The sequence below is a fragment of the Rhincodon typus genome, chromosome 6 (genome assembly GCF_021869965.1).
Source record: "Rhincodon typus isolate 14 chromosome 6, sRhiTyp1.1, whole genome shotgun sequence".
Classification (NCBI taxonomy): domain Eukaryota; kingdom Metazoa; phylum Chordata; class Chondrichthyes; order Orectolobiformes; family Rhincodontidae; genus Rhincodon; species Rhincodon typus.
In genome coordinates this window covers 63,806,998-63,876,933 of record NC_063337.1, presented here as the reverse complement: position 1 = coordinate 63,876,933, position 69,936 = coordinate 63,806,998, and the positions used below count along the sequence as shown (strand labels likewise).

Below are 69,936 nucleotides of genomic sequence, written 5' to 3'. Positions count from 1 at the left end.
GTCTAGGCCCGAAACGTCAGCTTTCCTGCTCCTCTGATGCTGCTTGGCCTGCTGTGTTCATCCAGCTCTACACCTTATTATCTCATAATTTTCTTCATATTGGCAGCCATACCTTCCATCTTTTAAACTTTAAGGTCTGAAATTTTTTTCCCTAACCTGTTTACATTTTTCTTCCCTTTCAAGGAATTTATTCAAACCTAATGCATCTTTCCAGTTTCGGCCAAGGGCCTTGATGTCCTCTCCTCCCAGCATAAACATACTATATAAATACAAGTTGTTAGAACTTTGAAGGTCATAGTTTATCATCAAACCTCTTTCTCTGTCTCTCATTCCCAATGACGTTTCACCATTTTTTTTCTTACAATGTGCAATTTTAACCAGTGTGTAACACTTTACATTTATATGTGCTCATTTTCTCTTCACGTGTCAGCCAAATGATATAAGGGGCCCATTTCCATCTGCAAACCATGATTTGCCTCTTCTGCTTAACAAATTTAGAACTTTACATTTGGATTTTATTATCTACGTCATTAATGTAGATTAGAAACCACAGGCTTTCAATATTGGCCCCAGCATTCTCTAACACCTCTAGTCTGATATTACAAGGCTAATTCCCTGACTTTGCGTTCTTTACCGAGTCTCACTTGCTGGCTGCGGATATTGAGAAGTTGGGAGCACATGTCCACGTGTTTTTCTGTCCATCAGTTCTGATGCATGCTGCCATTAGTGAGGCTCCCAATCTGTAGTGTAAAGTCTGAAAATTATTCTTTGAATCACTGACAAAGAGTGCTCATTCCTATCAATCTCTTATAAAGTACCATGTTTTGCTTTAGATGCTAACGGATTTTAATTTAATTAAACATATGGAATGTTGTCAAAAAATCTCTGAAAACTCTGACTATTTTATGGAGCATTGTGATCTACTTACTTTCTGTTTAGCATCCCTGACAGAGGAGGTTTTCCAGACAAATCTGTCCTTTCTAAATCTGTGCTGCCTGTCTATTCATTTATTCATGTACAAATATTTCTTCAGCTGTCCCATTATTTAATATTACTGATATGAATTGTGTCAAGGTCACACTCAGCCTCATCACAATGAGCATTTCCAACATCTTATTATGCCATGATGATAACCAACATTTAGTGTGTGTTCATGTAAATGTTCTTCAACACCCTACCTGTTAGGGTAATGCTTAAGGTTTTAATAACCTAAACAGACACGCCCTCAAACAGAGTACAGAATATGGCTCACTTCCAGAGACATATTTTTGACAAGGATAAGCACAAATCTTTTCAAGCAGTTAACTCAATCCCATAGCCAATACATGTTCATTATGGTAAATGTTTTGTGGAATGAACTGTGCAATTTAATATCTTCACTAATAGACGTCATGTTAATTTCGCTCTGTATTGTGAATACACTCTACCAGATCTTCTTAAATTACATTTTTGTGAAATTCTGGATTTTCTTGTTTCTGTAGATGACTGTTCTGCTAAATGTATAATGAGGGTAAATACCACCAGCCCACAGCTCTGTTCTCAACATTGCAAGTGCTAATCTGTTAATTGCTCCATTTTCTGAGTGTCTCATCAATGTAAACGTCAATTTTAAATTCTTGCAACTATTGTAAATCTGAAGTCGCAAATTTCCAAAGAGTTCAACCTAGATTCTGGATATAAAATTGTAAGAATTGAATTTGAACATGGATACAAGAGTTGAAGTTAACAAAAATTGATTAGATGCTTAATGTCAGCGTCTGAGAAGCACTCAGCACGTTGCTCCAGGACTCATTGTTAGAGCTACTACTATATAATTTACAAAATGATATTTGGCCTTCAAGTTATATGGAGAAATGATACAAATTAGGCCTGTTTCTTCTAGAATTGAGAAGGTGAAGGGATGATCACATTGAAGTCTTCAAGGTATTAGCAGGAAATGACAGGGTAGATAATGAAAAATTATTTCCACTAGTTGGGGATTCGAGAAGTAGGTGGGATAGTCTGAGAATTAGCACCAGAGCATTTAGGAGAGCTGTTAGGAAACACTTCTATACATAAAGGGTGGTAGAAGTTTGGAACTGTCTTCCACAAACAGCAGTGGATGCTGGATCAGTTATTAATTTTAAATTTGTGATAGATAAATTTTGTTCACCAAAGTTTTCGGGGATATGGGCCAAAGTCAGTTTTGTGGAATTAGGCCAAAGATCAACCATGATCTCATTGAATGGCAGAACAGGCCTGAGGGACTGAATGGCTGTATCATGTTCCTATGTTCCTTAGTGCCTGGTGGATGATCCATTTTGGCCTTCTCCAAAAGCGCCCATCATCGCAGATGCCATTCTTCAGCCAATTCGATTCGCACCAGGTGATTTCAAAGAATGGTTGGAGTCACTGGATACTACAAAGGCCTTGACAGCATTTTGGCAATAGTACTTAAGACACGTTCATGGTGGCTCAGTGGTTAGCACCGCTGTCTCACAACACCAGGGACCCAGGTTCGATTCTACCCTTAGGCGACTGTCTGTGTGGAGTTTGCACATTCTGCCTGTGTCTGTGTAGGTTTCCTCTGGGTGCTCCGGCTTCCTCCCATAGCCCAAAGATGTGCAGGCTGGGTGGATTGGCCATGCTAAATTGCCCATAGTGTTCAGGGATGTGTAGAATAGGTGGATTATAGGGGGATGGGTCTGGGTGGGATGCTCTGAGGATCGGTGTGGGCTTGTTGGGCCAAAGGGCCTGTTTCCACACTCTAGGGATTCTATGATCTAACTTGCCATGTCCCTAGCCAAGTTGTTCCTGTACAGCTACAATACTGGTATCTACCTGAGAATGTGGAAAATTGCCCTGTTATTTCCTGTGCACGAAAAACAGACAAATTCAATCTGGCCAATAACTACCCCCATCAGTCTACTCTCGATCATTTGTAAACTGATGGAAGATGTCATTAAAGGTGTAATCAAGCAGTACCTGCTGAACAGTGCTTACTCACTGACCCTCAGTTGGATTCTACTTAACTGCTGACCTCATTACAGCCTTGGTTCAAACATAGGCAAAAAAGTTGGATTCCAGGGTGAGGAGAATGACAGCCCTTGAAATCAGGGCCACATTTGACTGAGTGTTGCATCAAGGAGCCCTAGGCAAATTAGAGTCAATAGGAATGGGGGGTACTGTCTGCACTGATTGGAATTGTACTGTAGCACAGAGGAAGATGGTTGTAGTTGTTGGAGGTCAGTCACCTCAGCTCCAGTGCATCTCTGCAGGAACGTCTCAGGGTAATGTCTGAGATCCAAACATCTTCAGCTACTTCATCAGTGACCCATCATAAAATCAATAATGGGGATGTTTACTGATGACTGCCCAGTGTCAGGCCAACTGGTCTGTTATTTCCTAGTCTGTCACCCTTCTTAAAGAGCGGAGTGACAAGAGCAGCTTGTCTGAATCTGGGGAACTCTGAAAGATTATGTTAGGGCATTGACAATGTGCTCTCCTACCTCCTTTAACACCCATGGATGGAAACCATCAGGTCCTGGGGATTTGTCACTCTTCAGTTCCACTAATTTCCCCATTAATGATGATTTATTTAAGCTAATTTTATGCAACTTTTTTGAACCATGCCACTTGGCAACCAGAAAGGATCATGAGAATGGCTGTCAAACACTGGGAGGCAGTACGGAGAATAGCCACCAGACTGAGTTATACCCTCAGGATTTGAGAGTTATAAGGATAAACTTCAATCTGGAATGGATGTAACTTTAGGACATCAGGGAGATCTTCTTCATGCCGTAAGTGACTGACATATGAGATGAACTTTCAAGAAAAATAGTGCAGGTTGACACCTAAGGAACATTTAAGAAACAACTGGAGTAAACCATGGTGGATGTGCAGATTGTATTGGGTTAATGAATTGATTAGACTGCAATGATTTTCTTCAAACTTGGGTGCCTTGTGACAATGCAAGTGTCTTCATTGTTATATCACAGGGTCCAGCAGGTTCACAAGGAAGGAGAAATAGAAGGATCAAAATTAGGATAATTTTGAATTTTAGTTGATTAGGCATCATTGGTTAACATTATCACCCAATCTATTATACATCATCCTTGAAGTTAATTTCCATTAAAGTCAATGGAAATTGAAGCCAAGTAAGATGTGTCTGCATTGTGGTTAATCACTCAAAATCAAACTCGCATGTGGTCTTTTCCAGACTCAACTAACACTTAGTAACTTATATTTAAAATATTTCTACTTGGAAATTCTCTGTTCAATATATATATGAATATTTTAGTAACAGACCAAGACAATTAGGCCCAAAAATCTTGTGGTTTTTTTCATCTTCTATTCTGCTCATCAATAAACAATCCGATTCTGTGTTGAATCTGTGTATTACATTTTGCAGCGACCCTACATGATTATTTCAATTTACCCCTCGCTCCTGGTTTCCTTAATTGTAATATGTGTACCCTGCTTTTTGAATTCACTGCCCAGAGGCATGTTTTGGCACAGGTTCTTCAATAAAGTGATATTCAATAGAACTGAAAGTTCTAGGTGTCACTGTTCAATTTTCATGTATCTGTGTACAGTCAACTCACATGGAAGCATCTTAATAATGGAATCAGCCCTGAGGAGTCACCAGAATAGCTAAGTAATACATCCACTAAATAATTGAGCAGTGCAGACAGGAAGAACTTGAACTTGATATGCACTCTGTGCTGAGTTGATAAAGCATCAGCTAGGGTCCTTTTAACTGCCCTCAGTATCCCTAAATTAGGAAGGGAAAATATGACCCAAGTTCCAACTCTTGACTGCCCTCTACTGGAAAATGTGATGATATGTGCCTTTATGAGGGATTTGTTCTGTCCTTTTCTCTTGAAGAGGAGTGTTTTCAACCTGGTGCCAAGGTATCAACTCCATGGAAAGCAAAGTAAATAGCTTTAGGCTTTTTCAAAATTGGACAAAAGAAGCAAGAGTAGGTGCAATCAGGCTCACACAGACCCGGGGTTTTAGTTTTACTTTCAGTTGTTGAAGTTGGGGTTTTGGAGCAGATCACAATGCTCTGTATGCTGCTGGATTCATTACGCCAGTTTTTCCTTTCTCTTTTTTTCTCATCTCCGATGAGTTTTGGCAGTTTTCTTCACTTCCTATGTTCAGCACAAATACACATCTTTTCTGGTAAATGTGTCAGGCACTGAATTAAGAAGCAGAACTTCAAAGGTCATAATTTTTACATTATTATATGAGCTATGTGCAAATTGGCATGGGGTAAATCAGTTTAGTTAAAGTATAAATGTGGTTGCTGGCTCACGAGTTCCACTCGTATTGATACCTATAATACTGGAAATGCTATTCTAATTTGCCAGGTAATTTTCCAAGTAAATTGAGACCGACTGCGTTCAGAATGATATTATAACTATCCTTGTCTATGGTAAGGAGTGCCTCGGTGAGATAAAATGAGCAAACAGAAACCTATCCAATAACTGATGCGTTTGCTGCTTGTGAGAATATGGATAAAGCCTGGTGGGAAAATAGTCAATTTGTAGACCATTGCACTTCGGAACAGAACATAAGGTTTGGGTGGTAAACATAATACTGAAAACAATTTGAAAATGCACAGAAGGGAAGCAATTGGCTGACAGTTTAACATTGTTCTTTAGACAATGCAAGGGAAATAACACTAAATATGAAGTTTTCAAAATCAGGAGAGAGAAATGGCAAAATAGAGTAAAACCTGAGATCAGAAGGACGGCAGAGCATTTGTGTTCGAAATAAGAGTGCTTCATAATCATATATTCAATTTTAAGCATGTGGCATGGTAATAATTACTGACATAAGATGACTGGGATTGGGGCTAAATATGCCAGGTTATAAGGAGTCTTTTAAATTCATATCAGTCAAAGGATGTGGACATTGTTTTCTCAGAGGGTAGTTATTGTGTATCCCTAATTGGCCTTGAAGATGGTGATCTGCCACCTAGAACTATTGCAGTTATTTAGTATACATACACCCACAATGCTGTCATGGAGATTCAGGATTTTAACCCAGTGAAGAAACTGGCAAATTTCCAAATGAGGGTGGTGAGTTGCTTGGAGGGGAACTTGCAGGTGATAGTGTTCCCATGTATTTACTACCCTTGTCCTTCTAGACGGAAAGAGTCATGGAGACCATTCCCTCTAATTTACTCAGTGGGGGTGCATGAGCCTCTGAGGCCCATGTGTGACTGCACCATCTAGCATCAGAAAGCAATGCTGCAATCGGCATGCACAGAACATTAGAGTTGCTGCATGCTCGTGGAGGAAGTGGATGTGGTGCCATTCATGCAGGTTGCTTTGTCCTGGATGGTGTCAAGCTTCTTGAGTGATGTTGGAGGTACATCCATCCAGGCAAGTGGAGACTATTACATCACACTCCTGACTTGTGCCTTGTAGGTGATGGTAGGCTTGTTCAGGAGATGAGTTAGTTGATGCATAATTCTGAGCAATGGCCTGTTCTTGAAGTTAAAATTATATGGCTAGTCAAGTTCAGTTTCTGTTTAATGCTAATTCCAAGGACATTGATTGTGGGGATTTGGTGATGGTATTGAAAAGGGGTAAGTCATTTTGACAGAAGGGTTAGGGCGACACGGTGGCTCAGTGGTTAGCAAGGCTGCCTCACAGCGCCAGGGACTCAGGTTCAATTCTACCCTCGGGTGACGGACTGTGTGGAGTTTGCACATTCTCCCCGTGTCTGTGTGGGTTTCCTCCTGGTGCTCCAGTTTTCTCCCACAGTCCAAAGATGTACAGGCTTAGTGTAATGGCCATGCTAAATTGCTTGGGTCTTCTTATCAACTGCATAACTAGTTAAGTAGAGAGAATATTAAATAAACTGGTTGCAAGATATCAAATTTGGAAAGATGTGGTAAATTAAAGAGTAGAGTAAAGCCAAAGAAAAAGACATTAATATGGGAAATGATAAACAGACTTTAACAGGAAGGAACAGAGAATATGAATCCAAGAAGCAATCAGTAGTTAAGAGTAGAATTTACAAAGACAGTAAAAGCATAAACCTAATGGCCCTGTATCTGAATGCCTAAACCACTCAAAACTAAAGCAAAATGAGAGCACAAACAGGGGTCAGTTTGGCCATTTCAGATACATGGCTGCAAAATGATCTGAATATTGAAGGGTACACGGGTATTTAGGAATCATAAGCAACTAGGAAATGATGAAGGGGTGGCTCTTTTACTTAATGATAGTGTTAGCACAATAGAGAGGGATGATCTTATTTCAGGAAACCAAAGGTAGAAGCAACTGGGGAGAAATAAGAAGTGATAAAGGCAATAAGTCACTTGTGAGTAGCTCCCTAACAGTCACCACAAAGTGAGATGGAGCATAAAGAATGAAATAATGGAGGTTTGTCAGGAAGGCCTGGCAATAATCATACACAATCTTAATCTACATATCAAGTGGAAATGTCAGATGGGTAGCCTTGATGAAGACTGCAGAATGCTTTTGAGTTAGCTTCTTAGGCAGCATTTTCTGGGCTAAACAGAGAGCAATCTATACTAGACCCTGTACTCTGCAATGAGATAGGATTAATTAATGATTTCATAGTGAAGATGCCCTAGGTGGCTGTGCTATGATATGACTGCAGTTTATATTTAGTTTGAGGGGGACAGGAGTGGCTCCAAGACTTCCTTTTTAATTTAAATAAAGGGAATTAATATGGCATGGGCAGAGCTGGCTAAAGTGCATTAACAAATTAGGTTAAAGGAAAGGTCAATAGAGATGTAATAGCAGACATTTAAAGGGATGTATCAGAATTCAGATGTAATGATTTGAACCAGGTGGACCTCATTGACTACAAGATCTTTGATTCAGGATCAGGAAAGCCCTGGCTGAACAATATAAACAGGAGATTTAGAATCTCCTCAGTTCAGGGGACTGACTCTGATTTGGCTGGCCAAAGCCAGTGTACTGTGTACAAGTACATAAAGGGTGACTTGGTGATGGGATACTGGCCTCTGTGCAGTTATTTCAGTGGCAACAGGACAAAAAAAAGTATGTGCCTGAAGAACATTTATCTGCAACAGTCATCTTGGAGTTGGGTAAACATTTCTGGCATCATGTCTTTATTTGGGGAAACTTGACTTGTTTGATCCTGCTGTCGAAGACTGGGCCCAGTACGTGGAAAGAATGTGATTTTGTTTTGGGCAAATGACTTTGGGGCAGTTGAAAAGCAATCCTTCTAATTCCTTGCGAACCTGCAGCATTTTCAGTTGTAAGGGGCTTAACTTTCCCAAAGGCACCAGACACTAAAACCCTCCAAGAGTTGACAGAGGTTGTTAAGGAATATTACGACCCCAAACATCCTCTAATCCTGAGATACTATCGATTAAGTTCAGATGTTAGAGAACTGGAGAAGTCCATATCGGGATTTTTGGCGAGGTGAAGACAACTGGCAGAGGCATGTGATTTTGGGTTAACCCTGAATGAGATGATCAGATGACATCAGGTTATAGTACAACAGTTTTATTTGAAATAACAAGCTTTCTGAGTGCTACCCCTTCACCTGACTATGGGTTAGAACAATTATATTGCTTAGTGATGTCCAAATCAGAACCGATTGAAATCAACGTTTAGTTAAATGGCCACCCAATTCCTTTGGAGGTCGATACCGGTGCAGTTGTATCTGTGGTTGCAGAAGCTGTCTTTAACAAGATTCGCTCAAGACTCCAACTCTTAAGTTTGTGCAAAACCTCAGCCAGACTGAGAACATACACTATGGAACCATTGCAGGTTAAGCGTACAACTTCCGCTCCAGTCGCCTATGAGAAACAGTTGGTGCAGTTACCAATATTGGTACTAAAAGGCTCAAGCCCCAGCCTATTGTCTTGATATTTTTCGATTATAACTATCGCTTGTTATTATCAGAGGGATTTATTTGGAACTCAGTGATTAAATGCCTCGCAAAATATTGCAGTGACAGCTTGTTTGGAGCCTGTATATATTACATGTATATTTATTATGTTTTGTGTGTATGTATTATATATATAATATGTGTATAAAGTTAAACCAACAGTGAGCTGGGCAAATAAGAAAGAAACAATGTCATAAAGAAGCTTTGTGAAAAGTTATTAACCTGGACTCCTTGAGTTTAAGAGAACTGGATTCTAGTTACATTGTAAGTGAAGATGATACAAACATTAAACTCTTAGATAATTAATTGTGTAGCTTTTACCGCAAATTTGTAATAGGAATTTGAAGATCTGTTCATGTGTTTCATTTTATTTGTTTTTGTGATTTGTGCCCATCCATTGCCTATCCATAATTCCCCTTGCAAAGGATAGTGGTGAGCCATCTCTTTGAGCTGTTGAGTTTGTGTGGTGAAGGCATACTGTTAGGGAGGGATCCCTAAGCTTTTTAATCTAATAACAGTAAAGGAATAATGCCAGAGGTCCATGGCAGGATGATGTGTGGTTTGGAAAGGAATTTGCAGGTGCTGATGTTCCCAAACATCCTTTTGGTGGTAGAGGTCATGCGTTTGCAAACTGTAGCAGGAATATTGGTGAATTTATGCAGTGCTTCATGTAAATGGTACACACTGTTAACTACTGCACCAGTGGTGGAGAGAATGAAGATGTGTAAATGCAGAAAGATAGAAAATAGGAGCAGGAATGGGCCATTTAGCCCTTCGAGTCTGGTCCGCCATTCATTATGATTATGGCTGACCATCTAACTCAGTTAGAAAACCAGAAATTACTGGAGAAAATCAGCAGGTCTGGCAGCATCTGTGGAGAGAAAGCAGAGTTATTGATTTGAGTCCGTAAGCTTCTTCAGAACTCTGCTTTCTCACAGATGCTTCCAGATCTGCTGAGTTTCAGATTTCTAGCATCCATAGTTCTTTGTTTCATTCAACCTGTTCCCACTTTCTCTCCATACCCTTTCAACCTTTTAGCCCTAACAACTATATCTAACTCCTTCTGAAAACATTCATGTTTAGGCCTCTGCTGCTTTCTATGGCAGAGAATTCCACAGGCTCACCGCTCCCTGGGTAAAGAAATTTCTATTCATCTCAGTCTTTCAATGGCCCACCCTGTGTTCTTAGACTGTGATCCCTGGTTCTGGACTTGACAGTCATCAGGGACATCCTCCCTGCGTTTACCGTGTCTAGTTCTGTTAGAATTTTATAGTTTCTATGAGAACTGCCATCATTTTTCAAACCTCCAATACATATAGACTTAACCACTCCAGTCTCTCTTCACATATATATCCCAGAAATCTATTGTACTCCATCCATAGCCAGACCAGACTTCCTCAGATAAGGAGACCAAAATTGTACACATACTCCACGTATGGTCTGACCAAGACCTGCACAATTTCAGCAAGACATCTCTGTTGCTGTACTGAAATCCTCTTATTTTGAAGGCCAATATACCATTTGCCTTTATCATCACCTGCTGCACCTTTCTTTATTTCAGTGACAGGTCATGGATGAGGTGCAGATCATCAGGCTGCTTTATTTGGGCAGATTTTTTTTTCTTTATTCATTCACAGGATGAGGGCATTGCTGGCTGGACAGCATTTACTGCCCATCCCTAATTGCCCAAAAGGCCCTTAAGAGTCAACCAAATTGCTGCGGGTCTGGAGTCACATGTAGTCCAGACCAGGTAAGGATGGCAGTTTCCTTCCGAAAAGACATTAGTGAACCAGATGGGTTTTTCGGATAATCAACAATGGATTCACAGTCATCATTAGATTCTTAACTCCAGTTATTTATTGAATTCAAATTCTACCATCTGCCATCTCAGGATTTGAACCCAGGTCCCCAGAACGTTATCTGAGTCTCTGGATTAAAAGTTCAGTGATAGTACCACTAGGCCATCATGTGTTGAGCTTCTTAAGTGTTTTGGAGTTGCATTCATTCCAGACAATTGGAGAGTGTTCTATCAGACTTGACGTTGTAAACAGTGGTCAGACGCTGCAGAGTGAGAAGGTGAGCTACACATTGCTTTCTCACAGGGTGGTTTTGATGCTCCTTACTTCAATGTCCAACTTGCATGGTGAACAAATAGCTGAGTCCTATTTATGTGGTTCCCAATAAGGCTAACCGTCCGGGAAGAAGAAAGCAAGAAGCACGGTAGAGAGATATAGAGCGAGAATTCAAGAATTTGGGTCCTAAGCAATAGAATGCATAGCCACCAGTGGTGGAGCAGTTATGATTGGGAATGGTCAAAAGGCCAGAATTAGAATGCAAATAACTCAGAGGGTTGTGGGGCAGGAAAACATTACAGAGATAGTGTTGCAAGACCATAGAGGGATTTGAAAACAAGGATGTGAATTTCAACAAGAAATTGTTTGAACTGGAGCCAAAGTTAGTCAAAGAATGTGGGTGTAATAGTTTGCATAATCCATTTCAAGATATATTTAAGAGTAAACTCATTCTTCTTCACTAGAAACCTACAGAATAGAATTTAAGGAAATGTCAACTCCAGTGCTAGTCCGAATTAGACACTGGGACTGGCAACAAAAAAAATTTGTATTTCTGAATGTTATCTCAAAAAAGTTGTTGTCTTACCAGGAACATGAGTTGCCTTCATTAAAACCAGAACTGGAATACAAAGCTAGCAAGCAGAGATGCTCAAATGATGTAGTCACTGACATCACTAAGATGCTTTTCAGTGCTGTTATCCCTGCCCAGGTACACCCTCTTAGATGAGGTGTCTTGCAGTCTTTTTGTCCAAATATTTTCTTCTTCTTGTTCCTCAGAAGTCTGAAGAAGAAGTACTCACTGTGGGTTACATGTGTAAAAAGCTATTTTTTTATTATTGTTTAAAATATCCCATGCAAAAGTAGAGAACCATGCTCTGCACTTAGTTCTCTCGGGCCACAGGAATGACGGTAAAAGGAAAACATGATAAATGTGATTGAATTCTTCACACAGGCTAAAACCTTTTAAAAACTGCCCATGGGCAAGTGAGTGAGGTATTGAGTAAAATGTTTGAGAATATTCAATGGTAGTGTGAACATTCTGTTGATTTCCGGGGAATGGTAGTTGCTGCCAAATTGACATGCCTAAGTTTTCCCCAGGGAGCAGCTCTGACATAGGAAAGGATGCAAATTCTGTGTGAAATGGGGGAGGCAGTGATTTGGATTTCGATCTTTGTTTCTGGACCTGTAAAAGCTACCTACTTTTTTTTATGTTTGCACTTGTATTTTCTAAACTGTTTTTTAAACTGAATACTGGAAAACTCTTATCAGAAAAACAGTGGAAATTAATTTTGTTTGCAATTATAAAGATCTTTGTAATGTCAACACTTTAAAAATTTCGATTTAATACTGATAAAACTATAAAGCAGTCGCATAGCCTGTGTTTCGTCTCTCCAGTGTTGAGGATACTACATTGCGAGCAACAAATACAGTAGATTAGATTGAGTGAAATGCAGGTAAATCGCTGCTTCATCTGGAAGGTATGTCGGGGGCCTTGCCTAGTGCAGAGGGAGGAAGCAAGCGAGCAGGTGTTACATCTTCTATGATTGCATAGGAAGGTGACATGGGGGAGTTGGGAGTGGTGCAGGAGTGCATCAAGGTGTCCTGGAGGGAATGGTCCTTGCGGAAGACTGACAAGGGAGGGGAGAGGAGGTATGTGTCTGGTAGTGGCACTGTCTGCATGGAATTGGCATTTACTGGAAAACTGATCCATTGTAATTTACTGTTTTGTACAGACTAATCCTGAGAGTTAATTAGTTCCTGATGAGTGATTGATCATTAGACCATTATTATTAACTGACATGGTAAATAGCAGTGAAAAACATTAACCTGATGAGGCATATGGTGCTTGAACAGTCAGCAAGCAAGGTAATCTATAGGTGAAACACATGTTCGACATTCTTAACTTCCATTAAAGTGCATGAGACAAGCTTCAATGTCTTTGTTTGTTACAGTGTTGAAGAGTGTTAAAACACAGGTTTGTAGCAAGCAGGAAAGTTCCTAACTAGAGACCAGTTAAAGTTATTTCAGAGAGGCAAATGATCAGTGTGTGTATGCAAGGGAACATCAAAGGCATATTGTCAGAATGTTAAAAGTTCTGTATTTTAAATTGGGATACAGTAGACCTTCTACAGAATTGAAAATGTTTAAACAGTTTTCAAAGCTATGGTTTCTAGATTTGAATGTGTCTGATGCAGAAAGGCAAGCCATTAAGATTTGCTTAGCAATTGGTAACAAATTTCTACATAGACCTAATATCTTAGGACTAATAGCCAAAGTACTAAAACATCCCCGACAGATATGGACCACATTAGAAGATCAGTTCAGAGTCAGATGAACCATTTGTATTAATCCAGTAGAATTAATACAATTTTGGCAGAAGCCGATAGAATCCATAGACCGCTTCATGAGCGGAAGAAGAGTAAAGGGTGCAAAGCATGATTTTTGATACATGCTAGCAAACAGAATCATTGAGTTGGTAATTGTACACAACCATAAATTTTCTAGAAAGACTTGTTAGACAGCCATTAAGAATGAACATGAGTACAAAATAAACTTTTCAGATTGACAGGGCTTTCAGGTTTCAAGTACAAACTCAATGGTTGAAGCAATCACAGAACATGAATTATATAGTTTTCTGCAAGCACCAAGGAAGCCCAGATTTCAATCAATTTTACAACACATGGCAGGAAAGGCGATTGGCTCAAGCAGTGCACTGATGACTAATGCAGCTTCAAAGTGTCATGCACTGACCCAGATTATGGAAAATGATTACCTTCAAGATACAATAAAGATCACCTGGTTTCCAAATGAGACAAATACATGAAGCAATTGACAAACCAGAATGTGACCATGTAAAGTATGAGACAAAGAGTGGTAAACACCTGTTTCACATTGTCAACTTTGAGGAAAACACCAATGGCATTGTTAAGAATGGGAGGTCAAACCCCTCTGATAATTAAAATTGAAACACAAGCCCCCAATCTGTTATGGCGGGAGTAGAGATCCCCTTCGAACAATTAAACCTGAAACACCCAGAGAAGCATGCCTCATCTCATCTAATCTGTTAAAAAGTAATGGTTAAATGAAAGAAAATCCCTGATATTCACTTAATAAGCAATAAGTAACAATTTATTTATTTAAACCTAACAGTGAACAAATTAACAGAATTACTAACAAATCAAACAATTCCCCCTTAACTACTAACTATTCTCAAACAGAGCAAAATTCTAATGGTATGCTGTTACAATAAATACAAGTCCCACTTACAAAAACCCAAGAAATAATAAAAATAAATTAAACCTTGAACTCTCAAAAGAATGGCCAGGTTAAGTCTTCCAGAATGTACTTTGCCTTCTCCTCTGATCCTTCTGTCAGGAATGCTTTCCCTGTGAATTCTTCTGCCAGGAATCTTAGCCAGGAGTGCTGTGATACCTTTATGAATAGATGGTACTTTCTCAGAGAGCTTAGAGATTTCTGAGAAAGTCAGGCATTTACTCTTCAGATGTCAGTTTGCTGTCACACCAATTTTCAAAAAAGCCTCTTCTTATATACCCCTGAAGACAAATAAATTTTCTACAATAGGATTGTTCTGAGGTCGTCAAAACTATCAGATTTAAATTCAATTGGTTTTCAATTTCTAAGTGCTTGGTTTAAATTAATTGGCTGATCTTCAAGCCATTTGCCAAAACCAAAACAAGCTTAAGGTTTCCAATCACACAGCCAATTGATACATGCTTCAACTTGAGAACTGTCTGTACCTCTTCAGCTGCTTACAGACACATTTTTGTTTAAATCTCCAAACTTAGAAATGCAGATCACCTCTTAAAGAGACTGTGCACTCTTTCCCCTATCATTTTTAGCAACAAATTCTAACTTCCTGCCTTCTAATTCACAAATACTGTACACAACTTCGCAACAGCATCAAGCCATTCAAACATTGCATAAATTACAGAATTGCAGAATTGCAAATATTCAAATTATTGTCATTAAAAAACTGATGACTGTTCATTTGTTGACTAGGATAGACACAGTGACAAGTGCCAATATACAACTGCAAATTGTAAAAAGTACGTACACACAGATGTGAGAAGATATGTCAAAACCCACAAATGTAGAACTTTTAACATACAAAGTTCACAATTCCAAGTTCATGTTGGAATGCTTATATAATCAATCCACCTAAATGTCACGGATATTCTACATAGTAGATGGTGCTAGTCCAGTAATTACAGGTCTACCAGCATGCAGTGACCTATCACTATTCGCAATGAATGGAACCATTCAAGCATCAGAGATGCAACAGAAGTTGTAACAGACCATTCAAGAAACACTTCAGAACTGAGTATGAACAAAGAATGTAACACTTCCTTTCCTTCTAAGTTAGTGAAGCTAAAATCTCACCTCTCTGCATTGGAAAGAAAGATGCAAGAAGCAAAAGCTAAACGAGTAGCTAATGATAAATTCAAACTTGAGAATATCATTTCTGTGACAATGAGGTATTTAGCAGTAAAACAGTAAATGCCATGAAGATTTGAACCATTTTATGGTTTATCTCTGCATAATGGAGGTCACATATACAACATACCAGTAACAATGCTAAATTTAACTGTGGGATGGAGCAGGCCACACACAAGACTTTAGGAAAATTCTGAGTACCTAGCAGGATCTACTGGAAAATGTGTCCTGGAAGTACTAACGAAACATCCCTTAAAGTTTAGCAACAGACAAGAATGTTACTGTATACATATCACAATGTTATTTGAGAATTCATTCTACAGATTGATCAATGCTTCCTCTAATTTTCTTTGGAGCGCACAGTGATCTGTTTCATTCAATTATTTTGTTCTGTGGTGTTTACGCAGTACTCTGAAGAGGCTACTTAGGAACTCTTAGATTACTGTATATTTTTGAGGGAATAGTGATCTTTTTGCATAGTTTCTAAGGACTGCCCATGATGCTATATCTTAATGGATTCATGAATTCCTGACACGTTCCTCAGAGATAGATATGACATGATTTACTGTCTTGAATGTAAATAATCAACTTGAAATATGACTGTGCTGTCATCCCAGTCAGAATAAATTCAACAGTGCGGCATTTGCAAGAGGTGGGAAGCTCAGTAAGCAAAGAATTTGCAACTGGAACAATTGAATTTGATATTCAAAGTACAAATAAAATGCTCTGATATAGCAAGAATATGAATGATAGGGAAGTACAACATGCCTTGGACAAAGACCGGCAACATCTTTCTCAAAAAAGAGTCAAACAATTCAGAGCTAGAAGGCCAGAGGGTAGTGCCCTCTGCCCAAGTATAGTGCCCCAGTGTGAACGGGAAGTATGTGTGTGTGTCGGGGGAATTTCTGAACAGTTTTGTTTTTCTGGTCGCCTCTTTACCTGAGAAGGGTCGTACTGTCAGATCATGTCAGGTCAATCGATCACGGACCGGATCGCCACAGCCCAACACAGTGTCACCGGCTCAGCTTTTGCCAAGGCAGCCTGTAAAGCCACCAGATATGTAGTGATGGGCCCCAAGAAGAACCACCTTGATTGACTAATGCGACAATGCCAAAATTCAAATGGTCAAGGGAAAAAGGTGCTAAGTGGTTTACGTATTGACTTGACTGAGGCATTGCCGTGGAGAAAGTTAAGAGTCACTATGCACTCTCCAAATTCCCTGGTAATTTTAAAAGGGAGGATTTGAATATATTCCTTTTTTCAGTGAACAGTTCCCTGTGTGTGAATATATGGTGCTTTTCAAATGTGTAAATGAATAATGTTCAAAGCTTAACTGTTCATGTGCATAGATCACTGAAAGTTGCCACCCAGGTTGATAGTGTTGTTAAGAAGGTGTACGGTGTGTTAGGTTTTATTGGTAGAGGGATTGAGTTTTGGAGCCATGAGGTCATGTTGCAGCTGTACAAAACTCTGGTGCGGCCGCACTTGGAGTATTGCGTACAGTTCTGGTCACCGCATTATAGGAAGGATGTGGAAGCATTGGAAAGGGTGCAGAGGAGATTTACCAGGATGTTGCCTGGTATGGAGGGAAGGTCTTATGAGGAAAGGCTGAGGGACTTGAGGCTGTTTTCATTAGAGAGAAGAAGGTTAAGACATGACTTATTGGAAACATACAAGATGATCAGAGGATTAGATAGGGTGGACAGTGGGAGCCTTTTTCCTCGGATGGTGATGGCTAGCACGAGGGGACATAGCTTTAAATTGAGGGGTGATAGATATAGGACAAATGTCAGAGGTAGGTTCTTTACTCAGAGAGTAGTAAGGGCGTGGAATGCCCTGCCTGCAAAAGTAGTAAACTCGCCAAATTTAAGGGCATTTAAATGGTCATTGGATAAACATATGGATGATAATGGAATAGTTTAGGTTAGATGGGCTTCAGATTGGTTTCACAGGTCGGCACAACATCAAGGGCCGAAGGGCCTGTACTGCACTGTAATGTTCCATGTTCTATGTTCTATGAATTATTTTAGTCTAGCAAGTAGAGCAATTGGGATTGCTTGGCATATGCTGCCCAATGCTGGAACCACTTCTAACGATAAACATTTTGAGTACGCTCTTTACTGTGTCATTATGAAAAGCCAAATAAATGTTGCTTGATTCGTTCAGATAGACGTTAGGATGTGTGGTCTCTGTTCCTGACATTGTATTGGCACTCAAGTTTTAACTTGTACTTGGCATGAAAGCTGTTGTACTGATACACCATTTACCATTCAAAGCTTAGATTGTCTTACTGAATGTGTTATAATTGAATGGGATGTTTGGAAGCGCTACATGTAAGAAAATAAGCATCAGAATTCCAGGGTTGAAATAACAGAAATAAATTATTATACTTGGGCACAAGGTGTAGGCCGTTCAAACCTGAATAAATCTTAATTTTTAAAAAAGGGTGGCATGGTGGCTCAGTGATTAGCATTGCTGCCTCACAGCGCCAGGGACCCAGGTTCAATTCCACCCTCAGGCGACTGTCTGTGTGGAGTTTGCACGTTCTCCCCCGGGTGCTCCGGTTTCCTCCCACAGTCCAAAGATGTGCAAGTTAGGTGGATTGAACATACTAAATTGCACATAGTGTTCAGGGGTGTGTAGATTAGGTGGGTTATAGGGGGATGGGTCGGGTCGGGGTGGGATGTTCTGAGTGTTGGTGTGGATTTGTTGGGCCAAAGGGCCTGTTTCCATACTGTAAGGATTCTATGTAATGTAAAAATAAATCATTCCAGTTAAGTGGCTATTTAGCTGAGTAAAATTACCTACCTGGGTCCTAATGCAGGGTTTAAACAGCTCCAAGTAAAATAAACTTGATTTGAAGTGATGGTGTCACCCCCAATGGCTTAGTCTTTCTTATATTTAAACAGAGGAAATTTGGAAATCCACTTTACACTGCTGCAAATACGACAAGTTATTGACTGCCGGATGGATGTTTTACAAACCTCTAATGTGTAAAAGGCTCATGGATGTCTGGTGCTGAATCAGGAAAAGAAAAAGAATTACTGTCATGTCTTTTATCTTTTTGATTATCAACAAAGGCTGAACACCTGCAGGGCATACCAGGTCTTTTATGATTTGCCTTTTAACCCCAACAGCACTCGATATTGCTGACTTGGTGAAAACAGATTTAAAGCCCCTTGATAAGGACAGGCAGATTAGTTTGAACTCAAAACCTCAAATGCAGTTAAGTATCCGGGGTTGGGACTGCAATAATTGGCCAGGATACCTTAGTGTATTACTTTTGGTACCCAAAAGGTTTCTTCTTATTTTGCTGAGAGGGCCATCCTCGCTGTGGAAAAGTAATGCTAGCAGCCTAGTTCAGAAATATGACACTTGATTTCTGTAGTTGACCTGGCAATGAAAGACTTGTGCATTTGAGTATGAATATCCAAAATGCAACTCCAAACTTAACCAATTACGGTATTTTGTTCAGGAGCTACAGTTAGCTCTGAATGTACTAAGTCTGTTTCAATTTCAGCTGCAGCAAATAAAACTTAATAATACAGAAATGTATGAAGGTCTTTTTTTTCTTTCTTGCACGTGAGATTCTTTTGTTCTGACCTATTGATTACAGGCCTCTGCTGTTTTAATAAGATGTTCCTTCATTTGTCAAAGTTTAATGTTACAGGCTTTCTTTAACCAATTCCTACACAACTAGAGCCTTGGCTTGAGTACAAGATCACCTACCTGCCCTGTCAGCAATATTTATGCTGTCAATTCTAGAAATCCTGGAGAATAAATAAAATACAACTTGAATTATAGTTGCTTGATAGTAAAGAACACGAGATTCTCAGAAAATGGATACATTTTATCAAAGCTTTTCATCCTATATTCATCTGTACACACTGATGCAGCAGATCTCATTTCAATGTTATATAATAGGCTAACATATGCCTCAAGGACAACATTTCAATCCTTTGTCTCTCAAAGAATAATAATCCGTTCCAATAGCAGGGATAATGCAAAATCTGTAGCAATACTTTTAATACCATGACTGAGGAAATGAAAATGTCTAGTTCACCAGTAACACAGCTATGGAAGATGAATGAAGGCATCCAATCTACTTATTAAGTTGAAGTAAAATGTTTACTTTTTTGCAGATTATCAGAAGATTAAGAGTAAAGATTTGCTTGATCAAAACGAAGATAATCTGCATGTGGCTCCATGAAAACCAGATCAATGCCTAAAGATTCAGGATAAGGTCATAAAGCAGAAAACATATGGCTGAGAGATCTAGGATACTATAAGGAAAAAAAATACTTGTTTCAAATGAACAGCTATTTTCAATGATAGACATTCATGAGATTAAAGATCCCCTACATGATGTTGTGAGGCGACTATGTGAGTTAGCAGGGAAGAGTTCCTCTGCAAAGGGAACTCAGGAGAATTAAAAGTCCTCTAGAAATGTAAATGACTTTAAAGCAATAATGACCTGTGCAAAGAACTTCAAAAGTAATAAAATATCCTCCTGTGAAGAAATGATTTACAGATAATCAGATTCAGGGCCAACAGTCCTCAAGCCTACCAATCTTCAGAGTCTGAAGGGTGTACTGGACAAATTGGCAAAGTACCAGCCAGTCTGAATTTGTGAAGTCAGAAATTTTGTGACAGATTGGCTGGTAGTAAATTTAAAATCAGCTGTATATCTGAATCTGTAAATTAACAATGGGGAAAAGAGTTTAGGCAGACATGTTATAAAACGAAATTGTTTTCAGAGAGTTAATGCTAGAGAAAGTATAAGCTCCATCCACTCTGATCACGTCACATGGTCTGAGGGGAGAATCGATGATCCCAGTTCGAGATCTCAACGGGATCTTGGCTTCATGTACCTCCAATTTTTTTTTTTGCCTGGATAAAAATAGTGAAAGCTTAAAGAAAATAAGAAGAAAAAATAAAAAAGCTTAAATGTCAATCCTGGTTGATAAAGGAGTTGACTTCCTGTACAAAAAAGCTGTGAATCAACTCTGGAAAAACGATTCTGACCATCAAGCCTATTTATGCATCTCACAATTTTATAGACTTTTATCAAGTCTTCCCTCAGCCTCTGCTGAAAGCAACCTGAATTTTTCTAGCCTCCCCTTATAGCTTATACCCTCTAATCCAGACATCATCCTGGCAAATCTCTTCTTCACACTCTCCAAAGCCTCCATGTTATTCCTGTAATATGGCGACGAGAATGGAACACAATATTCTAAGTATGGCTTAACCAAAGTCTTATAAAGCTGCAACATGACATTCTGACTTTTGTACTCAATTCCCACAACAATAGAGGCAGGCATGCCATGCACCTTGTTCAACACTATCTACATTCGTGGCCACTTTCAGGGAGCTATGGACTTGAACTCCAAAATCACTCTGTACATCAATGGTCTTCATGGTCCTGCCATTAACTGTATACTTTTCCATAACAATTGATCTCCCAAAGTGCAGCACCTCATACTTACCAAGATTAAGCTCCATCTGCCAGTTCTCCGCCCATATCTGCAACTGATCTATATCCCATTGTATCCTTTGACAATCTCTAAACAATCCACAGCTCCATTGATTGTTGTGTCATCTGCAAACTTACTAACCCACTCATCTACATTTTCATGCTAGTCATTTATATATAACAAACAGCAGAGTTCCCAGCATGATCCCTGTGGAACCTCCATCCAGAAAAACACCCTTCCACCACTACCCACTGCCTTCAAGGGCAAGCCAATTCTGAATGCAAATGACCAAGTCACCGTGGTTCACATGTATCTTAATCTTCTGGATGGGCTACTACAGGGACCTTGTTGAAAGCCTTACTAAAATTCATGTAGACAATATCCACTGCTCCAGCGTCATCGATCACTTTGGTTACCTTTCAAAAATTCAATCAAGTTACTAAGATATGACCTACCCTGCACAAATCCATGCTGACTGATCCCAATTAGGCCATGCTTTTCCAAATGTGTGTAAATCCTATCTTGAAAAATTCTCTCCAATATCTTCTCAATTACCAATGTAAGACTCAACAATCTGTAGTTTCCTGAATTATCCCTATTTCCCTTCTTGAACAGAGGAACATTAGCTACTTGCCAGTCCTCCAAGACCTCTCCAGTGGCTAACGAGGATACAAAGATCTTGGTTAAGGCCCCACCAATATCCTCCCTTTCCTGTCTCAATAACCTGGGGTAGATACCATCAGGCCCTGGGGACTTACCCACCTTAATGCTCTTTGAGAGATCCAACACCACGTCTTTCTTGATTTCAAAATGCCCTAGCTTATTTGCATGCTGCACACTAATGTCACTATCCTCTGTATCTTTCTCCTGGATGAGTACTGATGGAAAGTACTCATTAAGAATCTTGCCCACAAGCATAAGTTCCCTCTCGGAGGAACTTTATCCTTGGGTGGTCTTACATTCTCCCTAGTTAACCTCTTTTTTTTAATGTATGTATAGCATGCCTTGGGATTCTCTTTAACCCTACTTGCCAAGGTCATTTCATGGATGCTTCTTGCTCCCCTAATTCCCTGCTTGAGTTCTTTACTGCTTTCTTTATAGTCCTCACAGACTTTGTTCAATTTTAGCTTCCTAAACTTATGTATGCTTTCTCCCTTTTGACTAAATTCACAACCTCCCTCTTTATCCCAGGGTCCTGATAACAGCTCATCCTAATTAACACTCCCTGGCTCCTGCCTAATACTAACATAATTTGCCCTTAGCCGATTTAGTACCTTCCTGCAAGTTCCTGACTTGTCCTTATTCATAGCTATCTTAAAACTTAAGGAGTTGCGATTACTGTTTCCAAAATGCCGTCCCACTGAAAGGTCAGTCACCTGGCCAGGCTCATTAACTAATACAAGGTCCAGTATTTCCCCTCCTGTAGTGAGACTATCCACATACTGTTTCAGGAAACCCTCTTGGATGCACCTAACAAATTCTGCTCTAAGCCTCTTGCTCTAAGGGTGTTTCAGTCAGTATTGGGGAAGTTAAAGTCACCCACTGTGACAATCCTGTTGTTATTGCATTTTTCCATAATCTGCCTACATATTCGTTCCTCAATGTCTTGGTGGCTGTTGGGGGTCTTCAAAGGGCGATTGCCCCCATCTTATTTTTGAGCTCTAGCCATAGGGCGGCACGGTGGCACAGTGGTTAGCACTGCAGCTTCACAGTGCCAGGGACCCGGGTTTGATTCCACCTTCGAGCGACTGTCTGTATGGAGTTTGCACATTCTCCCAGTGTCTGCATGGGTTTCCTCCGGATGCTCCAGTTTCCTCCCACGGTCCAAAATTGTGCAGGCTAGGTGGATTGGCCATGCTAAATTGTCAATAGTGTTCAGGAATGTGTAGATTAGGTGGCTTATAGGGGATGGGTCTGGGTGGGATGCTGTGAGGATCGGTGTGGACTTGTTGGGCTGAAGGGCCTGTTTCCACACTGTAGGGATTCCATGAAATGTTGCCTCAGTGGATGAGCCCTCGACTATGCCCTGTCTGAGTGCAGATGTGATATTCTCCCTGATTAGTAACACAACTCCTACCCCTCTTTTGCCTTACTGTGCATCTCATCTAAAACAACAAAACCCTAGGCACAGCTTCTTTATTTGCAAGATCTTAGACAACAGAGAACTAAAATGTCCAGCAATACAGAACTAAAAGTTCAGTACAACAGATCACACTAGCACCTACCTTCCAGTCCGCACTGGTGCAAAGCCGGAGGCCACTGTGGGAGGCTGTAAGGTAGCCACGCCACACCGGAAGGCCCCTACAGGAGGAGACCACTGTGGGAGGTCACCATGCCACATCAGGAGGCCGCTGTACTAGGCCAGGCGGTCGCTACACCGGGAGGCCACTGCGCCTGATCAGGATGTCATCATGCCAATGCCACAGGTCCGTTGAGTCAGGACAGAAGGTTGTCATGCCACTCCAGGAGGCCACTGCGCCAATTTGGGAGGTTACACATCAACACCAGGAGACTGGGAAGTTGCCATGCCTCGCTGGGAGGTCGCAGTGCCAGGCTGGGAGCCTGCTGCAGGAGGCCGCTGCGCCAGGCCAAGAGGACACCATACAACGCTGGAAGGCCACAGAGGTAGGTTGGGGAGCCACTACAGGAGGCCAGTGCACCAGGCAGGAGTCATTGCTGGAGACCAGGAATTGTTGCTCACAGGAGGTAGGGAATTATTGCCAGACGCCGGGAGTCGTTGCCGGAAGCCGGGAATCTTTGGTCGCCGGAAGCCAGTTATCATCGGCAGGGGCTGAAAATTGAAAAGTAAAAAAGGAGAAGAAGGAAGAAAAAGCGGAAGAAAAGAAGAAGAACAGGCGGAGTGAACAAGCTGGAGCATCCTACTTTGCCGCCATCTTGATCCACTAAATAAAACAAGGCTAATACAAAAACAAGATAAAACTTCAGTTTAAGGCTTTCAAGTCAGCACCCAACACCAGGATGTGCCCTTTTCAAAGAATTTACATCATGCCATTTTATTCACATCATCGATTATTGCTAACTATTGACACCAAAACATTAATCCGGCCTACAAAAGTTTGATGATATGTGTCTTCCAGAGAGGTTTGTTCCTCCCGAAGAGGGGTGTTGTCAACCTAGTGTCAAGATGTGTGCTTCGTGGAAAGCAGAATAAATAGCTTTTTCAAAAAAAAATTTGACAAAAGAAGCATGAGTGGGTGGATTCAGGCACAACAGACAGAGAGTTTTAGTTTTGCTTTCAGTTGTTGAAATTGGGGGTTTTGAAGTTGTACAGCATTCTGTCTCTGCTGATGCAAAAGCTTCAGTTCTCCCTCTGTTGTTAGATTCACTCTTTCAGTGTTTCCTTCTTCTAGGCTGGAGGAGATAGCAAGTAAAATCTGTCTTGCTGAGCTTGGCTTTTGCCAATGATGTGTTTATGGAATACACTATATTGTAACAGTTGATGAGTAATAGTTAAACAATATATTATTTATTATTTATTTCCTGCTCCTCTGTTGCTGCTTGGCCTGCTGTGTTCATCCAGCTCTACACCTTGTTATCTATTATTTATTACGTATTTCGATAGAGTTAAAGTTATGCCAATTTTTTTGTTTGTATTTTAACTGTGTTGTAAAAATAAAGAGTATTTTGCTTAAAGCCCAGTAGTTTGACCAATCAAATCACATCTGGAATGCTGTGCCTTACACTTGCCTCTTAAGTAAGATAAAAGTTAGGGTCTAGGCTATCAACTTTATATATTTGAAGGGGTTTAGGTCTGGTCCATGACAAAATAAATAATTTGCTTTGCACAGCTAGTTTTAAAAGTAAGACAAAATGAAATGAGTAAAGGCTACTACTGCACACCAGAATCTAGTTTTGGAAATGGAAGCAAAGCTGGTTTATTTTTCCAATGATTTGCTTGGACATGTACAAAAAGACTTGGGAGCCAGGAGAGGTTTATTATTAATCATTGTCAACCTTTGGTCCTGTTAAGGACCTGATTATAGTAGCAAGCTAGTGAGAAGGCATTTTTTTTTTATCTGTTGCTATGAGAATGTGAGGGCTCTTTGTTCTCTGCAAGATATGACTCTGAACCTAAACCTAATGCGTTGGATGCAGAATATTGTTGATCGTATAATTCACTAATGCACATGCTTTTCAGCACTAGTGTGCACATTTACAAAGACAATGTTCTTCTTACTTCAATCTTGGCTGCATTTTAAAGGCATTGTTCAAATAACCTTCTAATATATTCCAACCATTTTTGAAATGATAACTACAGTTTATTTAAACAATTATGCACTGAAAGGTGTTGTCTATATTAATTACAGAATAGTGTGTGGTATTGCTGTGGTGCTGATAAATGCGTAACAAATTTCCCAAGAAATATTTAATCAAGATTTCTGTGAACTGAGCAATTTACATTTAAAGGTCCATTCCATCACAAATACAACAAAATTAGAGAATCAATACAATGCACTTTTCAAAGTTCATTCCTGGTAAAAATTTTTCTGTTCTGTTTTTAAAAAAATACATTCTAATTGTTAATTTTTCATATAATATAATCATAAATAAGAGGATTTTAAATACTAATGTCTATGCTGTTAAACATGGGCTCAAGGTAGTTGATAGACCTGAACTTTAAAGGTTATGGTTCACTTCTAGTTCAGGAACTTAGCACAGAATCTGACGTTCCATTGTCAAATGAGGGAGTGCTATGTTGTGAGAGTTGCTGTCATTTGGTTGAGGTGTTAAACTGAAATTGCATCTCACTTCCTGGCTGTAAAAGGTCTCATACTATTTCAAAGAAGAAAATGAGAGTTATTCCAGTACCCTGGCCAATATTTGTCTTGTGATCAGCATCATAAAGATGAGTTTAAGTTAGGAGACTGGGGTTTCAAGTCCCATCTGTTTCAGAGGTGGATGCTGGAAATGCTGAGCGGTAAGGCAGTATCTGAGGAGAGACAAACAATGTAAATGTTTCAGTTCACCAATCTCTCAATGAAAAATAATTAACCTGAAAAGTCCACTGTTTCCGTCTATTGATCCTGATTGACTGACTGATTATTTACAACATTTTTTTACTTTGATCACAAAGGCAGCTAATTCAGTCATCATGACATTCCTGTTTTCAGGGTCTTGTTTTCTTATAAGTGGGAAGGATACAGGAACACAGTTCACTGTATCAGTGCCAAAACAAGGGTTTTAAAAAAGAGCCTTGAATGTAGATGGCCTTTACCTTGATAAAGGCTTTCTACTGACTGTAAATAGCCTTATGTAGAATTTGTTCAGACTGATGTAGTCACTTTCACATTGTATGTTGACACACAGAAATGTCCTATTCACAGCGCCAGGGACCTGGGTTCAATTCCACCCTTGGGCGACTGTGTGGAGTTTGCAAATTCTCCCCGTGTCTGCGTGGGTTTCCTCCAGGTGCTCTGGTTTCCTCCCACAGTCCAAGGTGTGCGGGCAAGGTGGATTGGCCATGCTAAATTGCCTGTGGTGTTCAGCGATGTGTAGATTAGGTGGGTTATAGGGGGATGGGTCTGGGTGGGATGCTCTGAGGGTCGGTATGGACTTGTTGGGTTGAAGGGCCCGTTTCCACACTGTAGGGATTCTATAAAAAAAGACAGTCAGCACCAGTTGGAAGACTCAGAGGCCTTACAAGGCTGACTTTTTAAGAAATGGAAAATGTATACAAGTGTTTTGGGAAGTGATGTTTTGAAATGGAATCAGATATATCAAGGGAAGATTTCTTCCCTGTTAACAACAATAGATTATTCTTTGTACCATCATTCACTGTTAGATACAAAAGGCAGTTTGGGAAAATGTTTTGTCATTGTTGTAACAGAGGAGGAGTATTAATATGTCTTCGACTGTAGAAATCTAGTGTAGATATGTGGAATACTGACACTTGATGGTCAGAATGGAAAGCAATCCATTTCCAACACTGAACGTGGAAAGAAAACAAAAATTAAAATAAGAATTTTAACTTTAAAACAACTTCATTGGATCTCTACTTCATTTCCAGAATTGCTTTTCTTATCAACAAATGATTCACTTCCCTCATGTCCAGATTGGAGCTTCTGTATGAAATGCTAGGGCTAATTTTGATTTGCCATGTTACCACTTGGTGACAGCAGTCAGATGCACTATTTAGCCCACATGAACACAAGGAACAGCAATAGGCCAGTCAATTTTTCGAGCTTTCTCTGCCATTCAATAAGGTCATGGCTGATCTGATTTTAACCTTAACTGTACATTCCTACATGCACCTGATAATTGTTTCAGAGATAGTAGGAACTGCAGCTGATAATTTTTCATTCCCTTGGAAATCAAGAACCTTATCTATCTCTGCCTTAAAAATATTTAAAGGTGGTGTATCTACGGCCTTTTGAGGAAGGGAATTCCAAAGACTCTCAACTCTCTGAGGGGAAAAAAAATCCTCACCTCTGTGTTAAATAGGGAATTCCTTTTACACTATGACCCCTACTTCTAGATTCTCCCACAAGAGAAACAGCCCTTGTACATCCACTCGGTCAAGACCCCTCAGGATCTGATATGTTTAAATGAAGTCACCTCTGACTCTTCTAAACTTTAGAGGATACAAGCCTAGCCTGTCTAGTCTTTCTTCATCAGGCAATCTGCACATTCCAGGTATTAGTTTAATGAGGCTTCTCTGAACTTCTTCTAACACATCATCATCCCTCTGTAAGTACAGTGACCATTACTGTCCACAGTACTCCAGATGCAGTCGCACCAATGCCTTGTGTAACTGAAGCATAACCTCTCTTCATTTCCATTCAGTTTCCCTCACAATAAAACATAACATTATACTAGCTTTCCTGATTACTTGCTCTATGTTCCTGTTTTATTTGAGTAGCAAGGGAAAACTGTCTTGTTGTTTGCTCTGTATGTCAAGAATTTTCTCATTTTGAGGGTGGGCAATCCATCATGGACTTTAACAATGTAGAATTTGTCATCACCTCTTAAGGTGGTCAGGGATGGGGATGCACTTTTCTCATGGCTGAGTATCAGAACGTGATTTGGGCTTTTGTGAACTTAGCCAGTTTATCACCAAGCCCACCTCCCAAAGTCGAGCGAACAATTCTGATAGATGCTGTAAATATGCATTCCATGTGTGACTAAAAATCACCAGATTGTCAATGTACACCACACAATTCGGTAATCCTGAAATGACTTTATTGGTTCGTCTTTAGAATGTGCTGACACATTTTTCCTGTCAAATGGCATGAATTTCAACTGGTACAGTCCATCTGGTGTCATGAAAGCCAAAATTTCCTTCCCTCTTTTGGATAAAGGTACCCACAAGTACACTCTGAGTAAGTCCAAGTTAGAAATATAAGTTTAAACTGAAAGAATTACAAAGCTGTAAATCAGAAACAAAAACAGATGTTGCTTGAAAAGTTCAGCAGGTCTGGCAGCATCTATGAAGAGAAATCAGAGTTCACATTCTAGGTCCAGTGACCCTTCCTCAGAACTGATGGTAGCTACGAAAATGGTTGGGGAGGGGGTAAGGAGTAAATGAAAGGTGGGGATAGAGCCCAAAGCGACAGAAGAACAGTTGGACAGACAAAGGAGTGGATAACGATCTGGCTAGGAGGGTGAATAGCTGTTGATGGAGACTTTCAGTGGCTAACAATGTGTGTGTATAATAGCACTATGTGATCACAACGCCTGGCGTGTGGGGGTGGGGTCTAGGACATAGAAGAGTTCAAGCCCTAAAGTTATTGAACACAATATTGAGTCCAGAAGGCTGCAGGGTCATCAAGCAGAAATGAGGTGCTATTTTTCCAGCTTACACTGACCCTCGCTTGAGCACTATAACAAGCCTGAGACAGAGATATTGGCGAGGGACAGGGTGGTGTGTTGAAGTGGCCAGCAACTGCAAACTCAGGGTCTTTTTTGCGGGCAGAACATGGGTGTTTTGCGAAGCAGTCACCCCAGTGTACACTTTCTTTTCTCCAGTATAGAGGAAACCACATTGTGAACAGCGAATGCAGTAGACTAAATTGTGTGAAGTGCTGCTTCACCTGGAATGTATGTTTGGACCCCTGGATACCGAGGAGGGAGGAGGTAAGAGCGCAAGTATTAAACCTTCAGTGATTGCAGGCAAAGGTGCCATTGGGCTGTAGGGGTTTTGTAGGGAGTGAAGGATGAGTGGACCAGGGTGTGTCCCAGACAGAGCAGCCCCTGCAGAAGGCATACAGAGGAGGGGAGGGGAACACGTTTCTGATGGTGGGATGGTAGGTAAGGACAAGAGGAACCCTATCTATGTTGCAGGAGGAGAGAAAGGGGGTGAAGGCCGAAATACGGAAGATGAGTCAGACCCAGTTAGCGGCCCTGTCAACAATGATGCTGGGAAATGCCAGTTTCGGAATTTCCAGTTTGTAGGCTCCAGCTGCCTCCTCTTCACTATGGAGGTGCAATCCCCCTTCATATCCATCCACCACCATGATGGCCTCAGAGCTCTCTGTTTCTTCCTGGAACAAAGGCCTGAACTGTCTGCACCCACAACCACCCTCCTGTGCCTGGCAGAGCTCATTCGCACCCAAAACAACTTCTGTTTTAACTCCTGTCATTTTCTTCAGGTCAGAGTGGTGGCCATGGGTATCCACATGGGCCCTAGTTATGCCTGTTTCTTTGTGGGGTACGTGGAACATTCCTTGTTACAGCCACATTTCGGACACCACCCACAACTCTTTCAACAATATATCGATGATATCATTAGTGCTCCTTCCCTCTCTCATCCAGAATTTGACAGGTTTTCCAATTTCGCTTCCAATTTCTAGCTCACGCTCACTTTCACCTGTTGTATCTCTGACTCCACCCTTCCCTTCATCATCATCCCTGTTTCTATTTTTGGGGATAAACAGGCCACAAATGTCCATAATGAAACCACCAAATCCCATAGTTACCTGGACTTGTACATCCTCACAACAAAAACAGAAATTGCTGGAAAAGCTCAGCAGGTCTGGCAACATCTGTGAAGAGAAATCAGAGTTAACGTTTTGGATCCAGTGACCTTTCCTCAGAAACAGACCCAAAATGTTAACTCTGATTTCTCCTCACAGATGCTGCCAGACCTACTGAGATTTTCCAGCAACTTCTGTTTTTGTTTCTGATTTACAACATCTGCAGTCCTTATGGTTTTTATACATCCTTGCACTGTGCTTCCTGTAAAGACTCAATTCTGTTCTCCCAATTCCTGTCTGTGTCACGTATGTTCCGATGATGCCAGCTCGGACAAGGGAGCGTCCGAATTGTCCACCTTTTCCTCAACTAACAATTCTTCAGCACCATTGTTGACAGGGCCCTCAGCCGGGTCTGACCCATCTTCCACACTTCAGCCGTCACCCTTTCTCTTCACTCCCACAATAGCGATAGGGTTGCCCTGGTCCTTACCTGCCATCCCATCATCATCTACGTGCAGAAAATCATTAGCCACCAGTCTGCCACCTCCAGCGACATGCCAGAAACATGTTCCCCTCCCCTCCCTTGTACACCTTCAGCTGTGACCATCCCTCCTGGACACCCTGGTCCATTCATTCTTCACTCCCTACAAACACACCACAGCCCCATGGCACCTTTCCCTGCAATCACTGAAGGTTTAACACTTGCCCATTTATCTCCTCCTTCCTCAGTATCCAAGGGCCCAAACTGGTTCACCTGCACTTCACACAATCTAGCCTACTGCATTCGCTGCTCACAATATAGTCTCCTCTACATTGGGGAAATGAAGCGTAGACTGGGTGACCGCTTCGCAGAAAACCTACGATCTACCCGCAAAAATTATCCTGAGCTTCCAGTTGCAAGCCACTTCAACACACCACCCTGTTGCCTAGCTAATATCTCTGTCTCAGGTTTGCTGCATTGTGAAGGTCAGCGTATGCTGACCTCATTTTCCGCTTGGCAACCCTGTAACCTTCTGGAATCAATATCGTGTTCAATAACTTTAGGGCTTGAACTCTCCAATATCCTGCCCCCACTGCCACATACCAGGCCCTGTGATCACATAGTCTGCTATTACACACAACCATTGTTAACCACTAAGACTCTCCATTAACAGCCATTCATCCTCCTAGCCAGATGGTTATCTACTCCCTTGTCTGTCTAACTGTTTTTCTGTCTCTTTGGGCTCTACCACCATCTATCATTTACTCCTTACCACCTCCCCCCACACTATCTTCTGCACAAAAAACAACATTTTCATAGCTACCATCAGTTCTAAGGAAGGGTCACCTGACCCAAAATGTTAACTCTGGTTTCTTTTCATAGATGCTGCGAGACCTTCTGAGCTTTTCCAGCAATTTCTGTTTTGTAAGAAAAATAAGTTGCTTGTCCCACATTCTCCACATGTGGAATAGGACATGAATCAGATTTTGTAACTGCATTGATTTTGTAATAGACCACACATAATCACATGGCGTGAGGTCCATCCACTGCAAGTCACTCTGATTAAATTATCTTTGAGCATGCTTTCAATCTCTTTTTGAACCTGTGCCAAATTTAGAGGGTTAAGCCTTTAAGGATGTTGCTTAACTGGAACAGCATTTCCTATATCTACGTTATGCATAATTAGATTAGTAGTTCCCAGCTTATTCCCACATCTATCTGCTCAGTGCGCCTTCACATGGCCTATTTTATTACAATGAAAACACCTGAGCCTTTTTATGTCTCATTCTCCCTCATAGGTTTCCATTTTACCTTATGGTAAACTATCTTTACTATCTTCAGTGAGGTCTCCTTTTGCTTACCACCTAAGGATTTCTCTTTTCCCAAAGTTCTATCCGTCACAGATTGAAAGTGATGACAGAAGCCAAACTTTATGAACCTACTCATAATCATCTGCCATTTCTACTGCGAATCTTGCAGACTTAACTCTCTGCTGTTCCACATGACTAGTGGTGTGCCACAGAGGTCAGTACTGGGACCTTTGTTATTTTTTATTTACATGAATGATCTGGATGTAAAAGTATAAGGCATGATTAGTAAGTTTGCGGATGATACAAAATTAGGAGGTATCGTTGAGAGGGAAGAAGGTGATCAAAAATTACAGAGGGATCTTGATCAGATGAAGAAGTGGGCTGAGGATTGGCAAATGCAATTCAATGCAGATAAGTGTGAGGTGTTGCACTTTGGAAAGTCAAACCAACTTATACAGTAAATGGTAAGATCCTGAAGAATGTTATGGAACAGAGGGACCCAGGAGTACAAGTATATAGTTCGTTGAAAGCGGTGTCACAGTTGGACAGGGTGTTGAAGAAGGCATTTAACATGCTAGCCTTCATTGGTCAAGGCATTGAGTATAGGAATTGGGACATTATGTTACAGCTGTATAAGTCATTGATGCGGCTGCACTTGGAGTATTGTGTACAGTTTTGGTCACCCTGTTATAGGAAAGACATATTTAAACTGGAATGTGTGAAAAGATTTATCATAGCATCCCCACAGTGTGAAAAAAGGCCCTTCGGCCCAACAAGTCCACACTGACTCTCAGAGCAATCCACCCAGACTCATTCCCCTATACCGCACCTAATCTACACATCCTGAATACTATGGACAATTTAGCAAGGCCAATCCACCTAGCCTGCACAGCTCTGGACTGTGGGAGGAAACCGAAGCACTCAGAGAAAACCTGAGGATGTTCCAGGATTAGTGGGCCTGAGTTATAGGGAGGGGTTGGCCAGGATAGGACTTTACTCCTTGGAACGTACGAGAATGAGGGATGACCTTACTGAGGTGCATAAAGTCATGAGGGGCATAGACAGGATGAATGCATATCATCTTTTTCCCTGGGATGGGGAATTGAAAACTAGAGGGCGTAGGTTTAAGGTCAGAGAGGAAAGATTTAAGAAGGACCTGAGGGCAACTTCTTCACACAGAGAATCGTGCATATATGGAATGGGCTACCAGAGAAAGTGGTTGAGGCATGTACAATAGCAACATTTACAAAACACTTGGATAGGTACATGAATGGGAAGGGTTTAGAGGGATATGGACCAAATGTGGGCAAATGGAACTAACTGAGTGGGCACCATGGTCAGCATGGTCCAGTTTGGGCCGAAGGGCCTGTTCCCATGCTGTGTTACTCTATGACTCTATGACTCTGTAAGTTCTCACTACCTCAGGAAGTGGATTTGTGAACTCCAAAACAAATGAATGCTGAATTTCACACCTTTCACTGCAGAAGCAGGTTTAGGTGAACCAAGATAAGATTGTAGCAACAGGATCAGGCTATTTAGTCTTCAAGCCTCTTCTTCATTAAGTGAGATCATTGCTAATGTGTGATTAACTTTAGGTACCCATCTTTACTCCACGTTCCTTAATAACTGTGCCTAATCTAGCACTCTCGGTTTTAAAGTTGATCCAATGTCAATTCGTAGAAAATAATTTCAAACTTCTACCACCCTTTGTTTGTATTATTTCCTAATTTTATTTGTGAAACTCTAATGATTAATCTATGTTCCTAGTCCTAGACTCCTGAACTAGTAAAAACTACTTCCTTTGTTTCTTTAGATCATGGACATATACTTCTAATATGCTCATTTCTTCTTCCTCCAAAATATTTCACTTTGCAGTCTATTTGGTAGAATTTTTGTATGCGCTAGCTTGCCATACATCTTCATTGACAATTCATTTACAGCAATTATGATAAAGGCAAACACACTTCAACAGTGACTGTCTCCTAAGGTTGACAACAAAATAATAATATCTGGATGTAGCTGGATGTGAATATTTAAAAGAAAAATCATGAGAATATGAAAGATCTAAAATGCTGAAGTGCAATGAACAAAAACACAGCAGGCTCATCAATTTAAATTTATCAGAGGAGTAGAACTGTTTCTTATTTCTAGCAGAACATACATTTGACAAAGTTGTTAGGAAAATGGTAGCTCAGTCTAACCAATTTTGAAACTGCAAGGACTGGCTCAGAATTCTATGAAGCATCAGGACCTTCAGCTGCTAAGTTATAATTGAAATCAAAAATTGACCCTTTTTTTCAGAATAATACAGCAGCATTGAGGTTGAATTTCAAATGGTTCTCCCTTTATTCAAAAATAGTTGGGTTTTGTAGTGATTGTGACAAGGACATCCAGATGAACTTCATAGAATGTGAGTTCCCTGATCGAGACTGTTAACCTGGTCAAATCAGGGAGCCCTGGCTGACAGATATAAATAGGAGTGTCAGAGGTTCTGTTCACTCTGAAAGATGGCTCTGAGGACACTGGACCAGTGTCAAGTACTATGCACGTGCAAAGAAAGGATGACTTGGTGACGGAATAATACCTTCTGAAAGTTATTTCTGTGGTGGCGAGAGAAAAAAAAAAATGCTCCTGAAGAAAATCACTCACAGCAGTTGTCTTCTAGTTGAGGCAAGCATTCCTGGCATCATGCTATTCTTTCGGAAGCTTGGCCTGTCCAGTCCTGCTGTCAGAAAATAGGCCCAGTATTTGGAAAGACTGCAATTTTTTCCAGGCAAATGATATTAGGACAGATGAAAAGCAATGAGTTATTCTTCTGGCAGCTTGTGGACCTGCAGCTTTTTTGATTATCAGGAACATAATGTTTCCTGAGGCACCAGATACTAAAATCTTTCGAGAGTTGACATATTTAGCTAAGGAATATTACAACCCTAAGCCGCCTCTAATTCTGAGATGATATCGGTTTTACTCGGCATTTCGAGAACCAGTGGAATCTGTGTTGGGATTGTTCACAAGGTTAGGACGCTTGGCAGAGGTGTGTGAGCTTGGTTTAACCCTTAATGAGATGCTGAAAGACATTTGGTCTTCGGGATTTAATGATGTAACCATGCAAAAGCACTTACTAGCTGAAGCCCAGCAGAACTTCAAACATGATGTGGAGGTGCTGCTGTTGGACTGGGATGGACAATGTCAGAAGTCACATGTTATAGGTTATAGTTTATAGCCCAATAGGTTTATTTGAGATCACAAACTTTTGGAGTGCTTCCTCTTCGTCAGGTGTAAATGAGAAAATGTAGCAAGTGGAGCATACAAGTTACAGAGTATGTCAGTGGAAATTGTTATGGACCAGGCCAGACCCCCCTCAAAATATTTCAAGAAGGTAGCCTAGATCCTAACATTTTCTTATTTTTAAAGGTAGATGTGAAGTGGGTGTTCCAGGTATGATACAACTAATCAAACCACTCAGCTTAAAGCAAAACAGAAATTATTTAAACATTATTGTTGAAACATGAACAAAAGAACGCGGAATTTAGAATAACTTAACTACTGGGAAACTTAACCAACCCAATACAGTAACAATTATGAATGAACTGTTCCAATATAGTAACATCCTACAAACATACCCCTTGGCAAGAAGGTAAATTCAAACACAAATTCTTACAGGTAGGATTCCAATCCAGGAGGGAACAACAAGAGAGGTTTCAGAGAAAGTCAATTAGGAATCATTTACTGAAGCTTGCAACCCTTCTGGGACTTGAACATCTTGTGACTGCTACAGCTAAACAAAACTAGAAGGCCTGAACTGGGAGAACTGGCCACTCCTCTTCTGTTGTTAGACTGTTTTCAAAAAACCCTGAGGCCTCTTAAACCGTGACACTTCAGCACTCTGGCTTGACAACCTCTCTTCCAAAAAACCCAGGACAAAATCACCTTTTGTCACCCTCGCCAGGCTGACTTAGATTGGGGAAAGCAATAAAGGCAAATACACAGCCTCACTCAGGACATATCCTGAAGAGAGGGACTCTAGAATAGCCCACTGTAAAACGCCAAAACAAAGCCAAGCCTTGGCCAAATAGTTAATATTTTTTTCAGGATCTGGGCAGGCAAGTCATTTTATTTGCTGCCTGTATGCAGACTGAAGATGGCAAAAAAAGTCCACTAGACCTGAATTGACTAAAAGCAGTCATAGGCCAGTATCCAGGAGAGTGCACACCCTGGACAGACTTGGTTAAGGGAGGGACAGGATTGGCAGCTTAACGTTCCAGGATACAGATGTTTCAGGCGGGATAGAGGGGGATGTAAAAGGGGTGGGGAAGTTGCACTACTTGTTAAGAAGACTATCACAGCTGGACTATGGGAGGACACCTCGGATGGCTCATACAGCGACGCAATATGGGTAGAGCTCAGGAACAGGAAGGGTGCAATTACAATGTTTAAGGTTTACTATAGTCCTCCCAACAGCCAGCGGGAGATAGAAGAACAGATATGTAGGCCAATTTTGGCAATATGTAAAAGTAACAGGGTTGTTGTCGTGGTGATTTTAACTTCCCATATATTGCCTCGGACTCACTTAGTGCCTTGGGGCGCAGATGGGACAGAGTTTGTAAGGAGCATCTAGGAGGGCTTCTTGAAACAGTATGTAGATAGTCCAATTAGGAAATGGGCTGTACTGGACCATGTATTGGGGAATGAGCCTGGCCAGGTGGTCGACGTCTCAGTAAGGGAGCAACTCGGGAGCAGTGATGACAATTCTGTAAGCTTTACAGGTACTGATAGATAAAGACAAGTGCAGTTGTCAGGTGAAGGTGCTAAATTGGGGGAGGCTATTTACAACAATATTAGGCAGGACCTGAAGAATGTAGATTGGAGGGCAAAGCAACATCTGGTATGTGGGAAGTTTTCGAGGGTAAGTTGCTAGGAACTCAGGACCAGCACATTCCTGTAAGGATGAAGGATAAGTATGGTGAATTTGGGGAATCTTGGATAATGAGAGATATTGTGAGCCAAATCAAAAAGAAAAAGGAAGCATTTGTCAAGGCCAGGAGGCTGGGAATACACAAAATAAGGGTGGAATGCTGGTAAAGTCGAAAGAAACTTAAGCAAGGAGTCAGGAGGGTTGAAAGGGGTCATGAAAAGTCATTGGCCAACAGGATTAAGGAAAATCCCAAGGCTTTTTGTACATATATAAAGAGCAAGAGGGTAACCAGGGAGAGGGTTGGCCCATTCAAGAACAGGGAAGGGAATTTATGTGTGAAGCCAGAGGAAATGGGTGAGGTATTAAATGAGTACTTTGCGTCAGTATTCACCATAGAGAAGAACTTGGTGGATGATGAGTCTGGGTAAGGGTGTGTAGATAGTTTGGGTCATGTTGAGATCAAAAATGGAGGAGGTATTGGGAGTCTTGAAAAACATAAAGGTAGACAAGTCCCCAGGGCCTGATGGGATATACCCCCGAATACTGAGAGAGGCAAGGGAGGAAATTGTTGGGGCCTTGAGCAAAATCTTTGTATCCTCACTGGCTACAGGGTTAGATCAGAGGATTGGAGAATAGCCAATGTTGTTCCTTTTTTAAAGAAGGTGGCAAAGATAATCCAGCTAATTGCAGGGTTAGGGAAATTATTGGAGAGGATTCTTCAAGATAGGATTTACTCACAATTGGAAAGAAGTGGGCGTACTGGCGAGAGGCAACATGGTTTTGAGAAGAGGAGCTCGTGTCTCAGTAACTTGATTGAGCTTTTTGAGGAAGTGACAAAGATGATCGACAAGGGTAGGGCAGTGGAACTTTCCTTGGATCAGTGAATTATTACAGAAAATTCATATGTAACCTGGCCTCCATCCTGCACCCTTACATCTACTGTTGAAAAAGCATCAGCCTTGGAAATGAACTTGTAGCCAAGATGTAGTTTTTAGAGAAGTGAAGAACCAGCTTTCATCATCTGAGGAGTTGCACTGTATGATCCCAAGCGAGATCTGGTGTTGACATGCGATGCCTCCCCGTATGGTATCAGGGTAGTGTTGGCTCATAGATGGCCCATTGGAAGGAGTGGTAAGTTAGAATCCTATTGGACATCTGCATAAAGGGTCCTTTGTTTACATTCTGACAAGAGCTTGATTGTTCATTGTGCTCGTTAATTTTTACAGATGTCAATAATTTTGAAATTGATCTTAAAATTTTTTTGGCTTCATATAACAGGATATTTTTATTATTATTATGCAACAGTTTCATTTCTAATAATACTTCAACCCTAACTAAAACATATTTAATAATAATCACATAACATTTGAAACCTTTAAAGATACATGTTTATTTGCAGGAATCCACCACGCACCCTGACTTATTGTGTTCTGTAACCACCGGTTACAGAACACAATAATGAAGGTAATTAAAAAGTTGACTTGGCTTCTCTGTGAATGGCAATTGCTAATACAAAATAGCTTAAATTTCCCTGAAAATAAACTTACAATGATGTAAAAGAATAAAACAAATGCATATAATACAATACTGAATTAACTGTGGTTAATTTTTTTCAAGATGTTCTGTATATTACATTTTTCCCTCTTACAAAGCTAGTTTTTCAAAAATTTAGCACAAGCAATATATTTTCTTTCCTTCCTCAGGATCAGAATTCTCTGGTTGAGCCAGGTCCAGGTCCAAGCCAAACTTCGAATACCTGTCCAAACCCTGGCAACAACTACAATAACAATTCACAGCAAGCAGCAATAAAGCAGCAGTTGATTGAGAAGAAACAGGTCATGCAGCGGCACCTATTGGAGCAACAGAAACAGCTGCTTCTTCGTCAACAAATTCTTGCAGATCCGGTACACTGTTTTCCTCATCATTGTGCTAACCTGCATGTATTTTAAGAATATAGTTTTTGCTTTTTTACAGCAAGTCAGAGTATGATGTCCAAACTGTTTAGGATTCTATCTCCCATTCATTTTCAAACTGTTTTCTTGTATAGGATCGAGAAAGCTAGTGTACAATGTTTCCGCTAACCTGTGCTGCACCTAAACCTGTTTTGCCTAAAGGAACTGCCATTAATGACCATGATTTTAATTTAGTAGAGAGGTTAGTAGTGAGATGGGGTGAACTATCATACTGCTCCAGAATGAGGATCAGGCAATCTCTCTTAAATGCAACTTTGGCTCCTCTTCCCAATGTCTCCATCTGACAGAAATTAGCAGAAGATTGAGAGGCTCTAACGTCACCCATGGATAAACAATGAGTAGTCCCATGAACAGCCCTCAGGCCTCTCTCATCATGGCTGATTTACAGAGCTGGTTTTCCATTCTTTTAGCAATGCGCATTACAGGTCTCCAGTCTATTTTAAGAACAGCAGCAACCATAAGAAATGAGTTTCCAATTGAGCACATTTTCCCCATTGTACCAATATGCATAGGTTGAGCCACTTATTAAATAGAGCTAAAGGGTGCTTGTTTCTAATGTTTTTCTTTCCTCTGGGTTCATATCTTTACTAAAGTCTTCTTACCAGATAATAAAGCAATAAAGCACCAAACAATGAGTTATCAGTTAATTTTGCCGCTTTTGAACATTTCATGTAGCCAAACAAAGTTATTAGTCTTGAAAACACTGGACTCAATATCTTGCATAAATGTCTGCTTCTTATATGTGGACTGAATACTGAATGTATGCTGCATAGACTGAACTCTCTTATCTGATAGTATATCATGTTCCATCTCATAAGAAATTGTCCTCACTTCGTGTGAAGTCCACAGGACAGCATAGGAATCTGGAAAAGTGCAGATTTTAAAAAAAAATTCCATTTATATAGTGCCTTTTGTGACCTCGGACCATCCTAAAACTTGTTTCAGCCAGTAAAGTTCAAAGTTGTACACATCCAGCTCCCACAAACAGCAATGTGATAATGACCAGGTAATCTTTACGTTATGCTACTGATGAAGGATAAATAATGGCCAGAACATTAGAATACCTCCCCTGTCTTTTTCAAAATACTGACACAGGATCTTTTATGCATTTAAATTACATAGAAATGGCACTGAACATGGCATCCAGGATTGTGCCCAGATCCCCACCAGTAATGTTTGCAACAGATCAGAGGTACCGTATTCTCATTTAACCCTGGTGCCACTCTAGTGATAGAATCATAGAATCCCTACAGTGTGGAAACAGGTCCTTTGGCCCAACAAGTCCACACCAAACCTCAGAACATCCCACCCAGACCCATCCCCCTATAACGCACCTAATCTACACATCCCTATGGGCAATTTAGCATGGCCAATTCACCTAACCTGCACATCTTTGGACTGTGGGAGGAAACCAGAGCACCCAGAGGAAACCCACACAGACATGGGGAGAATGTGCAAACTCCACACAGACAGTTGCCCGAGGCTGGAATCGATCTGGGTCTCTGGCACTGTGAGGCAGCAATGCTAACCACTGAGCCACCGTGCCACCCAAAAATAGAAATTGTGTCCAGCACTTGTATTCCTCCCAATCTAGTTCCTGTTCATTGCACAGTTCCTTCATTTCACTTTTGACAGCTCTGCCTTCAAACTTCTCAGCCATAAAGTCTGGAGATTCCTCCCTTTGAATGTCAACCTTTAAGATATTGTTTACCTCCTATCCCCTCCTGATATTTATCCTGTTCATTTGTTTTAAATTTTTTATACTAGCCCCAGATCATGACCATGAACGAGATCATGTGCTTCCCTTTAGCCACTTAATATGTGCTTCTTCTTAAGCTGACTTCCACTGGCAGGACACAACCGAATCTGTGGTACAGTCTCAGGAGATAGTCTCGGGAATTCTTTCAGTGCTGACTGTGGATTGACACCTTGCCTGGCCCAGCCTCCTTTTTATTGCACATTCATGAAGGATGGGGAAAGTAGACAGAGGAGTGGTATGGAAGTATTGGTTAGTCTGGGAAAGAGAATCTAACCTCTTGTGACCCCTCCATTTCACTGTGCAATCTGATCTGCAGTTGTGCAGGATGATTGGTGGTAATTGCATTCTTGGAAGTCCATTATTTAGACAAGCTCATTAAAACATCTGTCCGATTGTGTGGCTCGAGTACTCCCTGAAACATGGTGGGAACTGAGAGGTTGCACAGCAAGCAGCCATGGAATTGCCACTCACTCCAAGGTTAAATACGGGTTTTGAACGTAACACTCTCCAATGTGGCTGGTGGATTTCTCTATATTTAACTACTTTTGTTGGAAGGTTCTGGGCAGATGCCAACAAATTCTCATGATCAAACAGAATTATTATCGTTGGAATCCAGGGGTTGAGGAGTGGGAATTCAACCTTATTGTCTGACAAGGAGCTCCTGTTTCTCTCCCTACGCCTCCCCCATTTTCCACTCCTCTTCCGGTCCGAATGTATCCATGCATGAGCCTCTGTACTGTCATCTACTGTATATATCAGGGTCAATGCTCCTGAACTGATGAGTGGATACTTCAATGTATTGGCAAAGTGGTGGTGTGCTACTGCAATTTGAGGTGGACTTCTAGCTGGTGATTGCTATTTGGGGCCAACTCATAGAGTCATAGAGGTTTACAGTATGGAAACATGCCCTTCAGCCCAACTTGTCCATGTCGCTTAATTTTCACAATTAAAAAAAAATTCATCTTTGCCTGCGTTTGGTCCACATCCCACCATACCTATTCCATCCATGTACCTGTCTAAATATTTCTTAAATGATGAAATTGTTCTCACTTCCACAACTACCTCTGGTAGCTCATTTCAGATATTAGCCATCCTCTGTGTGAAAAAGGTGCCCCTCTAGATCCTTTTGTATCACTTCCCTTTCACCTTATCCAATGCCTTCTAATTTTAGACTCCTACTATGGGAAAAGGCTATTGGCTAGCTAGCTTATCTGTGCCTCTCGTGATTTTATAGACTTCTAATAAGGCTACCCCTCAGTCTCCTACACTTCAGGAAAAAAAGTCCCAGCCTATCCAACATTGCCTTATAACGCAAACCTTCCAGTCCAGATAACATCCTAGTAAATCTTTTCTGCACTATTTCTAGCTTAATAATATCCTTTCCATAGTAGGGCAATCGGAGCTGCACACAGTACTCCAAATGTGGCCTCACCAACGTCTTGTACAGGCTGCATCAAGACGTCCCAAGTCATGTACTCAATGCTCTGACTGATGAAAGTAAGCCTGCCGAAAGCCGCCTTCACCTCCCTGTCTACATGTGACTCCAGTTTCAAGGAGCTATGAACCTGAACCCCTTGATCTCTTTGTTCTATCGCACTCATCAGGGCCCTACCATTTACTGTGCAAGTCCTGCCCTCGTTTAACCCACCAAAATGCAGCACCTTGCATTTATCTAAATTAAACTCCATCTGCTATTCTTCAGCCCACTGGCTTAGTTGATCAAGATGTTGCTGCATTCCCAGATAACCTTCTTTACTGTCCACTATACCACCAATCTTCATGTCATCCGCAAACTTACTAACCATACCTCCTAAATTTTCATCATAAATCATTTATTTAAATGATGAATGACAGTGGGCCCAGCACCAAATCGGCCTCCAGTCTGAAAACAGCCCTCTACCACAATCCTCTGTCTTCTACCGTCAAGCCAATTTTGTATCCAGTTAGCTAGCTGTCTGTGGATCCTGTGAGATTTAACCTGATTGAACAACCTACCTTATCAAAGGCCTTGCTAAAGTCCATGTAGATAATGTCTGAATAACTCTTCAAGCTTGAGTAAGTCTTACAAAATGTATAAAGTGTCGATAAGAAAGAATTGAGGTAATTGTAACTCTTGAACTGTCTTTTTTAGATATGTCTGATAGTGAACTGTTCCTAAACACAATGTGCAGTAGTTCTTCCAATGGAATGATAGGTTTTGGAATGCATGGAGGGGTGTTCAGGTCAAACTTGTTTGGTTGGACGTGACCTACTTTTCCACTTCCATTCAGTTCGCAGTTGAAATATTCTTCCATCTAAATGGTCCACTTTTCAAAGAGTTAGATCTCTGATGGGGACTTCACCAGCTCTTGTTGCAGAAGGAGGAAACCACGGCCAAGAAATTGGAAACTAGTGATTTCGGGACCTGTAGCATATAATGCAGATTGTGTGAATGGAATAATTTGATCTACCCAGAACCAAAAAGGAAATAGCCCATTATTGACCGATCTTGTCAGATCTGGTGATGTCAAAAAGCATTTTCAGTCACTATAGCTGTGTGCAGTATACACCATTGTCAGAATTGGTCTGTTACTCCTCTGCCAGGACTGTAGACTTTTAGCCTTAAGGAAAGATTAGACAGGCTTATTTCAGAATATAGGAAGTTCAGGAAAGATTTGACTGAGCTGTGTGAGAGGCTTAGCTAAAGAAGGTAAGAAGGATCTTTGCCCCGCAGTAAGGGGTGTCAATAACCAGAAAGCATAGATTGAAAATAATTAGCAAAGGGATTAGATAGGAGTTGGTGATGTTTTTCACCCAGACAACAGTGATGCTCTGCAAATCACTGTTTGAAAGGGTGATTGAATCAAAAACATAGAACAGTACAGCTCAGTACAGGCCCTTTGGCCGACAATATTGTGCTGACCTATTATCATACTCTAAGATCAAACTAACCTGCATACCCTTCATTTTACTATCATCCATGAGTCACTTAAATGTCCCTAATGTATCTGACTCTACCATCACCGCTGGCAGTGCATTCCACACACCCACCACTCTCTGTATAAACAACCTACCTCTGACATCTCCCCTATACCTTTCTCCAATAACCTTAAAATTATGCCCCCTCGTGAGAGCCATTTCCTCCCTGGGAAAAGGTCTCTGGCTATCCACTCTATCTATGCCTCTCATCATCTTGTACACCTCTATTAAGTTACCTCTCATCCTTCTTCGCCCCAATGAGAAAAGCTCTAGCTCCCTCAACCTTTCCTCATAAGACCTGCCCTCCAGTCCAGGCAAGATCCTGGTAAATCTCCTCTGCACTCTCTCTAAAGCTTCCACATCCTTCCTATGATGAGGCAACTAGAACTGAACACAATATTTCAAGCGTGGTCTAACCAGGGTTTTATAGAGCTGAAGCATAACCTCACGGCTCTGAAACTCAATCCCCCTGCCAATGAAAGCCATTACACCGTATGCCTTCTTAACAACCCTATCAACTTGGGTGGCAACTTTGAGGGATCTATGGATGTGGACACCAAGATCCCTCTGTTCCTCCACACTGCCAAGAATCCTGCCATTAACTCTGAATTCTGCATTCAAATTCGACCTTCCAAAATGAATTACTTCACACTTTTTTGGCTTGAAATCCATCTGTAAATTCTTTGCCCAGTTCTGCATCCTGTCAAAGTTCCGTTGCAACCTACACCAGCTGTCCACATTATCCGCAACTCCACCAACCTTTGTGTCATCAGCAAACTTACTAACCCCCCTTCCACTTCCTCATCCAAGTCATTTATAAAGATCACAAAGAGCAGAGGTCCCAGGACAGGTCCCTGCAGAACACTACTGGTCGCCGAGATCCAGGCTAAACACTTTCCATCTACTACCACCCTCTGTCTTCTATTGGACAGCCAATTCTGTATCCGGACAGCCAAATTTCCCTGAATCCCATGCCTCCTTACTTTCTGAATGAGCCTACCATAGGGAACCTTATCAAATACCTTGCTAAAATCCATACACACCACATCCACTGCTCTTCCTTCATCAATGTGTTTTGTCACATCCTTAAAAAATTCAATAATGATTGTGAGGCATAACCTGCCCCTCACAAAGCCATGACAACAAGGTGCAGAGCTGGATGAACACAGCAGGCCAAGCAGCATCATAGGAGCAGAAAGGCTGACGTTTCGGGCCTAGACCCTTCATCAGAAAAGGGGGAGGGGAAGGGAGTTCTGAAATAAATAGGGAGAGAGTGGGAGGCGGATAGAAGATGGATAGAGGAGAGGATAGGTGGAGAGGAAACAAACAGGTCGAAGAGGCGGGGATGGAGGCAGTAAAGGTGAGTGTAGGTGGGGAGTTGGGGAGGGGATAGGTCAGTCCAGGGAGGACGGACAGGTCAAGGGGGCGGGATGACGTTAGTAGGTAGGAGATGGGGGTGTGGCTTGAGGTGGGAGGAGGGGATAGGTGGGAGGAAGAACAGGTTAGGGAGGCGGGGACGAGCTGGACTGGTTTTGGGATGCGGTAGGGTGGTGGGGGAGATTTTGAAGCTTGTGAAATCCACATTGATACCATTGGGCTGCAGGGTTCCCAAGTGGAATATGAGTTGCTGTTCCTGCAACCTTCGGGTGGCATCGTTGTGGCACTGCAGGAGGCCCAGGATGGACATGTCGTCTGAGGAATGGGAGGGGGAGTTGAAATGGTTCGCGACTGGGAGGTGCAGTTGTTTATTGCGAACCTACTGCACCTCCCAACAACTGCACCTCCCAGTCCCTAACTCCCCACCTACACTCACCTTTACTGGCTCCATCCCCGCCTCTTCGACCTGTTTGTATCCTCTCCTCTATCCATCTTCTATCCGCCTCCCACTCTCTCCCTATTTATTTCAGAACCCCCTTCCCCTCCCCCTTTTCTGATGAAGGGTCTAGGCCCGAAACGTCAGCCTTTCTGCTCCTATGATGCTGCTTGGCCTGCTGTGTTCATCCAGCTCTGCACCTTGTTGTCTCGGATTCTCCAGCATCTGCAGTTCCTACTATCCCTCACAAAGCCATGCTGACTTTCTTTAATCAAACTATGCTTTTCCAAATAATCATAAATACTGTCTCTCAGAATCTTCTCCAATAATTTGCCCACCACAGAAGTAAGATTGATTGGTCTGTAATTCCCAGGGTTATCCTTATTCCCTTTCTTGAACAAGGGAATAACATTTGCCACCCTCCAATCATCTGGTACTACTCCAATGGACAGTGAGGACGCAAAGATCATCGCCAAAGGCGCAGCAATCTCTTCCCTCATTTCCTGTAATAACCTTGAGTATATCCTGTCTGGCCCAGGGGACTAGTCTATCCTCATGTTTTTCAAAATTTCTAGCACATCCTCCCTCCTAACATAACCTGTTTGAGCATATCTGCCTGTTTCATGCTGTCCTCACAAACGACAAAGTCTCTCTCACTGGTGAATCCTGAAGCAAAGTATTCATTAAGGACCTCCCCTACCTCCTCCAACTACAGGCACAAGTTCCCTCCACTATCCCTGATCGGCCCTACCCTCACTCTGGCCATCCTCTTGTTCCTAACATTGGTATAGAACACCTTGGGTTTTCCTTAATCCTACCCACCAAGGCTTTTTCATGCCCCCTTCTAGCTTTCCTAAGTCCATTCTTCAGTTCCTTTCTGGCTACCTTGTAACCCTCTACAGCCCTGTCCAATCCTTGCTTCCTCAATCTTAAGTAAGCTTCCTTCTTCCTCTTGACTAGATGTTCCACATGTCTTGTCATCCAAGCTTCCTTCACCTTACCATCCCTTCCTTGCCTCAGTGGGACAAACCTATCCAGCACTCTCAGCGAGCGCTCCCTAAACAACCTCCACATTTCTGTCGTGCATTTCCCTGAGAACATCTGTTCCCAATTTATGCTCTGCAGTTCTTGCCTAATAGCATTGTAATTTCCCCTCCCCCAATTGAATGCTTTCGCGTTCTGTCTACTCCTATCCCTCTCCATGACAATAGTAAAGGTCAGGGAGTTGTGATCACTATCACCACAATGCTCTTCCACCGAGAGATCTGACACCTGGCCTGGTTTGTTGCCAAGCACCAAATCCAATATGGCCTCTCCTTTAGTCGGCCTACCTACATATTGAGTCAGAAATCCTTCCTGGACACAGCTGACAAAATCTGCTCCATCCAAACTATTTGCACTTAGGAGGTTCCAGTCGATATTTGGGAAATTGAAGACACCCATGACAACAACCCTATGACTTCTGCACCTTTCCAAAATATGCCTCCCAATCTGTTCCTCAGTGTCTCTGTTGCTATTGGGGGGTCTGTAGAAAACTCCCAATAAAGTGACTGCTCCTTTCCTGTTTCTGACCTCCACCATACTGACTCAGTCGTCAAACCCTCCTTGACAACCTCCCTTTCTGCAGCTGTGTACTATCCCTGATTAACAATGCCACTCCCCCACCTCTTTTATCTCCCTCCCTATTTCTTTTGAAACATCTAAACCCCAGAACATCCAACAACCATTCCTGCCCCCTGTGATATCCAAGTCTCCATAATGGCCACAACATTGTAGCTCAAAGTACTGATCCATGTTCTATGTTCATCACCCTTATTCCTGACACTTCTTGCATTAAAATAGATACACTTGAATCTATCACACTGACTGAAACTTTTGCCTTATCAACTGTTTGTCCTTCCTCACAGACTCCCTGCATGTTGTATCTGCCTGTACACCAGCTACCTCATCCTCTGATCCGTAGCTCCGGTTCCCATCCCCCTGCCAAACTAGTTTAAACCCTCCCGAAGAATTCTAGCAAACCTCCCGCCCAGGAGATTGGTGCCCCTCCAGTTCAGGTGCAACCCATCCTTATTGTACAGGTCCCACCTTCCCCAGAAGATATCCCAGTGATCTACATATCTACATAGTAAGGTCACCATTGTCTTCCTCCTACACCAGCTCCATAGCCACTGTTCAGCTGCACTCACTCCTAGCCTCACTAGCCCATGGCACCGGTAGTAATCCTAAGATTACTACTTTGCCTGTCCTGCCTTTGACCTTCCAACCTAACTCCCTATATTCACTTTTCGGGTTCTCATCCCTTTTCCTAGTTATGACGTTGGTACCAATGCGTACCATGACTTCTGGCTGCTCACCCTCCCCCTTAAGAATCTTGTAGACTCGATCCAAGTCAACCTTGATTCTGGCACCCGTGAGGCAACATGCCATCTGGGAATCTCATTTGCGACCATAGAATCTCCTATTTGTTCCCCTAACCATTGAATCTCCTATCACTATTGTTCTCCTATTCTCCCCCATTCCATTCTGAGCCACAGAGCCAGGCTCTGTGCCAGAGAACTGGCGGCTATGTTTTTCCTCTGGCCTCCCCCAACAGCATCCAAAGTGGTATACTTATTATTGAGGGAATTGGCCACAGAGGATCCCAGTACTGTCTGCTATTCCCTTTCCCTCTCCTGACAGTCACCCAGCTACCTTTATCCTGTAATTTAGGTGTGACTACCTCTCTATAACTCCTCTCTATCAACCCCTCTTCTTCCCGAATGATCCGGAGTTCATCCGGCTCCAGCTCCAGTTCCCTAATGCGGTCTGTGAGTTGTTGGAGTTGGGTGCACTTCTCGCAGGTGAAGTCAGCAGGGTCACTAGTGGTGATCCTTACCTCCCACATCCTATAAGAGGAGCATGCAATTGCCTTAGCTTCCATCCCCTCTGCTCTAAATTTCCAAAAGAGATGAAGAGAAAGGAAAAAAAAGAAAAAATCCTCACCTTACTGACCCTCCACACCGCGTCTTTTTTTTGGTTAGAGGAGGATGGGTGGGAGTCAGTACACATGTAGTGTTTTGGGTTTAGCCGCTGCCCGCATATATTAGGTCAAGGTCAAAACAGAATCCAAGATGCACTGATGAAACCTCACAAGAGAAAATTTCTCCTGTTACATGCATATCTATAACATCAAAAGAAATAATATCTGATGTTAAACAAGGTTTCAATGCACTTGTCAGAATATGGATTCTCATACTGGATTCCCCACATGGTAGGTAGAATTACATGCAGGTTTGGAGGCCGGAAACATTTAATTCAGCAGGAGGGTGATGGTGAGCACCCCACTGCCTTTCAGTTTTTACCTCATTTATGAGCCATCCTGTGCCCCCATCAATTCAAACGCATAAGTGGGCAATTGTTTGCAGGCTGTCATGGGGATGACCTGTTCAAAGATACTCAGTGCCTGATCAAGGAACCCCACCCTGTGACACTGTCCCAAAAGTGCCTTGTGGACTCCTAATTCAAAATGCGAGGCCTCCATCCCTTGCTTTAAATACTGTCCATGGATCTTGGCTTTCATGTGTGTTGATGTGTTCAGTGATAATGAGCTACTTCCCCACACAGTGCTCCAGTCAGTTGAACCTCCACTCTGTTGGGCCTCTAGTCTGCCTCCCTGGGCCTCTGACATAAATTAGTAACTAGTTGTCAGCAGCATTAGTGAAGTCTGTGTAAAGGACATGTCTAGCACATCTATTTCACCCATCAGGCTGTGAGTCTGCTGGGATTATATGAAGTAGGGAAAAAGGAAAAATAAGTCTTGTTTTCAAAGATGTTACTTTTGAATTACTGTTGAGTAATAACTGACTTACTTTTTAGGAGAAAATGAACACACAGGATCAACCTAGCAGGCATTTGACTAGGCCACCTCCAGATTATAAAGAACAAAGGCGAAATCTAGTTGGAATTCCACAGCCAAGTCAGTTTCCAGGTAATGAAAAATGTAATGTTGCACCTTGAACTTTGTTTTCTATACATTGCAATAATAATGTTACAAAATATAAATGTATTTTGCGTTAATTGTATTTTTTTCTGAATAACATGGATTCTAATAGATGTTTAAGATTATAAATTGTTCAGTACGGGAAGATTTACAATTGTCATAATCTTCTCAGTTTGGTTAGGTTAAAAAAGTAAGGTCACCATTGTCTTAGCATACCATAGGGCTGCTCTCTCATTAGAGACATGATTGTTGATTTTTAACCTAAGAGTCACCACACCTCAGGCAAGGTGAGGGGTTGCGAAGGAGAGTCCATCATGGTAATTTCAACTAGTGTGGGAATTTAACCCACACTGTTGGCATCACTCTGCATTGCAAACCATCCATTATGCCAAACTTAGCAAACCAACCCCAGAATGGTAACTGCAAGAGGAAGGCTATGAACAAGGAGAACAATATATAGCAATCATCAACTTCACCAAGACATACAAGAGGAGATCCGAGAAAAATGTTTTTCGCCCAGAGGGTGACAGAAATATGAAACATGGAGACAGGTACTCTTGCAACATTTAAGAAGGATGAGCACTTAAAACACCATGGCATAGTAGGCTATGGACCACATGTCTATACTGAGCCAAAGGGTTTGTTTTTATGCTGTCAGACTGTACGACTCTAACAGATCTTCTATTGAGGCTGTTGGAGAAAGCTTGCTGCCTAACACAAGGGAATGCCACATCTTCATCAGCGAGTTGCTCAATACTGAAGATGCTGCACTAACATTCCACGCCACAGAACACCTTCAGCGACAAATGGACAAATTCTTTCGTGTGTGGCAGTCTTAAGCAGAAGCTAGAGAGTGTTAATTGGGAGGAGCTGTTATCGGGCAAGTCCACATTTGACATGTGGGAGTTGTTTTAAAGACCTTCTGATCAGAGTTCAGGACCGGCATGCTCTTGTAAGGAGGAGAGATAAAGATGGCAAGGTAAGAGCCCCTTTAATAACAAGGGAGGTTGTGTATTTAGTCAAAAGGAAAAGACAAGCATGTGTAAGGTTTCGGAAGCTAAAATCAGACAGGGCCCATGAGGAATATAAAGAAAGCAGGAAAGAACTCAAGAGATAACAAGGTGTAGAGCTGGATGAACACAGCAGGCCAAGCAGCATCAGAGGAGCAGGAAAGCTGACGTTTCGGGCCTAGACCCTTCTTCAGAAATGGGAGAGGGGAAGGGATTCTGAAATAAACAGGCAGAGAGGAGGAGGCAGATAGAAGATGGATAAAGGAGAAGATAGGTGGAGAGGAGACAGACAGGTCAAAGAGGCGGGGGTGGAGCCAGTAAAGGTGAGTGTAGGTGGGGAGTTAGGGAGTGGATAGGTCAGTCCAGGGAGGACGAACAGGTCAAGGGGGCGGGATGAGGCTAGTAGGTAGGAGAGGGGAGTGAGGCTTGAGGTGGGAGGAGGGGATAGGTGGGAGGAAGGACAGGTTAGGGAGGCAGAGACAAGCCGGGATGGTTTTGGGATGCGGTAGAGGGAGGGGAGATTTTGAAGCTTATCTGCAGTTCCTACTATCCCAGGAAAGAACTCAAGCAGCGAATTAGGAGAACAAGAAGGGGCCATGAAATGACCTTGGCAAGCAGGGTTAAAGAGAATCCCAAGGCATTCTATACATACATTAAAAAACAGGAGGATAACTAGGGAGAAGATAGGACCACACAAGGATAAAGGAGGGAATTGTTCTTGGAGGCAGAGGAAGTGGGCGAGATCATAAATGAGTACTTTGCATCGATATTCACCCAGGAGAAGAATATGGAGGATAATGAGATTAGTGTGGGCATTTTGAGATCAAGAAAGAACTGATGTTGGGTATTTTGAAGAACTTTAAGTTGGATAAGTCCTCAAGGCTCAGTGGTATTTATGCCAGGTTATTGAGAGAGGCAAGAACGGAGATTGCTGGGGCCTTGACCGAAATCTTTGTATCCTTGCTAGCCACTGGAGAGGTCTCGGAGGATTGTCAAGTAGCTAGTGTTGTTCCTCTGTTCAAGAAGGGAAATAGGGATAATCCAGGAAACTATAGACAGGTGAGTCTCACATCGGTGGTTGAAAAGCTATTGGAGAGAATATTTAGGGATAGGATTTCCATGCATTTGAAAAAGCACGGTCTAATTAGGGACAGTCAGCATGGCTTTATGCAGGGCAGGACATGTCTTACTAATCTGATTGATTTTTTTGAGGAGGTTAAAAAGGTGATCAATGAGGGTGAGGCAGTGGATGTTGTCTACATAGATTTTAGTAACACTTTCATCAAGGTCCCTGATGGTAGGATCATCCAGAAACTTAAAATGTATGGGATCCATGGTGACTTGGCCAGCTGGATTCAGAATTGACTTACCCAGAGAAGGCAGAAGGTTGTGGTGGAAGATTGTTTTTCTGGCTAGAGGTCCATAACTAGTGGTATTCCGCAGGGATCCATACTGAAATCTCTGCTGTTTGTAATAAAAATAAATGACTTGGATGAAAGTGTAGATGGGTGGGTTAGTAAATTTGCAGATGATACAAAGATCAGTGGAGATATGGATAATGTAGAAGGTTGCCAAAGGAAACAGTGGGATATAGATCAGTTGCACACAGAGGGGCACCCAGAACGGCACTGAGGACGCCAATTTCGAGCAGTTGATGGTGAATATGCCGGAACGAGTGGGACAAGCTGATGTTGACCTTGTGGGAGGTGCAGAAAATGTTGTCCGTCAATGGGAACATGGCATTTAATCTGGGTAAGTGTGAGATACTGCACTTTGGGAGATTAAATTTTAAGGGAAAATATACAGTTAGTGCAGCACCATTAACAGCATTGATTTACAGAGGGATCTTGGGGTTCAAATCCATAGCTCCCTGAAAGTGGCCACGCAAGTAGATAGGGTGGCAAAGAAGGCATGCTTGACTTCATTGATCATGGAATGAAGTGCAATAGTCAGGATGTCATGTTGCAGTTTTATAAGACTTTGGTTAGGCCACACTTAGAGTATTGTATTCAATTCTGGTCGTCACATTACTGGAGGCTTTGGAGAAGGTGCAGAAGAAGTTTACCAGGATGCTGCACGGATTGGAGGGTATGAGCTATAAGGAGAAGCTAGAAAAACTCTTGAGGGTTTCTTTGGAGTGGCGGTGGCTGAGGGGTCAATCATAGAATCCCTACAGTGTGGAAACAGGCCCTTCGGCCCAACAAGTCCACACCAACCCTCAGAGCATCCCACCCAGACCCAAACCCCCTAAAACCCACCTAATATACACATCCCTGAATAATATGGGCAATTTAGCATGGCCAATCCACCTAGCCTTCACATCTTTGGACTGTGGGAGGAAATCGGAGCACCCGGAGGAAACCCACGCAGACACGGGGAGAGTGTGCAAACTCCACACAGACAGTTGCCTGAGGGTGGAATCGAACACGGGTTCCTGGCGCTGTGAGGCAGCAGTGCAAAACACGGAGCCACCGTGCCGCCCCATTTGATCATTTGAAAGAAGTCTATAAAATTATAAGATGTATTGATATGATTGCCAGTCAGAATTTTTTTCCTAGTGTTGAAATGTCTAATTCTAGGGACCATGCATTTAAGGTGAGAGGGGGAATCCTCAGCTCGCCAAGAAGAGGTCACAGAGATATAGTGGTCAGTGAATTGGCACCTCCCCAGCCACTATCTTCATCTACAGCAAATGTGGCAGAAACTGCCTTGCCAGAGTTGAGCTTCTGAGTCCTACCAGCTGATGTTTAACACCCAGGATTGGATTGCCTGGTGTTCACCCATTCATTAGAAGGAAAATTGACTCAAAGTCACTTACCGCCTTGCAATATCCAGCTACAACTCTCCTTGGCCAATCTGATCAGTATGAGCAAAATATTATTCAGGTCAATAAGCTTGTCAATATGGCTATTGACCTTTAATTATTTGCTTAAATATAGCAGACAAGCAGCCAATTTAACAACATCTAACTAGAATATTCAAGGGCAATCTCAGGGTGTTGAGACAGTGCTGCACTCACCATCTGACTTACTTTCAGTAATACCTCTGCTGAAAACATGGCCAGCAAGGATACAGCCAGCGTAGCACAAACCGTCATCTTCTGAGCCGTAAGGCTGCTGAGTGTTATGGACCACACCAAACCCCCTCAAAATATATTAAGAAGATAGCCTATAACCTAACTTTTTCTTATTTTAAAGACATGTGCCAGGCGATCTGTTCCGGATGCTATTCAATTGGTCAAACAACCAGTCTTGAAGCAAAGCACACTTTATTTAAAATATAAATTTCATAGTTAAAGTACAAACAAAAGAAAGAAGATATTTGAATAACTTAGCTCTGTTGAAAATTTAACAGAAGAATTATTTAATGATTAAATAGTAGCTATTCCAATATAGTAACATCCCATAAACACAGCCTTATCAAAGACACATTCAGTAGAATAGATTGTCTCGCATGCAATTCACTAGTCCAGGAGGAAAAACATCAAGAGAAAACTCTGAGAGAGAGAGTAGCAGGAGAGTAGCATGTACTGCAGTTTCCAACCCAGCATCAAGACCACAGAAACTGCTCCTGAAAAACTGGAACTAAAACTCCTGGTTCTGTGGGAGTTTGACTCCATCTATTCAAGCAACTTCTGTTGTTCAAACTTTAAAAAAAAAACCAAGCTGTTTTTTTTATTGGCTTTGGAGCAGACTGCCTGGTGCCTCTGTCACAACTTCTTTTCATTAAAAAAAAACAAAATACACCTCTTAGAGCCATAGAATTGTCACACTTTCCCCCTTAAAAAAATCAAAGCACAAAGATGGCTTCATTTTTAAAAACCATCATGCTTAAATCTTATGCTATATTAGCTCACTACAATACGCATGCATTACACTGACTCTAAGCATGCAAACATTCCCTATTGCAGTCCTTTTCAGTCCGTTTCTTCCCGTCACGGAACACCTCCGTCATCATTCATCAAAGTCGGGACAATCATCTCTGGACTTAAGGTTGAGTTCAACACGTTCAAATTCTGAAGCTTTACTTATTGCACAATGTATCTCTCTCCATCCCAGTGGGACTACCTGTCTTTTCAAGTCTGGCAGATAGACCCATTCTCACAATCCGATCTCTCAAACTGAACTATCAACATGTTTTCTCCACCAGCATCCTACACCCGCTACCCCTAAAATCGGTCACCCCAAACTATAACATAAATGCTGTCCTCTCCACAGTTCACTTCAGCTGTGATGAAGAGTCATTTAGATTCATAATGTTAGCTTGTTCTCTCTCCTTGGATACTGCTGGACCCACTGATCTCCAGCATTTGTTGGTTTCAGTACAGATTCCAGCATCTGCAGTAATTTGCTCCTTATTCCCACATCTGTCTTCTCAGTGGTTTTTCTAAATCACCAACACTGTGGCTTTACAGTGAAAACATCTGAGCTTTTTTGTATATTCTTTTCCCTACCACCTGAGGATTTTTTTTGCCCCAATTTCTATCCCTCACAGTTTGAAAGTGATGCAGAAAGCCAAATTTTAGTTTATGAACCTACTCACAATCAGCGGCCATTTCCGCTGCTAAGCTTGCAGTCTTAACTCTCTGCTCTTCCACATAAGTTCTCACTACCTCAGAAAGTGAATTTTTGAACTCCTCCAAAACAAAAGTCTCTCCAAGAACATCATATGTTTGCTCTCTTTTCAATGCCTTTATCCATGTATCAAAATTACTTTGCAGATCCTTTCAAGCTCAATGTGTATTTGACCAGGGTCCCTCCTTAGATTCCTGAAGTGTTATATGTAGGCTTCTGGCAATAGCTTATATGCACTTAAGATGACTTTCTTCACCTCCTCATGCTCCCCAGATACCTTCTCTGATAGTGATACTAATACCTCACTAGCTCTGCCTACCAATTTTGTTTGGATCAACAATACCCACATGGTCACTGGTCACTTCATTTGTTCAGCGTCTTGAGAATGCAGAATATAGAACATGGAACAATATAGGACAGGAATGAGTCCTTCTGTCTACAGTATTGTGCTGAACATGACACCAAATTAAGCTAATCCCTTTTGCCTGCCATTGGTCCATATCTCTCTATTCCTTACATAATGACGTGCTTATCTAAAAGTTCCTTAAACATCTCTATCGTATCTGCCTCTACACAATTCCTGGCAGCACGTTCCACACTTCTACCACTCTGTGTGAAAAACATACTCTTCACATCACCTTTGAACTTTCGCCCCTCTCACTTTAAATGTATCCCCCCTAGTTTTAGACATCTCAAAAACAAAAACGGAAGTTGCTGGAAAAGCTCAGCAAGTCTGGCAGAATCTATGAAGAGAAATCAGAGTTAATGTTTCGGGTCCAGTGACCCTTCCTCAGAAAATTTTGACTCTGGAAGAAAGTTTCTGACCATCAACCCTATCTATGCATCTCAGAATTTTATAGACTTCTGTCAAGTCTCCCCTCAGCCTCCTCCACTCCAAAGAAAGCAACATGAGTTTTTCTAGTCTCTCCTTGTAGCTCATACCCTGCATTCCAGGCAGCATCTTGGTAAACCTCTTCAGCACCCTCTCCAAAGCCTCCATATCCTTCCCGTAATGTGGCAACTAGAATTGAATGCAATATTCCAAGTGTGGCCTAACCAAAGTCTTATAAAGCTGCAACATGACATCCTGACTCTTACACTCAGTTCCCCAACCAATAAAAGCAAGCATGCCATATGCCTTTTTACCACCTATCTATTTCAGAGAGCAATGGACAGAAACCTGAAGATCCCTCTGTACGTCAATGCTGTTCAGGGCCCTGCAATTAACTTTTCCTTAACATTTGATGTCCCAAAGTGCAGCACCTCACACTTGCCCATATTAAATTCCATTTATCCACCCATATCTGCAACTGATCTATATCCCACTTTTTCCTTTGACAACCTTCTACCCTGTCTATAACTGCACCGATTTTTGTATTGTCCGCAAATTTACTAATCCACCCATCTACATTTTCATCTAAGTCATTAATATATATCAGAAACAGCAGAGGTCACTGTACAGATCTGTACGGAACACCACGAGTCATGGACCTCCATCCTGAAAAACAATTTTCCACCACTACCCTCTGCCTTCTATGGGCAAGCCAAATCTGAATCCACCCAGTGAGTTGCCATGGATTCCATGCATCGCAATCTTCTGGATGATCCTACCAAGAGGGACCTTGTCAAAAGCCTTACTAAAATTCATGTGGACAACATCCGCTACCCTATCCTCATTGATCACCTTTTTAACCTTCTCAAAAAATTTAATCAAGTTAGTAAGACATGGCCCGCCCACACAAAGCCATGATGACTGCCTCTAATTAGGCCATGCTTTTCCAAATGTGCGTGATTCCTATCCCGAGGAATTCTCTCCAATAGCTTCCCAACCACCCATGTGAGACTCATTGATCTATAATTTCCAGATGCAAAGGTGGGAAAAGTCAGAAATCACATGACTTCAGGTTATAGTCCAACAAGTTTATTTGAAAACACAAGCTTTCAGAGCCTCAGTCCTTCTTCAGGTGTTAGTGAGAGAGGTAGTATCCAACACAGAATTTATAAGTAAAAGATCAAAGGTTTACACCATTAATGAGGATGTACTAAACAAACCTAAGATGCTGTTAAATCTTTAATCAGTCAGAAGTTTTTAATTGATTAATATGTATCTGTAAATCCCCGAATTCCTTTCAAGTCACAGTCCTGAAAGAACTAAAAGGTTTTATCAGTGGAATGAAGTGTGACATTTTGGGTCAGACACTGCATGTTAGTTCTCTCAGGGCAGTGACTTGAAAGGAATTCGGAGATTTACATATATGTATTAATCAATTAAAACCTTCTAGCTAATTAAAGATTTAACAGCATCTTAGGTTTGTTTAGTACATCCTTATTAATGGTGTGAACCTTTATCTTTTACTTATAAATTCTGTGTCAGATAATACCTCTCTCACTAACACCTGAGGAAGGACTCAGGTTGCAGATGTTTGTGTTTTCAAATAAACCTGTTGCACTATAACCTGGTTTGATGTGATTTCTGACTATAATTTCCTGAATTGTCCCTATTTCCCTTCTTGAACAGAGGAACAGAATTAGCTACTAACCAGTACTCTGGGACCTCTCCAATGGCTAATCAGGATGCAAAGATCTTGGTCAAGGTCCCAGCAATCTCCTCTTGTGCCTCTCATAATAACCTGGTGTGGATACCATCAGGCCCTTTGGACTTATCCATTTTAATACTCTTCAAGAAACCCAACACCACTTCTTTCTTGATCTTAAAATGCCCTAGCATATTAGCATGCTCCACACAAGTCTCGCTATCCTCCATCTCTTTCTCCTGGGTGAATACTGACATAAAGTACTCATTTATGATCTCACCCACTGTTATGCCTACAAGCTCAAGTTCCCTCCTTTATCTTTGAGTCCTACCTTCTCCCTAGTTATCCTTTTGTTTTTAATGTATGTGTTGAGTACCTTGGGATTCTCTACATGCCAAGGTCATTCCATGGCTCCTCTTGCTCTGCTAATTTCCTACTTGAGTTCTTTCCTGTTTTCTTTATATTCCTTATAGGCCATGTTTGATTTTAGCTTCGTAGACTTTACATGTGCTTTCTCAAATGAAATGAAAAAGGCCTTAACATTGAACTTTGGAAACACTTGGACATATTTAAACAGATCCCCACCAGGCATTTGGCTCTGATGGGATTGCTCTCCATCACTGACCTCATCACTACTCTTACTTTTCACCTCTACCTCCAGCATTTTAAGTCTGCTTTGAGTTTTCAGTTCCAACCTCTGAGGTTCAAAATCTCTCTTTTTCTTTGGTTGATTGATTGATTGATTTTATTGTCACACGCACCAAAATACAGTGGAAAACTTTGTTTACAAGCGGTACGGGCAGATCACAGCAAGCAAGGGATGTACAGATCAAAAAGACTTAAAGGCATTCAGGTTACATTGCAAGTTACATTATTTGAGGCTAGAGTCCATTCAACAGTCTGATAATGGCTGGAAAGAAGCTATTCCTGAACCTGCTCGTGCGTGTGTTCAGGTTCCTGTATCTTCTGCCTGACGGAAGAGGTTTTAGGAGGTCGTTAGGAGGTCGATGGGTCTTTGATGATGTTGGCCACCTTTCCACAGCAGAGAGCCATGTAAGTAGAGTCCATGCATAGACGGTTGGCTTCCTTGATGTTCTAGGCTGCACACATCACCTCTATAATTTCTTTTGGTCCTGGGCAGAGCAACTGCCATACTAGGCTGTTATGCACCTGGACAATATGCTTTCAATGGTGCATCTGTTGAAGTTGTTGAGGGACCTTATGGACATGCCAGATTTCCTGAGCTGCCTGAGGAAGAAGAGTCATTGCTGTGCTTTCTTGATTGTCACACCTGCGTGGGAAGTGCAGGACAAGTCATCGGTTATTGTCACTCCGAGGAATTTGATGCTCTTCATTCTCTCAACCTCAGTTCCATTGATGTAGATGGGGGCATGTTCTTCTCCTTTCTTTCTGAACTCGATGATCAGTTCCTTAGTTTTGCCAACATTGGAAGACAGATTATTTTCATTGCACCACGTCACCAAGCCCTCTATCTCCCTTTTGTATGTTGACTCGTCATTGTTAGATATCCGTCCCACTACGGAGGTGTCGTCAGCGAACTTGTAGATGACATTCATTTGGAATTCGGCAATGCAGTCGTAGGTGTACAGGGAGTACAGTAGGGAGCTGATGACGTGTCCTTGGGGTCTCCAGTGTTAAGTGGTACTGTGGAGGAGTTGTGGTTACCTATCCTCGCTGATTGCAGCCTATGGATCACAAAGCTGAGGATCCAGTTGCAGAGGGCGGAGCCAAGACCAAGGGTACGCAGTTTTGAGATCAGTTTGGAGAGGATAATGGTGTTGAAGGCGGAGCTGTAGTCGACGAGCAGGAGTCTGATGTAAGTTTCTTGTCCAGATGTTCCAAAACTCAGGTATGGCATCTTCTGTGGACCTGTTGTACGGTGGTTCAGTGGTTCAGTGGTTAGCACTGCTGCCTCACAGCACCAGTGGAGTTTGCAAGTTCTCCCCATGTCTGCATGGGTTTCCTCTGGGTGCTCCAGTTTCCTTCCACAGTCTAAAATGTCCAGGTTAGGTGAATTAGCCATGAGAAATATAAGATTACAGGGATAGGGTAGAGTCTGGGTGGGATGCTCGTCGGAGGGAGGGTGTGAAGTCGATGGGCTGAATGGCCTGCTTCTACGCTTAGGCATTCTTTGTTGGATTCTATGACGATGCTCATCTTTTCTATCATAATTTAAACTGTTTAATTTCCGTTTCATGTTCAGGCTGCTTCATTTGCAATTAAATTCCAATCATTTCTAAAGATTCCAATGGCATTCCTAGCAACTGTAAATTCTGCGTGATTGCCACAATTATTTCCCATTTCCTCAGACACAGGAAACCCCGACTCCAACTGGTTAGCAATTCCAAAAGCCTTTCTCACTTTCTGTAAAATACCTGAAGTGACTTCTTCCACCCCTAGGAAATTCTTAGTGACTGAAAGAGCCATTATTACACAAGGCACATCCTATTTAACTGAAACACCCATAATTAAAAAAATACCCACCGCTCACTGCCTTTGAGTCCAACAATCCTAAACCCAATTTAGAATTAGAGATTTTGATCCTGACAAGAGCCCCCAGTTTGTTACGGACCAGACCAAACCCCTTCAAAATATATTCAGAAGATATTCTATACCCTAAGTTTTTCTTATTTTGAAGGCAAGTGTCAGGCATTCCATTCCGGATGTAATTCAATTGGTCAAACTACCAGTATTGAAGCTTTATTTTTTCCACTATAATTAAAGTACAATAAAAGAACAAAGAAATTGGAACTTGATTGAAAAACATCAAGAGAACTCTGAGAGAGAGTAGCAGGGAATGACGTACTACAGATTCCAAACCCAGCAACTGCTACTGAGAACTAAAACTAAAAGTCCTGGTTCTACTGGGAGCTTGACCACATCCATTCAGGCTGCTTCTATTGTTCCAACTTTAAAAAAAACCCAAGGCCTCCCAAGCTGTTTACTTTATTGGCTTTGAAGCAGACAGCCCATACCTCTAATACAAACATTTTTATTTAAAACAAAACAGGACAAAATACACCTCTTAAAAACCATAGTATTGTCACATAATAAGCTGTGTTGAGTCTGCAATGTACATATTATGTCTACATGTGAAACAAAAATAATTGCCATTAATTCTAAATAAGAGAGTATGTTTACTTCCAATATAATCTTCAGGATTTCAGGTGGGATTTCACTTTATGCAGAACCCACTTACAATTTTCTTTTCATTTTAAAAGTAGGGTAAAATGGAAATTGAAAATGATTTCTTTAACCTTGCACTGGACTATGAATGGGATTTGCTCTATTGCTTCTGAAGTGTGCAAGTGTTGTAAGATGAGTACAACACTTGCACACTGCTCATGTGTTGATGTGATTGGCAGGAAGTGACAGAAAACTATGTGGCCCAGAGGCTGTGCTCCAACACAAATTAGGTGGAAGAACCAGATTCCAGGGTTGCTTTGTGAGAGTCTTTCGTGCATCAGGGATGAATGGAGGCATGGCAGGGTAGGCCTGCTATTTCCTGCACCTCCTGACAAAAAAGAAAGGAAAAAACATTTAGCCTATACTGCAGTCAATCCTACTCTGACCTGACTCAAGTCTGAGCAAAAATTACAGATTTGTCACTGTGACTATATGGCTAATAACCACAACTTAACTTTTAATAAGGCATCCAAAAGGCAGAAACATTATACAACAAAATAACGCCAAGTCATGAAGGTAGATGTTGAGCTGGAGCTAGTTTATGTCAGGGAACACAGGAGTGATAGATAACAAAAAACTGCATGCTTCTGGAGGGAGAAGGAGGCACGGTGATTTGAGGACAGTCCTGGTAGAAAAGGAGAGAGTCATTGAAATGAACACAATAAAGCAAAATGGGGAGATTTCAAGTGACACTTATTTGCAGAGAAACTTCATTCTTAATGATCATCATCAACTTGATTGGCAGCCATATTTTCTACAGGCCAGACCTGTTCTCCACAGCTGGATTAATCATACCACCTGATACCTTCTTCACATCAAAGGCTACGGCCATACTGCAGACTAGAATCATGATAGGTGATTACAGTATAATACAATACCCTTTTATTGTCATGTGTACTCCATTGTAGGTGTACAGTGAAAAACTTTTACAATATCTGACTTCTTATGGCGACATCTTAGGTAAAAGTACTGAGGTACAATTCTTGGACACAGCAAAGCAATAAAAGTAGTTGCATTATTTATAGAGTTGAAAAATAAGTTAAAAATAGGACATCATTAAAGGATTGTCATTACAGTAAGGATGGAAATTTCAAATAGACATTACAGGGTAACAGCTCAGCATAGGGCCTCTACATGTGGTTTGACCACCCGCACCAGACTACACCCCAACAGTCATCCCCGCTCTGCACCAAGCCCCAAACCACTCTGTATCAGCACTCTAGGACTGCATCCTCAGTGCTGTCTCTGTCTGGGACTCACTGCCTGCACAATGGTCTGGGGCTGCTTCCCCATGTGCTGCTCTGGGGCTGTTTCCCCACACTTCTCTGAGGCTCATATGTGTTGCTCCAGGGCTCACTGCCTGCGCTGTTCTGGGTCTCACAGCCCTCGTGCTGCACGAGAGCTCACTACTTGCGGTGTTTCAGGTCTCGTAGCCTATGCACAGTACCAGGGCTCACTGCTCCGGGGTCTTGCTGCCAGCAGTTGCTGCGTCTGGTGCTGAGGAGAGTGAAGAATAGAAAAAGAGAGAAAATACAAGAAAAAGAAAAAGAACAGGCGGAGCAGAGGAGCTCCAGAAGGAGCGACCTACTCTGCTACTATTTTCCAAATCAGTGACCAAAACAGCAGCACATTCTGCTTTTATTATACAATTTCTTTTACACTATCAGTCCTAACATCTAGAAATTGATATGTATTTAATCAATTTATGGATTTTCAAAATATTTTGCCCCAGAAACGGAAAACTAAAATCCCAACATGCGAGAATACTTTCTTTCTTTTGAATTTTTAACCCTGATTTTAAGCAGAGCTGTTCGGACAAGTGGGAGCTGAAGCAGGCAGGGTTAAAATTTCTCCTTTGGTGTAATTGCTGCATTTTCAGCCATCAACTGTATTTGATATGATAAAACTAGTAGAATTTTGCATTCCTATTGTAAGGGAATCTAAAGTGGAATCATATAATCTAGATAGCTTTGGCAAATAGGGTCAAGGAGAATCCAAAGAATTTTATAATTACATTAAGGGCAAAGGAATAACTACAGAGAGAATAGGGCTCCTTAAAGATCAATAAAACTGTCTACTTGTGGAACCACGTGAGATAAGTGCAGTACTAAATGAGCATTTTGCATTGGTATTTACAATGGAGAATGATATGGAAGCTAGAGAACTTGGAGAAATAAACATGATTTCTTGAAAAGAATCCCTATTACACAGGAAGAGATGCTAGAGGTCTTAAAATGCATAAATCTTTGGACCTGATCAGGTGTATCCCAGAACTTTGTGGGAAACTAGGAATGTGATTGCTGGGCCTCTTGTTGAGATATTTGTATCATCGATAGCTTTCGGTGAGGTACCAGAAGACTGGAGGGTGGCTAATATGATGCCATTATTTAAGGAAGGTGGTAAGGAAAAGCCAAGGAACTATACACCGATGAGCCTGATGTCAGTGGTGAGTAAATTGTTGAAGAGGATTCTGAGGAACAGGATCTGCATATATTTGGAAAGGCAAGGATTGATTAGGGTTAGTCAATATGGCTTTGTGTGTGGGAAATCATGTCTCACTAACTTGATTGTGTTTTTTGAAGAAGTGACATAGAAGATTGATGAAGGCAGAGCAGTGGACATTGTCTGTATGGACTTCAGCAAGGCGTTCAGCAAAATTTTGAATGGTAGACTGGTTAGCAAGGTTATATCATGCGGAATCCGGGGAGAGCTAGCCATTTGGATACAAATGTGGCTTGAAGGTAGGAGACAGCAGATGGTGATAGAGTGTTGTTTTTCGAACTGGTGGCCTGTGACCAGTGGTGAGCCGCAAGGATCAGTGCTGGTTCCATTGCTTTTTGTCATTTATGTAAATGAATTGGATGTGAATATTGGAGGAATAGTTAGTAAGTTTGCAGATGGCACCAAAACTGGTGGTGAAGTGGACAATGAGTACAACGGGACTTCGATCAGATGGGTCAACAGGCCAGGGAGTGCCAGATGGAGCTAATTTAGATAAATGAGAGTTGTTGCATTTTGGTAAGGCAAATTTGGGCAAGACATATACACTTAATGGTAGGATCCAAAGGAGTGTTGCTGAACAAAGAGACCGTGGGGTGAAGGTTCATTGTTCCTTGAAGGTGGAGTCACAGGTAGACAGGATAGTGAAGATGATGTTTGGTACACATGCCTTTATTGGTCAGTGCATTGAGTATAGGAGTTTGGATGTCAAGTTGAAGCTGTATAGGATATTGTTAGACCACCTTTGGAATACTGTATTCAATTCTAGTCTCCCTGCTATAGGAAAGATATTGTTAAACTTTAGAGGCTGAATCGGCTGGGGCTATTTTCCCTGGAGCATCCGGAGGCTGAGGGGGTGACCTTATAGAGGTTAATAAAATCAGAAGGGGCATGGATAGGGTGAATAGCCAAGGTCTTTTTCCCAGGGTAGGGGAGTCCAAAACTAGAGGACATATGTTTAAGATGAGAGGGGAAAGATTTAAAAAGGACTTGAGGGTAAGCTTTTCACGCCATGTTCGGTGCATGTATGGAACGAGCTGCCAGAGGAAAAGTTGGAAGTGGGTACAATTATGTATGAAAAGTATTTGGATGGGTATATGAATAGGAAGGGTTTGGAGGGACATGGGCCAAATGCTGGCAAATGGACTCGATTAGTTTAGGATCTGAAATTTAGGATCTGGGCAAATTGGACTGAAGGGTCCGTTTCTGTGCTGAACAACTCTGTGATTCTATAATCACTTTATTTGCGGAAAAGTATGCATGTAGTAATTTTTTAAAATTCATATGCAAATGCTTTAATTTGGAGGTCATCAACCTGATGCTTTTTGATGCAGCAAACATTTTCAGGATGAACTTATTTTAAAATCAATCTGAAGGTTTTTAACTTTAGGAAAAGGTTAGCAAACAAAAAAATGGACTAAGAAAGACTAGAGGTGAAATTCGTCTTTGGTTCAAGCCTAGCAGCCAACAGCAAATAGGCTGCCATTTACAGATATTTTTAATCAACTTGTTCATCTTGTCTTGGCACATCTCTGAAGCAAGTGGGGTTTGAACTTAAGAGAATCTGATCTCGAGGTAGGATCATTATTACTGCACCACAAGAGCCCCAAGGCTGCCACTTGTACACTGACCCAGTTTTCTTTTGATTATATTGGCAGCAGAATTACTATTAGTATGTTGAGGTTTGCAACCAATTAATTTCACTGCTGAGAAATAATGAACAAAGCAGATAAACAAGATTGAAATCAAGCAAAAACTGATGTCTTTATTTTGTTACTGCTTTTTCCGGTTCTGTGGTACTGTTTTTCCTCTGTCACTGATAATACCCTATCGTCAACCAACACAAGATCTGCTAATTTAACACTGACTAGGTATTGTTCAGAGAAATTTTTGATTGAGCTGTATTTGTCTAGCAAGTAGTAATGAGCCCATTTATATGCTGACTTACACATCCCTGACTTGTTCATTGAACGATCCAACATTGGCTTTTCTCCTGACTTGAAATCCCAGTAATTGCTATGTATAGTTATGTTGATAAGCCTGAACGTTACGATGAATTTAAAACAATTCTGACACTCGGACTCAAATCTATAAGCCCTACCAGCCACCTCCAAATCTTGGATCAGCCGAGGAATTCACGAAATGTTTCTTTGTAAAATTTCAACTATTTAACCTACTTTCTGTATTTATCCCACCGTAAATTGTACCTTTGTGCTAGCCTGTATTGGAATGTGTATTATGAAATAAATGACTTTAACTTAATCTTACAGGTGCTGCAGCTGCAATGCGATTAAACTCCTCTCAACCTCTGTCAAGCCCTGCTCCAAATCATCGGAGAGTGCCTTCAAACTCCAGCATTTTGCAGGTGAATCCAGCAAGCAGCCAAGGACCTAGAATGCCTCCTATTTCGGGAACTCAAAGTGACAGAAGCACAGGAATATACAGTAGTGTGTCACCTTCTCAGCAGGGAGTGTATACCATTTCTTCCAGTATTAATCAATTGCAGCATCGCACAAGTCAAAGTCAAATGGGAATGACACAGATCAATGTAGCAGTGCCAAGGCAGTCAACCTTGGGTCAAGGGACTACAGTGTCAGGGTTTGGTACTGGGTCTGTTGGAAGTTCTGCCATGTCACAGCAGCAGTTAAGACCGGTTCTGAACCACATAAATACCAGTATGTCTGCAGAGAGACTTACAAATATGATGTCCAACTTCAGTATGGCACCGCTGAACTGGACGCCACCCGGAGTGCAGGTAACTCTAAAACCGACACAATTGGGACCTAACATAAGATTCTCTAATAATGCTTCCTTTCCAAATCAATCAGTGCAGTCTAATATGTCCAATCAACATTTTTCTCAGCGAGGCATGGCACCACCACCAAACCAGATAGCTCCTGGAGTTCAGATACGAACTTTGAGTCAAATGAACCAAACTAGAAATGCACAGACCATAAGCTCACTGAGTGGGCCATCTCCAAGAGTTAATCAGCCAAGGCCACAACCACAAGCTATATCTGTAATGAATCAGACAGCAGCAAGCCTGGTTGTAATGAACCAGGCGTCAGCTGTGCAAACATTGCCCACAACCAATTTTTCTTCCACCAACCAGAATCCTCAAGGTTACCAGGGAACAAATCACAACAGTGACTTGGCATTTGACTTTCTCAACCAACAAGCTGATAATGCACTATCTGGACTCAGCGGTGACTCAGATTTCCTTGACTCATTGATAAAACATAGCACTGGCAATGATGACTGGATGAAAGACTTAAATCTGGATGAAATTTTGGGGCAACATTCATGAAAAATTCTGAGGATTGTCAAATGTTATCTATCTGTGGAAATGTACTCAAGGACAGAATTTATCAGCGCCTGTAGCTAGTTGACACAAAGCCCACAGGAAATCGCAGGTGTGCACAGTTGTGCCCGAATGGATACAGTTTGCCGAATGGACTTGCACCAGTACATCCTCAATATGAAATGTCTATTATTGTGCTCAAAATATGTAGATTTTATGTGCTTAGGTATTTTGTAAAATATGTTTTTTTAACTGAAAATCATATTCTCTGTAAGAAGATTATATTTATACATTTTTTCTGAAATAAGTTCTGTGAATCACTGTAGTGAAATTTGTTTACTTACAAAAATTAAATTGTACATGTTTGTTTTCAGTAATAGTTTTAAATTGACTTATGTTAGATCAGTGATCTACTTATTGGTTTCAAATGCATTCAGTGGTATCTTTTAAAGTGTTTTCCAGTATAGTTATTGCTTTATAAGTGGTTTCATTGATTTACATTTATTCATTGTGATCTTCTGTGGAAAAGCATGCTAAAATGCTGGTTATAAATTCCGGTATCATTCTGCTACTTCAGACTGTCTGAGTTAAACCCTAAATATGTGTATCAGTGTCATTGTGTATTTCCACTTTACCATGAAGACAGGAAACATTTTGCAAATCATGAATGTTTATCAGCCCAGGCTATGTCAAAAATCTGAGAGACTCATGATCCAAAACAAGCTTCTACACATCTACGTTCAAATCTGGAATGTGTGACATTCCAGCCTGCCTGTTGTGTATTGTTTGAGCTTCTTCAGTTTTCAACTTGGTTTTGTGATGGAGCCTTGAACATACTGCCACCTCCAAAATTCATTCACTTTCCCTGGACCCTCACAAATGACAATGTACGTGGCTTTTCTAAAGATAAAATTTCTATCCTTAGCATTTTCAATGTGTCTGTGACTTTTGACATGGTTGACCACACCATCCTCTCCAATGTTGTCCATCTGGGTGGCATTGTTTTTAGCCAGTTCCATTCTTAGCCATCTAGTTTTGGGTATAGAATTACTTGGTTTGACTTCTCCCACACAGTATTACCTCTGGTGACCTTTAAGGATCTATCCTTATCTATTTCATATCTATATGCTGCCTTCAGTGACATCCAAAAGCACAGCATTAATTTTCACATGTACACTTTGATGTCAGCCAGCTCTAGCTCATCACTAGCTCTGGAATCCTTAACTGTTGCTAAATTATCAGACTACTTATAAAATACTGGATGAGCAGAAATTTCCTCCAGTTAAATATCTGTAAAACCGTTTGTGGTTTCTGCTCCAAACTTCGTTCTCTAGCTATTGACTCAATCTGTCTCATTGGCAACTATCTGAGATTAAGCCATCTATTTACAACCATGATGATCTCAAAATGATCTTCAGATCTCATATTCACACCATTCTTAAACCAGCTTATTTTCACCTGCATAATGTCACCTAAGTTCACACTTCTTTCAGTTCATCTGTTGCTGAACCTCTCAGACATGTGGCTTGTTGCGTCTAGACTTGACTATTTCAATGCACTTGGCTAGTCTGTCATTCTACCTTCTGAAAACTGAAGTTTGTACAAAACTCTCCCATCATTGTTTTAACTTGCATCAAATCTCTTACATGTAAACTTACTGACCTACATCGTCTCTTGGTCAAGCAATATCTTGATTTTCAAATTCCAATGCTTATTTGCAAGTTTTCCTACGACCTCACCTCTCTCTCCACTTGTCATCTCCTCTCATTCCACAAAACTCTGAGTTACCTGCATTCCTCTAATTCTAGACTTTTGAACATCACCAATTTTAATTGCACCACCATTGGCAATCATTCATTGTCTAGGCCTTGACCTCTTGAATACCCTCTTTGCCCTCCCTACTTTACTTCCTCCTTTAAGTCACTCCTTAACACCTACCTCTTTGAGTCATCTTTGACTGTTTTTGGCCATCTTGTTTGGCTTGGTGTATTATATTATGGTTTGCATTGCTATTGTGGAGCAATTTGGAAAGTTTTAATATTTTAGAGAACTTAATATGCATAATTTGCAGGTGGCATGGTGGCTCAGTGGTTAGCACTGCCGCCTCACAGTGCCAGAGGCCCGGGTTCGATTCCACCCTCGGAGGACTGTGTGGAGTTTGCACATTCTCCCTGTGTCTGCGTGCGTTTCCTCTGGGTGCTCTGGTTTCCTCCCACAGCCCAAAGATGTGCAGGCTATGTGGATTGGCCATGCTAAATTGCCCGTAGTGTTCAGGGATGCGTAGATTAGGTGGGTTATAGTCTGGGTGGGATGTTCTGAGGGTCGGTGTGGACTTGTTGGGCCGAAGGGCCTGTTTCTACACTGTTGGGATTCTATTCTATTCATATGTTCTTGATGCTTTTGGTGCAGTCTCTCTGGGAGATGCAAGTTCCTTAAAATTTTGATTTCAGAAGGTTGTGCTTCCAAAGGGCCAATTCCATGGTGTAACATTATTACTCATTTTACAGAGTTCTTCTTAGTTTGGAGGTTTTTGTCTGAAAAGGTTTTTCAATTTTGTGCCAGTATGAAGTATATTTTTCTAAGTTAGTAAATACATAGGAGGACCAGTTAGCTACTTGCATAGTTGTTTGGAGTAATAACAACAATGGATTGGTTTCAATCCTGAACGAGCTGATATTGTTCTTGGACTTCCTTCTTCTCCTTGACCCAATGTCATATCATGGGGCCATGATTATGATCCCTCAGACAATATACATATCAGAGAGAGAGGAAGGTGACACCCTTAACCTTTGATAAAGTATTGCCAATGGCACTAGTGCAAGTATTCATCTGATTCCATGCTCTAATTTGAATTCAGTTACAACATCACTGTTTATGAAATTTCTAGCAAAATTTACAGAACTCCTTTTCAACCAATAACTTATATATTTTTGATAAACAATAATTAAGCATTTACAGAAAAGTGATGCTCTCACAGTGGATTGAAATGTTCTTCACAATAAGAGGTGCTGTGACCGCAAGGGTAAATGGGTAGATTACTGCTGTTCAGAAGTTAACCAAGGCTTTTCAATCAGTTCTAGTTAAATTTGGTCTAATTGCCCATAATTACACATAAGCTTTGCAGGGTTAAAGAGGATTGAAACCATGTTTTCTGGTTGAAATTGGGCAGCAATATTAGAGTTTATGAAATCTATCTGACATTGGTTCTAACCTGGGGAAGGTTAACTTCATTAAATGACAGTAATGCATAAATTAAGAAAAGAATCTCTTCATATACTTTTAATACCATTAGCAGCATTAAATGGATGAACATGATGATGTCAGAAACAAAGCACTAGAATTGTCATTTACATTGTGCATTTTTCGCTGCTGAGTTTGGATTGAATAGATTCAGATTAATTATCTGTGACTGAACACTTCCTGTTTTAGAACTGGTCTGAAAACCAATGCAGTAATGTATTTATCTTTAATTATTTACAACACATATGAAATGGCCTAATAACAAAGTCAAACACTATTCCGCCATAATAAAACAATGAACTGTGGATTCTGGAGATCTGAAACAAAAACAAAATTGCTGGAGACTTCAACAAATCTGGCAGTATCTGTGGGAAGAAAGCAGAGTTATGAGTCCAGTGACTCTTCATCTTGTTATTACTTATTCTGCTCATGTTTTGAGTTAAGGTTAATCCCATAAAAAAGCTTGTATTTTTATTTTTCAGCTAGGTGGCTAATGATGGTGAGACAACAAGGTGTAGAGCTGGATGAACACAGCAGGCCAAGCAGCATCAGAGGAGCAG

General features: G+C 41.4%; 1 protein-coding gene across 1 annotated transcript; it reads left to right on the top strand.

The window, feature by feature from the left end:
- Nucleotides 1-28,903: 28,903 nt before the first annotated feature.
- LOC109919640 (mastermind-like protein 2) lies at nucleotides 28,904-66,566 on the top strand. The gene is made up of 4 exons (XM_048597683.1): nucleotides 28,904-28,981; nucleotides 38,230-38,430; nucleotides 48,888-48,999; nucleotides 65,106-66,566. The coding sequence occupies exons 2-4, from the start codon at nucleotides 38,365-38,367 to the stop codon at nucleotides 66,140-66,142; spliced, it is 1,215 nt and encodes a 404-aa protein (XP_048453640.1). The 5' UTR covers nucleotides 28,904-28,981; nucleotides 38,230-38,364; the 3' UTR covers nucleotides 66,143-66,566.
- The last annotated feature ends 3,370 nt before the right edge of the window (nucleotides 66,567-69,936 follow it).

Excerpts from the sequence above, each read along its gene's own strand:
- LOC109919640 (XM_048597683.1), top strand. The coding sequence starts at position 38,365 with ATGCAGCGGCACCTATTGGAGCAACAGAAACAGCTGCTTCTTCGTCAA. Across the intron at positions 38,431-48,887 it reads AACAAATTCTTGCAGATCCG|GAGAAAATGAACACACAGGA; the intron begins GTACACTGTTTT and ends CTTACTTTTTAG. Across the intron at positions 49,000-65,105 it reads ACAGCCAAGTCAGTTTCCAG|GTGCTGCAGCTGCAATGCGA; the intron begins GTAATGAAAAAT and ends TTAATCTTACAG.